Raw genomic sequence first — 72,089 nt, 5'->3', positions numbered from 1 at the left:
CAAAACACTAGTTAGCTGGATGAGGGGCTGTCAGGGTACTTTAGCGTATTAAACAAGTTTTCTCCACCCTCAACACTCCTTAAATATGTCTTGACCGAAATACAACTACCTTAAGCTCTTTGTCCACCTGTGTTTGAAGGTTTACCACTCCTCCTACTATATTACACCCACAATGTACAGTCCTATTTCTATTTTCCTTGTGGTGAGCTCCCAGAGTTCCCTCAGTGAGGCTATGACGCTCCTTCCTGTTGCAATTCCTGTCAGGCCGTGAGGGAACGATCGTGCCTCTGAGGAAACTTTGATTGGTACAATGAGAGGAGCCAGTCTGGGAGAAGCGGCAGTCTTTCACGCCGACCGTGCAGTCCTGGAGGCAGCACACAGCTTAAGCCCTCGACGACGTTTCACAAGCGGCTTCCCTTCTGCTCTGCGCTCTCGCCGACGCTCCGATGGAATGCGCTGCTCCTCCTTTGCTCGCTGGCACGGGCCTGGACTTCCCCCTCGATGCTGTATGCTAACTCCCTTGGAAGCAGCCGGAGGGATTCCCGAACCGCACCACAAGCCAGGTCTGAGGGTGGGATTTCCCCCGTCAGTACACTGGGGAAGGCGATTGACAAACACCGCCTCCTAACAACTGACCTCCTCGCAGAACTCTGTCGGCAGATTAAAGACTCCGGTGGTATTAGACGCAGTCACCGTGGCATGCTGCGCGAGGACACCTCACCCCCAGAGGACAGATGGGCACCATACGCTGACTCGATAGGGCTTCACTAGATTCCTGTGGGCTCCCGTGAACTCTCCGCCCTCATCAGCTGTCAGAATTGGCATCAACCCGTTTCTATTTTCACGGTGGAAATACTTCGATTCTCCAATCAGCCACCAGCCCCTCCAGCCTTAATCCTCTCACCTTCGGAGATGGTAAAGCCGACGCTTGACTGAGATGTCAGTCAATCAAATATCTCTCGGCAGGAGGATCACGTTGTTACGCCAGCAAGCAGAAATCTTCGCATGGAAGGGTGCCACGCTGTCCCTGCCACAGCCGCAGTTATCCTTGTCGCCAAAATGAAGTGAATTCGTCACTCAGGTAAGGATTAATTTACTTTATTAAGTTCCAAATGTACTAGCACCCTCAGCTTGCTGGCAATGAGACTCTAAGGTGAAGGCAGCCTGTCAACATTCCAAAGCTGCCTTCACTACAACATTCTAAGCCATACCAGTGCGGGGGGTAGGGGAGGGGTGTACGGAACATACCAAGTGGCAAGTTATAACAACGCCACAGGGCGTGTTTGCACACGTCACCTCAGGCCCCGTCCCCTCCCTTCACCACTGTGTAAACATGCCCTGTGGCCGTTTTTAGTTGGGAGATTAAGTTCATTTGAATCCTGAGGGTCCCTAGGGTCCAACTAGCCCACTAGGTACCTCCAGTAAGTGCCACAGAGCTGCGTTGCAGAGAGGTGTAAAAAGTGGCACGGCCTGGACCACCTCTCTGCAACGCAGCGCAGTTGTGCTTACTGGAAGCACCTGGTGGGTTAGTTAGCCCCCAGGGACACTCAGGATTGAAGGGGAATTATTTCCCCAACGTATGGCCCCGGGGACCCCATCCCCCGGGGCCGGCCTTTGTTATTTATTATTATTTTTTTATATATATTTATAGAAACACCTAGGACATGCTGAACAAACTGTACGTACCTATCACCATGACGATTTGCGTGATATTCATTAAAAGGCGACTATGCATACAATGAATCCACGTGGAATGTATTTACACTGCTAGTGAAGCTCTGACATGTCTGACGCCCTACCGTGCCTAATCCCGGCGCCTCCATCGGTGGGTACTCTCCAAGTAGACACTCTTGTCGTTTATTTATACAAACATGGGTAGCTATTGACGGGCACATTTAATACACACGCACACCAAGCCATTCAAAGGGGATTCGACAAAAATTTGACCAAAACTATGCAAGAAACCCCCCCTCACGGTTAATAAAACACACATCCACCGCCGGATGTGTAATATTTTTTATTTTACTCTCTAGATAGGAGACGAACCTCACTTGAGTGTCACAGCGCGCTCCTGGCTGAGCCCAATGCTTTGTTACACCCACCAGTGCCCGCCGAGTGCCACACACCTCTGTATTGTATTCCACCAGCTAGTGCGTATGCTATGACACTCTCTAACCCATGTGCACTGTAACACCACCCCGTGAGTATGTCATGCCAAACTTGCCTTCGCACGGGTTATATAGCCCCATCTAACGTGCCTTCCTCGATGCCTTTGTTATAATGCACAGCGATATGCCATACATATTACAATCTGCGATCCATATCTTTGTCACAGTGCATATTTAACATTACACTCACCAGCACATATTTTATATTACAATTTTAGAGACTAGTTAGGTTACACAACACTGCCCTGTGCATATTACACTCCAAGGTGCATATCGCGTAGCACGCGCTAGTGCCTGTGCTATCTCGCGCTCTCCAATGAATCTGTCATTGCGCAGAATGTATTGCATATTATATTTCACGCACCAGTTCATCTTATATCACACTTTTTGGTGCATAGTTTATACCATACACTATATCTAGTTTTCATTTTCAATCGTGCTCTCAGGACTATATTTTATATAAAACTGCGTTCACCTACCCTTTTCATGGGCATTACATTTTGCGATCGGGGGTGGAGGGTCAGGGGTGTTTCTGCCAAGTGAGCCCGGAGTCACAGTCACAAACGTTCTCTTCTTTCTGAATAAAAGTGAGATTATGCTGCATACTTGTTCATATTTTAAGTAGTTAGCACAGACACACATTTTAAAAACAATAAAGTTCCTAATACCCGACTTCTCTGAACAGTTAGCTTGCTGCCCCATCCACCTCCTCTGGTGTCTGAATCCATAGACTAACCTCCTCCCTCCTGCAATGTGTTGCCACTGCCCTCCATTAAGCATGATGTACCAGTCCACTCCTCCTGCCCTCCATTGCCCAATTCTATGCCCCATCATTGACATCCTGCTTAGCCTCTGTGCTTAGCTTGCTGCCCCTATTCTCCTTCCCCCTGCCCTCCGATGTCTTTGTGCATGCCCCTGCTCCATCCTTTTTGCCCACCATGTTCCATGGACCTGCCACTCCTATCTACTCTGAGTATTCTGTTGAGCTGCCACTCCCCTCCCACCTGCCTAGCATTGTCAGATGACTGTAACCTGTCCCTGCCACCTCCACCCTGCCTGTCCACATTCTATGCCCCTATCCCCTTCCTCCTGTCCTCCATAGTCCATTTTACTGCCACACCCTTCTGCCCTCCCTGGTCTGTTGTGCTGCAACTGCTCCTCCTGCCTGCCCCGCGTGGTCTGTTGTGAGGCCCCTTCCCCTGAACTCTCTTGTCTCTGCCCAGGTCCTGACCCTGCCTTCTATCCTACTTGGTCCTTTGTGCATGCCCATGCACCCTCCTTCTTGCCCATCATAGCCATTGTGCTGCCACTAACCCTCCTGCTTGCCATGCATGGTCTTCTGTGCTGCCACGGCCCCTCCCACCTTCCCTGTGTGGTCAGCTAGCTGCCCCTGACCCCCTCCCACCTTCCCTCCATGGTCTGTGTATGCCATCATAGTCTCACTGTTGCTCTCCATGATGTGTCTTGCTTCTAGTGCCCATCCTGCCTGACCTCCATGGTCATCTTGCTGCTCCTGCCCCCTTGCACCCAGCCCTCTGTTTCCATGTGCAGACCCCTATTCCCACCCTCCTGGCTTGTCTGTTCCATTGTAATGCCCCTGATCCGTCCCTCCTGCCCTTTATGGTCTGTTATGCTGCAGCTTTCTCTCCTGTCTGTCCATTATGGTCAGCTAGCTACCATTGCTTCTTTCCCCTCTGTTCTCTGTTGTCCATGTGCATGGTCCTGTCCCCTCCCTATTGCTTTCTATGGATTGTTGTGCTGCACTCCGTCCCGCATGCCCTGTGGGGTGTATTGTGCTGCTGCAAACTCTGATGCCAGCCCTGTAGGGTCAGTTTGGTGCACCTCTCCATGTCCCTCCTGTCCTCTGTTATCCGAGTCCATGTCCCTACCCCAATTCCTCCTGCCTTCCATGATCCAATGTACCATACTTGCGAACATTTTGAACTTGGTAAGAGGGAGATTTTGAAAAAAAACTGGGGTATTGATTTTCCATTTTGAGTTACATTGAAAAAGAGGAGATTGTAGACAGGAGACAGATCAAATAAAGCCCATTTGGGCTTAAAAACATTGGACGTTTCCTGGCTGAATCGGGTCTGTTGGCATGTATGGTTGTACTACCACTGCCTCTTCCTTCTGCCCACAATGGTCTATTATATTGCCACAGCCTCTCTTGCCAGTCCTGTATTGTTGGTTTGTCGCCCCTGCCCCCCTTTCCACTGCCCTCCATAGTCTGTTGTGCTGCCACTGCCCTTCCTGCCTGCCCAGTGTGGTCAAATTGTTGCCTCTGCACCTTCCTACCTGTCTTCAATTTTCAGAGTCCGTGCCCCTGGCCTCTGCCTCTCAACAGTATCCTAATGAACAACTAGATTGCTAACATTCTATATTTATTACAAAAGTGTGGCATGCCTGACGTCATCTTGATGTGATTAAAACTGTAATACCTAGAGCATTTCCTTTAGAAATTACATATATGAGAGGGTCTTATTTGCATTAAAATTATGGTTAGTGCTCTAAAAAACTAAAATTAGGACATATTATCTGAGTTTTCAAATAGCGACAAAGCACTTTTAAATTATTTGTTATCTTTATGTTTTTTTATCCAGTTGACCACTTGATTAAATGTTGCACTTAGGGGAGAGGATGTGGTGTTACTTCCAGAGCTGCACACTTTGCAACTGGGGAACCCCGTTGGAGTTTCTGCTTCAGCTCGACATTCTGTGATTCTGGTCAAATCACTTAATAACCCCATGTCTACAACCAAAATTAATTTGTTCTTGTGTGATGTAACTAATGCTCATGTAAAGCACTCCAATACCTGACAAGTCTGCACTATATAAAACTGCAAAAACACAAAAAATAAAACGTGTTTTGCACACTTCTGCCATTGGGCTACATGTGAGCTACATCTAGGTGATATTTGTGCTGCATTTTGGGCTCTTTTGTCTCTGGTGGCCATCTTGGGAGATTTATTTGTTATGAAGTTTCCTAATTTCCTCATTTACTGCAGTCTCCTCAGTAGGAAATGCTTTCAGTTTTTTACTTTGATTCTATCAAGAAGGTATACAGATATGTCACACATTTGCCATAAAGTCTGAATGTGAGCACTCTAGTTGCTCATTAGATCACTGTAGTAAAGATGCTGCTCACCAGGGAAGTCTGCTGCTGGTATTGAAAGTGCATGTTTCAGTCTGAATGTCAGAATTCTTTAATGAAATAGAAGAGGATTTGAGAAGTCACTCAAAATGTGCCCTAATCTTTCTTTCTGCAGCACTAATCACCCTTTCTATGGCAAAATGAAGCCCCTCATTTTGTTCCTTTTTAAATTAAATGTTTTAAGAGTCACCACTTTATTCCAATCAAGATGGCTTCAGGTGTGCAATACGTTTGTCATAAGTAGGACTGTTAGCGCTCTAGTTGTTCTTTAGAACACTCTGGGAAGCTGCAGTAGAACACAAAGGAATCCACTGACAGTCTCTGCCCTTGTTGGATGAACATGTTTTACTGAGAATGTCAGACTTCATTCTCAAAATATGCTCTCAGTTTAGCTTAAAGATCACCTTCCAAACCTCTGTGGGAAAAGCATGAGAAAATAGTTTACTCTCAAACATGATTCATGATATCCCAGCAGAAGGCTTTTTCACATGGGAAAATCACCTTAGAACACACCACAATTCCTAAAATGAGTATGGTACCATCAACAAATGATTTATAATGTAACTAAAGTCTTAAAACCTTCTATTATCTGCAATGCTTTTTAATGAGGTGCTATCATGTATATTGGTCCAAAGATGGCTGCCAAGACTTCTTGGATGAAGAGCTGTGTGGTTAGGCGCTGCCCAGACATATATGTGATTTTACTTTTGATTATCTCAGGAACAGATTTACACCATTTAACCAAAAGGCATGACTCTGAACCAAGGGCTACCTTTTTGCCAAATTTGGTGTAATTCCGTTCAGCAGTTCGGGCTGTAGCTGTGATTAAAGGTTCCTATGGAAAATTGCATGGGGAACACACGTTTTGGGACCCCCCTTTTTTCTCGGCCCCCGCTTGACGAATCAGGATAGGAGCGGACCGGAGCCCCCCACCAGTTTTGAAAATTTCGCAAAGTTCGCGAAGATTCGGCAACCGGCACCAAAGTTATTCCAAATAGAATGTTGCGGATTTCCTATGGATAATAGGTCCTAACTATAACTACCTGCTGGCGACGGCCAGTAGGTAATATATATATATATATATATATCTATATATATATATATATATTACCTACTGGCGGTCGCCAGTAGGTAGTTATAGTTAGGACCCTCTTTCCATAGGAAAACCGTAACATTCTATTTGGAATAACTTTGGCGCCGGTCGACGAATCCTCGCGAAATTTTCAAAACTAATGGGGCGCTACGCTCCGCTCCTACCCTGAAAGTCTCGGGGGGATTCGTCAAGCGGGGGCTGAGATAAAAGGGGGGTCCCAAAACGCGTTTTTCCCATGCATTTTTCCATAGGACCTTTAGTCCGAGCTACAGCCCGAACGGCTGAACTGAATTACTTGAAATTTGGCAGAGAGGTAGTCCTCAGGTCAAGGAAGTGCCTTTTGTAGGTTTGGTGTAAATCTGTTCAGTAGATTCTGAGAAAATAGCCTTTAAATCAATATATATATCTGAGCCAGCGTACGTGCGCTTACGGTGCGCTTACCGTACGCGTACGGTGGCGTGCGCGAGCGCGATTCTGATTGGCCCTTAGATCTTAGTAAACATTCGAATCGGTCGAAACCAGGAAGCGGCTGCCGCCATTTTCTCTCTCGCACTCTGACAGGGGGTTGAAAAACAAAGTGCAAATCATGTAAAGGGGCTGTTTACACAGCTCCCAAGCACCTAGCCATGTCGAGGGAGTCTCCAACGATCCCCCAAGTGAAAAAAGGCAATTTTAATTTGTTCGAAAATTTCGCCGATTACGCTTACCGTACGCATGGCTCATCAGAGATAAACAAAACATATATTTTACCTGTCACAACGATGCTCATCATATGACCTCCATGTGCGCACGGTGCGCGAAGCGCATCGTGCGTCCATGGGCCATCTAGCGTAACGTGGGCACGCGGTGCGCGAAGCGCACCGCGTGCTCACTGTGCACGCACGGTGCGCGAAGCGCACCATGCGCGCACGGAACGAACTGCGTTAAGTGGGCGCGCACGCCACAAATGGCGTAAAGTAACTTAGCATTTAAAAAACCGTACAAATTCACTGAAAAAACCATAGGTTTCACACACGTTATAGTTAGGAATTAGCATTTAAAAAACCTTGCAAATTCACTGAAAAAACCATAGGTTTCACACATGTTATAGTTAGCTGTACATTTCACTCGTAAAAAACCAATGAAATTCCCCCGTTATAGTTAGTGCAGGCAACTATAACTCACGCGACCGCAATCCTCTGCTGATACTAATACTGTATTTAGACACTTATTTGCCCATGTCTTCTTCCATTAAATTTTAGCTATACATATATTACAAACATTTTTTTTTCATAAAGACACATATGTCATCAGCAGAAGATTGCGGTCGCGTGAGTTATAGTTGCCTGCACTAACTATAACGGGGGAATTTCATTGGTTTTTTACGAGTGAAATGTACAGCTAACTATAACATGTGTGAAACCTATGGTTTTTTCAGTGAATATATATATATATATATTATCTACTGGCGGTCGCCAGTAGATAGTTATAGTTAGGACCGTGTTCCCATAGGAAATATGAAAATTCTATTTTGAATAACTTTGGCGCCGATTGACGAATCCACGCGAATTTTTCAAAATAGGTGGGGCGCTCCGCTCCGCTCCTACCCTGAAAGTCTCGGGGGGATTCTTAAAGCGGGGGCTGAGAAAAAGGGGGGTCCCAAAACGCGTTTTTCCCATGCAATTTTCCATAGGACCTTTAGTCCAAGGTACAGCACGAACGGCTGAACAGAATTACTTGAAATTTGGCAGAGAGGTAGTCCTCAGTTCAGGGATGTGCCTTTTGCAGGTCTGGTGTAAATCTGTTCATTAGTTCCTGAGAAAAGTGCAGTTAAAAGCATATATATATCTATAAGCGCGCACCGTGCGCGTACGGTAAGCATACCGTACGCGCACGGCGACGTGCGCGAGCGCAATTCTGATTGGTTGTTAAATGTCAGTAAACATTCGAATCGGTCGAAATCAGGAAGTGTCGGCCGCCATTTTGTCTCTCGCAGTCTGAGGCAATGAAAAACAAAGGGGGAAAATGTGAGAAGGGGGCAGGATGGACAGGTCCTGACCCCCTAGCCTTTGTCAGGGGGTCACTGAAGGACCCCCAAGGGTAAAAAAAAACATATTTTTTTTTGCGAAAAATCGCGGGGTGCGCGCACCGTACGCGCATGGCACGAACAACGCATCGTGGGCGGTTGGTGTGCGAAGCGCACCAAGCGCCCACAGCGCGCTCACGATGCGCGAAGCGCACCGTGCGCGTACGGTGCGCGCATGGTGAAATACCTGAAAAAATAAAAATATTAATAAATACATAACTTAGCATTTAAAAAAACGTACAAATGCACTTAAAAAACCATAGGTTTCACACACGTTATAGTTAGGAATTAGCATTTAAAAAACCTTGCAAATTCACTTAAAAAACCATAGGTTTCACACATGTTATAGTTAGCTGGACATTTCCCTCGTAAAAAACCATTGAAATTCCCCCGTTATAGTTAGCGCAGCCAACTATAACTCACGCGACCGCAATCCTCTGCTGATGACGTCAGATATTACATCACTGTATTTAGACACCTATTTACCCATTTCTTCTTCCATTAATCTTTAGCTATACATTTATTACAAATATTTATTTTTCAGAAAGACACATATGTAATCAGTGATGTAATATCTGACGTCATCAGCAGAGGATTGCGGTCGCGTGAGTTATAGTTGCTTCTGCCATTTCTGTAGCTGCAAGAAAACCTTTACACCTGTGAGGTTGGAAAGTGGAAGCATAACAAAAGAATTGTTTATTGATAATGATTTTCTCAGGCAGAAAGCTTTTCGGTGAGGAATTGGAGGAAGTGCTTAAAAGATCATTCAAAAGTTAGAAACATGTTCAACCTTTATGTCATAGACAGAAATCCTGGGAGTATGGCAGAGGAAAGTCTGACCAATTTAGAAGGAGGAAGACCAGTTTCCAGCAGAACTGTTTTCCTTTTCGGACAGAGGCTGAGGGAGGAGGTTCGCAGACAGGCTTTGGAGAACAGCATTTCTTTGCTGATTCAGTAGCAAGCCATAGTTGAAGTACCATCTCATGCGAGAGGTTGAGGCTGTTGTTCTCGAATGTTCCTGTTAAGGAAGATCATGGGGATTTTTTAATGATAATAGGCCTTCATTTTTTAACGTTAGTCCATTTCAAGATGTATACTTTACTGCAGGTGATGCCCCTTGTGTCTTCATAGGATTTTTTAACAACAATCGACCTCCAGGATGCTTATCTCCATGTCCTGGTGGGTCCAGCCTCAGAGAAGCTGCTTAGATTTTCTCTCAGAGCACAACACTGTCAGTTTTTGTGTGCTCCCATTTGGACTCTACCCTGGTCTTTACAAATGTTCTTGCATCAGTAATAGGTCTCTCGCAATCACAATCAGTCATTGTTCATTGTTATCTGGACAATTTGTTCATCCATGCTCCCTTTTTCCAAAAAGCCCAAGAGGCCATATCTCGAACTCTGGAAGCACTAGGGAAGTTTGGTTTTCTGATCAACCAAGCAAAGTCCGTTCTTGTCCCAGCTCATAGATTGCAATACATAGGGTCTCTCTTGGAAACTCTCCAGGAAATGGTCTTCCTCCCTGAGAACAGATGCACCAGATTGCAAATGCTCATTCACTGTCTTCTACAAAAGCAGGAACCTTTGGCAAGGGATTGGTTACGACTCAAAGGGCATACGGTAAGAAGAGAACTTACCCTCCCTTTTTTGGTGCTTTCTTTTTTTCAACCATCTGGCTTATTCCATATTTTTCTCTTTTCTCTTTCCTTTAGTCAGCAAGTGTGGACATCGTTCCATGGTCTCGTTTCCATCTGGGACATGTGGTTTGCCATATTCTTACCCATTGACATCCTGTTCAAGAGAATTACTAGGAGTTGATTCTAGTTTCTACATTAATCAAACAGGAACTTCTCTGGTGGTTAACTCCACCTGATCTGGAAAGAGGCATTCCTCTCCTTCAACCACAACCTGTGTTGTTGACTACAGATGCCAGCAGTTTGTGGTGGGGCACTGTGTTAGAGGATCAGACAGCCTAGGGTCAATAAAGGCTAGCAGACAGTGGACACTCCTCAAACTGTAAAAAGTTGAGGGTGATTTTGGATGCTCTTCTGCACTTTTCAACTCCCCAAGGGGCGGGGAGGTGTTGGTTTACGTCGACAACATTGTGGCAATTTCTTACGTGAATCGCCAATTCGGCACAAGGTCCTCTTCTCTCAACAGGTTGGCTCTCCATATCTGCAATTGGGCTGAGAACAATCTTCTGAGTGTTCAGCCCATTCAGATTCAGGGGACTTTCAACACTCAAGCAGACCATTTCAGTCAAGCATTGAAGTACTGGGTTTTTAAAACCCAGCGGTGCAGGGGAACACACCCTAACACTTTGGGTTCTTCCTGTTCCAGACCCACAGAAACACAGTCTTCTAGGCGAAGTCAAAGAACGATTTTATTGGCTGCAGACCAATTATAGGTGTCCGAGAAGTACAACACAATGTATGTTCTCAGGAGACTGCCTCTCTTACAAAAACGGCCTTCTCCTTATATACAAAATATCATGCTTCAGGCACACATTCCACATTTTACGATATGGTCATTCATATGTATTCATTACAAACGAAAAGGCAGAGTCATGATGACCATCCCACATTCCAGTTCAGCCAGCCCACAAGTATTTACCCAGCGAGGCTCAGATCCCTCGTCAGATATCAATAGACCCCAATAAACACGGTCACCTCCTGTTGGTAAAACAAGCCATAAAGTAGGAAGAGTCAGGTGTGAAAGAGATTAGCCGGAGGCTTGTATGGGATGAAAAGGCTTTATGGTGTGTCAAACCCTGATGCTAATCACAGGTGGCCGCAGGACGAGGAGCTCGTGAGACCGGACTGACCTGGGGCGGGGGAGCCAAATCGCATAGGTCACAGAGAAGTCAGTAGAAGGCACATGTAATCTGAAGGTCTGTGCTTGTCCTCGATGTGTAGCCTATGTGAGGGCAACCATAAGATGGCCATTGTTCCAAGATGGAACCCACGAAGTCAATGTGTAACATCGTATACAAAGTGCATTTATCGGTGAAACGTTATGCGAAACACTTGTACATACTGCATTGGCCATTCGCGGTTCGCTGATACCGGAATAGGCAGGGTAGGGCCCTGCCTCCTACGCGGTCCCAAATTTTAAAGTACCACAGACCCTCCTTTTGCCCTCACATAGGCAATAACTATACTCGTATTAATCCGAGTCCAGGTCTATGTTCATAAGGTCATGGAGATGTTGCTGTAGCATCATCCTATTGCTTAGCTCGTCCCTCGATACAGGTTTCCTTACACATAATGTAGCACGGAGGCCACATATCGCGGGAGCACACTGTACACACAGACAGAACAGGAAAAGAATGGCTAAGATCATTCCAATGACCATCAGAATCTTCCAACCCCAGGCAGATATCAGTTCCCAGAACCACTCCACCAGTGCCCATCTCCTTTATCCACGTGAATAGATTCAGATATTTTATGCAGTTTGGAGATGGCTTGATAAACCGTTGGAGCGTTATCTGGTATGAAAATGCAACAGCTAGATTGGATGACCTTACATACCCCACCACGGTCTGCAAGTATGACGTGTAGAACCATACGGTTCTGCAAAGTCATGAGGCGATCCGCTTGGAGCTCAGCTGTCAAATTACCAAGGGCACCGGCCGTTACATTAACAGTAGATTCAACCACACGAGTCAGTTGTCTCAGGTTCCTACTATTGACCATCGGTCCCCAAAACGGCAGGAAACCCAAAAAGAAGTCTCCTGCTTCCTGACCGGCAGTATCCTCCTGACCAATCACGCCTCTCACAACTCTGGTCTTGTGATAATCAGAGGCAGCAGTAAATGTTGGCGGTAGCAAGTTTGCAATATAACATGTGCCCGAGAAATCAGGGGGCAACCATGTATAAGCTCGTTCATTGCAAACAAAATATGTACCCTTGGCAGCCAAAAACGCAGGGGAAAACTGTGATGAAAAAGTGTACGTTTCAGTACAGTCACTTTTCCCCAGTTGAGCTCTTGGATTCTGACCATTACCTTGTAAACAGAACCGACCTATGTGGGGTACGATCCAAATTGGGGATGAGATTTTTCGCTGCCTTTCACCCAGACTAATGCTATACCCCGTCGTGTTCCAACCTACATAAGGTCGCAATTCCTCCTTGGGAATAGATGAGTATGCGTCGATATCTCTGCTCATATCAGCGACTCCTTTCATTAAGGCCTTATTGTTTGTACTAGGTCTGATGGAACGCGGTTGTCGCGGGGAGTAGGCATCCAATGCAAAAAGAAACATAGTCTGGAATGCCCATGACGATCCATTATAGCTAAACGGCAGCACCTGATATGGGATACCCTTATTAATGGTATGTGGCATTAAACCACACACCCAGCAATTGGTTGTATTCATAACTAGTTGGTGCTGGTGCAGGAGTTGAATAAACGAGTTGTTTACGAACTCAGATCGTCTAGCTTGTTCGTGTTCAGGCAGAGGGTGGAAAGAGTGCAAGGAGACAGTAGGAGGAGGTATAGGCTGTACAGTGGGTGCAAATGGCTCTTGAGAGTAGAAGAATACATAGCCTACAGTAAACACCATCATACTAAATAATATAAACAGACACAATAATGCAAAACGTTTGCTCTTCATTATTCTACATATTTTCGTCTTAAAGTTCATTTCCTCAGCGGGTCTCTACATCTTGAAAAACTCCATCCTCTAATCGTGCCGCTCGCGGCGGGTGAGTATCTTCTGCTAAGGAGTACGTTTGTCAGTCCAGGGAACGCCCCAGACCAACCAGAACCGTTGACCTAACGTCTTCGGCCTGTACCCCAAAGTCTTGGCGCCGTGACCCTGCGGCTGAACCCGGATGGTAGTTCGAAAAACAAAAAATCAAAACAAGTCCTTCAGATGGGAGAGCTATAATATAAAAAAAAAATAGTAAAGGAAGGGAATTTTTATTTGTCCATAGGCCTTGGCCTCAAGTTATACCGGTTCTTGCCAGGTACTGTCTGGTCTTGAAACAAGAGTTCAGGCTCTGTGGTGTCTATTCGGGTTGACGGTGGCACAGCTTCCTGCAAAATACCATCGCTTTCTCGTTCTGAAGTCGTTCCCTTTACACGTGCATCACTAAATGGCACAAAACGGGGGACAGTGTCAGTTTCAGAATCAGCGATACCCTCCTGGACCCACCGGTCATATGGTAGAGGCAAAGGGATCCGTTTGCAGTGGGCGCCGTGTATCCAATTCTTCTTCCCTTTCACTCGAACCGCTGATCTTGTTGATAGAAGTACGAGGTGAGGGCCAATCCAACGGGGCTCATCGTTGCTCTTTCTCTGAAAGTTTTTCACAAGCACCCATGAGCCAGGGTCGATAGGGTGTCCTGGAGCTTCAGAGGCCTGGGGCAGAGTATCGTGCACCTGTTGGTGTAAAACACGCAATTTAGCCGTCAATTCATACAGATAGTCAAGCAGTACTGGATGTTCGATTTCACTGAATTTTGTCGGTCTTGGCACACCCCATACATTGGCTGGGCAGCCAAATATGATTTCATATGGGCTAAGTCCCACTCGTGAATGCACAGTCATTCTTGTTGATAGGAGTGCTAAAGGCAGAGCGTCAGGCCATTTAAGACCGGAGCTCGCCTGGATTTTTGCCAGTTTGAGTTTCAGAGTGCCATTGTAGCACTCTACTAATCCAGCTGATTGGGGGTGATTTGCAGCGTGGAACTTCTGCTTTATGCCCAGTCCCTCACACACATTTTTCATCACTCGACCCACAAATTCACTTCCATTATCACTCCACACCATCCTTGGCATTCCAAACCTAGGGAAAAATTCTTTCACAAGGGCTTTGGCTGTGGATAAAGTAGTGTTGTCTTTTAGGGGATATGCTTCTATCCATTTTGAAAAAGCGCAAACAACAACCAGTACATATTTCAAGTTGTTGCACCTTTCCATGTGGATAAAATCTAGCTGCAAGACCTCAAAGGGATATGATGGGGGCGCAAAATGACCAGCTGGAGTTGGGGTTCCCCTACCAGGGTTGTATTTCAAACATACCATACAATTCTTGACCACATTCTCTGCACACTTGGGAATTCCAGTGTTCTGCCAAACTGGGGCCAACAACTTACAGATTCCTTTCACACTGATATGTGCCATTCCATGTGCCATAGTAACCACTGGAAGCACATATGCATCAGGTAACAACCATCGCCGATGTTCCGACAAATCAACCCAACAACCATTCTCATCCAATTTACCCGTACTTTCTCTCCACTTGCTCAACTCTTTCTCTGTGGCTTCAGCTTGAAGGGACTTCACACTCTCTATCGTGTCGTCACACATTCCAACATCACCAACCCATCTTGCAGGTCCTGCAACATACATTCGAGTCTTCACATCTTTTGCTGTTTCTTTCGCGATTTCGTCAGCAAATGCATTACCACGACCAACATCATCAGTGACCTTCTTGTGCGCACTGCATTTCACAATCGCAACTTGTAACGGTAAGGTCAGTGACTCAAGGAGATCATTCACCAACTGACCATTCTGAATTTTAGCTCCATGCGAAGTCAGGAACCCACGTTCTTTCCACAATCGCCCAAAACTGTGAGCCGTGCCAAAGGCGTACTGGCTGTCAGTATATATGTTCACTTTCATTCCTTCAGACAACACGCATGCTCTTGTAAGGGCAATTAATTCTGCTGCTTGAGCCGAATTATGTGGTATGCGTGCAGTCTTGACAATCGTGTGCAAAGTCGTGATAGCATATGCAGCAGTCGTATCACCATTCGGAAGCTTGAAGCATGAACCATCCACCCATAAGGTACCATCACACTCAGTTAGGGGAGTATCTTTAAGATCCACTCTCCCTTTCGTCTCTTCATCTGTTCTGAACAGACAATCATGCTGCTCAATCTCATCTATGTCTGCTGGGATCGGCAATAATGTGGCTGGATTCAACGTGTTGCATCTCTTTATGTGTATATGGTTTGCCAACAGTGTCAATTCATACCCTGACAATCGAGCACTAGTTAAGTGCTGTGTCTTGGTCCGGTTTAACAATGTGTCCACAGCATGTGGAACCATTACAATCAATGTGTTATCCATCACTAGTCCAGCGGACTGTCGAATTGACACAGCTGCTGCGGCTGTAGCTCTCAAACAACTTGGCAATGCCCTTGCTACCGGGTCCAAAGTTGACGAAAAATATGCGCATGGACGCGGTCTGTCGCCAAAAGGCTGTGTTAACACTGATAATGCGCAACCGTCCTTTTCATGAACATATAATGTAAAAGGTTTGCTGTAGTCAGGGGTACCCAACACAGGAGCTGAACATAATGCATTACGCAATTCTAAGAAACTTTTCTGACATTCTTCAGACCATGGGACAGGATTCGGTGTATTTTTACAGGTTAATGCTAACAAAGGTTTTGCCAACAAAGAAAAACTCGGGATCCAGTGCCTACAGTATGAAGTAATGCCCAAGAAAGCACGCACTTCTCTCTGTGTTCTTGGCACGCTTAATCGTGCAATGGCTTGAATTCTTTCTGGGGTCAGTTTCCTTCCCTCCTTCGATAAGAGATGACCTAAGTAGGTCACTTCTTGTCGACAATATTGCCGTTTTGAGAGAGACACTTTATGATGAGAGGCAGACAAATGACGCAGCAATGACCATGTAGCTTCTTTGCAAATCTTTTCAGTATCCGCGGCGATTAGTAAATCGTCAACGTACTGAATGAGGGTAGCGCCACTAGGCAAAACAAGTGCGTCAAGCTGCGCTTTTAAAGCCTGACTGTATATTGATGGACTTTCGCAGTAGCCCTGTGGATCGCGTTTAAAACGGAAGCTTCGACCTCCTAAACTGAAGCCAAAAATGTCCCTGCTCTCTTCTGCAATTGGGATGCTAAAGAAAGCATTCTTTAAATCGATCACTGAGAACCATGCAGCGGAGGCTGGAATCATAGTTAACAAGGCAGTGATATCAGGAACAACTGGAAACTGTGGCAAAACAATCTTATTTACCTCTCTAAGGTCAATCACAAATCTGTAAACAGGTGGCTGTGAAGCGTCCGTACTTTTTAAAACAGGTAAAACAGGACTATTGCAAACGTTGTCTTTTGTCTTTTCGATTACACCCTTTTTAATCAAATCACTGATAATTGCTAACAACGCTTTCTGACCTTCAGTGGAGATCTTGTACTGGGGAATGCGTGGCAATCTGACATTGGCTTTCAAAGTGACCACATATGGCGGTATTTCCAAAAGACCCACATCATTGGGACCAGTAGCCCAAAGGACATCCGGAAGGGATGACAATTCAGGTGGCAATGTATTCTTAGACAAGTACATCGGGGAAATCACTTCCTTACCCAATGTAAGATGTACTCCTGAGGGAGAATAATATAGTGTCGCATGCAATCTTTTTAACAAATCTAACCCTAACATATTTTCACCACAACCTGTAGTTAGGATGAGGGGTGCTTTTAGCTCACAAGGTCAAACAGAAAGGGGCATAGGACTAGAATTCGTGTTCCTAACTGGGGCGCCAGAAAAACCTACTGAAACATTCATTTCGCCAGACAAAGGCGCGCCAGGGAGTTTTGAATGCATAATTGAACTCTTTGCAGCACCAGTATCCAGCAGAAAGGGCTCTGTTACACCCGCTGTAGTCACCTTACCATACGGTCCACCCTGATCCACTGGCACTGAAACAACTCCCTCTCTCTGTCTATGGCTGTCCTAGTAGTCATTGCCTTCCACATTGTCGTCTTCTGCATAATAATCATTATTATAGTACTGAGCTGTATTACCAGTAGCATTGGCTTGCTGATCAAAGCTATTTAGCGTATTTTGAGGCGGGAGAGGACGCGTGTTCTGGGGAACATTTCCACGCCCTCTGCCTCTAGGAGCTTGCTGACCACCTCAACCTCTTGCGCCATACGCATTATTAGTACGCTGCATTAATTTAGGACAACTATACTTAAAATGACCTTCCTCTTTACAATACGAACATTGATTAGGGCCTATAGGAACGCGTGGTTGTGAATACTCGTACCTTTGCACGTTTCTCTGAAACTGTGGCGGTTGCTGATAATTACTCTGGCCACCACGCGGTGGGTAGGCCTGTTGTAACAGAATCTTCGTCTTCAATTCTTTCGTTTTCTTGTCTGCTCTATCCTTCTCATCTTTATCCCTATTTTCGTAATACTGTGCAGTAGCCAGTATTTGCGCTGAAGAGGAAACAGCCCAAGAACTCTCTGAGTCTTTTAACTTCTTACACAACTCAGGAAGCAAATTATGCACAAATTTATCGACAAATAACCGTTAGCCACCTTCAGTACTCATGTCTTGACCACTGTGGTCGATAAAGGTTTCTTCAAACCTAGTGAAGAAATCAGACACCGTTTCATCTTTCTTCTGTTTGCATGCCGATAGTTTATCCCAATTCACACGCATCGCGGGCATTAAAGTTTTCATGTAGATAATAATTCTACCAGGGAGTTCTGCTACCAGGGGCTCAGGTTTTGCACCACCAACTTGTCTAGTGTCTGAGGCAATGATATTAACCCATGTGCCCCCTAGTTCTGCAGCGTGATCTGTATTACGAATGGATCCCCATAAAGGCTGTGGAACAACATTCCCGAACAACATATCTATGTCAGCTAAATTCATGACACACGATTCTGCAGTCTGTGATAACTCCTTATAATATCCTGCAGGGTTCTTACGGGGGTCAGGCAATGTCTGCTTAAGCGCTAACACCTCAGAACGCTTCCATGGGACATGTACCCAAACACGCTGAAAATGAGCTGGAACAGGCGGATTAGCATTTGCATCAGCAGGTCTCCAAACTGGAGGAACCTCACGCATCGGGTATTGGCGCGCTTTCACCTTTTTCCCCACAGGGAATTCCTGTTCGATCAAAGATTGTTGACAATCATCATTCCTGAAGGACGGTAAAGTCGCAACTGCTTTATCTACGTCGGGACCCACAACTGTACCTGTTCCAAAATCAAATCGCACTCGACACAACCCCTGCGGGTTTGAGTTTGAACCATGCTCTTCCAACTCTTCACAGAGTATTTCACACATTTTCTCAAACACATACCTTTGTTTCGGGGCATCCCATTGGTGAAAAACATTAACAACTGATTCCACATCATAGAGTGAAGAAAAAACGATCCACCTACATGCCATATGGTCTAATACCTCCTTCTCCACAGAATCAGGCAGCTGACTACGCAACTGCTTACGTTGTAAACCAGGGGTCATACTAGATGACCCAAAGAGAGGCGACATTAAACTAGTAACCACATTAGCTAATCGTTGTCGTGCAGAAGGAGGAGTTGAGGCGAAAACGGGGGGAAAGACAGAGGGAAGAAAAGCGGGTGCAGATCCAGGTACAGTGGCAGTGTTAGGAGGAGCGCCAAGGGAGGCAGCTGATGTACTAGGCAAAGTCGCAGGAAGCGCAGGGGAGACAGGTAACGAGATTGGCGGCCCTTGAGATGGTTGCACTGTAGGGATAGGAGCCAGCTGAGGAGGAGCTGGCGGCTGTGGGAAGGCTTGCGGCATATTAACCGGAAGCTGCATATTTACGAGCTGTGGAGGTGCTGTGGCATTTTGCGCATACGGGGGTGGCGAACTTAGCAAATGGGACATTAGGGAATCTTTCTCTTTCTCTTTCATCTCATCTTGTGGAAGGGGTGACAAAACTGGGTAACATTTATCGATCCCTAGTTTGCGCTGTCTATGTAACTGCTCATTCATTTGTTCCTCCTTATTATCTTTAAATTGCACAGCTGCTTGCATCATTGACATCCCTTTTTCTCTCTTATTCCTTTTTGCTAGCTTAATTTCCTTCTGTTTGGCTTCCTTTCGCCATAGGCGGAAAGAATCAAACATCGCCGGCCGGGCTTTCTTTTTAAATAATTTAACTTCCAAATTATCTAAGATATCTGTATCGAAACTACCATTTTGGGGCCATTTTAAAACACCGTCCTTTCTGGTGTATCGAATCCATACTTCATTATATTCAATGGGGCCCACGCCATGTTTTACATAAAGCTCATAAGTTGGAGTTCCAATTGGAGGAACCGGGCACGAATCCTCTAATTGGGAATCCCTTCTACAACCCAAACAAAACAAACTTCCAAATACACTAGAACCAGGCATCTTCGCTCACTAGTCTAGTTTCAAACTTCAAAGGATTATCGAATATGATAGTCTCGTGAATACACGAGTCCTCTGGCTTTGGCACATGCAAGTTCCAAATCAAAGCGATCCCGAAGGATACCAAACAAACTGGGAGACGCTCCACTTATACTTAACTGAGGTATCGATGATCGATGGCTTCACCAGAAGACTCTCTCAATTGTTTAGCTCTACCAAATCGTCAAGGGTCCAAAACAGGGCGATTAATCAGGGCAGCAGTCCTTCGTAGCCGTCGGGATGCGGAGAACCTCGCAGAAAAGACTTTCGGACCACGTCGACATGCAGGGGTCGATGAAGTGGCGGCCTTCCTCCGGAATTTCCACACAAAGCTCCTCACGAACCTCTGGCTTGGACCGGTACCGCTGAAATCGCCCTACGTTGGGCGCCAACTGAAGTACTGGGTTTTTAAAACCCAGCGGTGCAGGGGAACACACCCTAAGACTTCGGGTTCTTCCTGTTCCAGACCCACAGAAACCCAGAGTCTTCTAGGCGAAGTCAAAGATCGATTTTATTGGCTGCAGACCAATTACAGGTGTCCGAGAAGTACATCACAATGTATGTTCTCAGGAGACTGCCTCTCTTACAAAAACGGCCTTCTCCTTATATACAAAATATCATGCTTCATGCACACATTCCACGTTTTACAATATGGTCATTCATATGTATTCATTACAAACGAAAAGGCAGAGTCATGATGACCATCCCACATTCCAGTTCAGCCAGCCCACAATTATTTACCCAACGAGGCTCAGATCCCTCGTCAGATATCAATAGACCCCAATAAACACGGTCACCTCCTGTTGGTAAAACAAGCCATAAAGTAGGAAGAGTCAGGTGTGAAAGAGATTAGCCGGAGGCTTGTATGGGATGAAAAGGCTTTATGGTGTGTCAAACCCTGATGCTAATCACAGGTGGCCGCAGGACGGGGAGCTCGTGAGACCGGACTGACCTGGGGCGGGGGAGCCAAATCGCATAGGTCACAGCGAAGTCAGTAGAAGGCACATGTAATCTGAAGGTCTGTGCTTGTCCTCGATGTGTAGCCTATGTGAGGGCAACCATAAGATGGCCATTGTTCCAAGATGGAACCCACGAAATCAATGTGTAACATCGTATACAAAGTGCATTTATCGGTGAAACGTTATGCGAAACACTTGTACATACTGCATTGGCCATTCGCGGTTCGCTGATACCGGAATAGGCAGGGTAGGGCCCTGCCTCCTACGCGGTCCCAAATTTTAAAGTACCACAGCATGTCCCTCCTCTCAGAAGTTTGTTTTAAAACCCCAGGTATTAATGCATATCTGCCATAGGTGGGGCATTTCGGTTGTAGACATCTTTGCTTCACATCGTAATGTGCAACTTCCATATTTCTTTTCAAGGTTCCAGAATCAGAGTGCATTAGGAGTCAATGCTTTAGCAAGCCTCTGGCTACCAGGACTTATGTACACTTTTTCTGCCATTTGCCTGATCCTCAAGTTCTTTGCTCGTCTTCTTAGGGAACCTGTCGAGTTCATTATAATTCTTCCTCTTTGGGTCAGGCGACCTTTGATACCATCTTCTCAGACTTATGACTTAAATAAGGGCCTCTCTGTCAGTTTTATGCTCCCTTCAGTCTTCCATGAGAGTTTACACTAAAAATGCTTCTGAGCATCATTGGGGTTCTTTTGATCATTGGTGCAGCGAGGGGTCTTTATCTCTAGCCTCTGCTCCCACTCCTGCCATTTTTCAATTTCTCCAGGAAGGGTTTGAAGGGTCTGTCTGTTTCCACCCTCAAAATGTAATGGCTTTCCATCAAGTCTTTTCGATCTCCTTGCGACAATCTATCTTCCATTGAGCAAACGGCATCCAGATTGTTTAGTGGTTTTCCGATTTGACGACCTTCTTTTTCTGCTTGGGATCTTCCTTTGGTCTTCTCACACCTTCAGAAGGATCATTATGAACCTTTTGAGGAGGTTTCACTCACATTTCTCTAATTTAAAGTGTTCTATTTGGTGACCATCACCTCTGCAAGGCTTCTGGGAGAACTGAAAAATCGATTTTTGCTGTCCTCCTTATTTGAAAGTGTTAGATGACAAATAGTTCTGCCTCTCGATCCTCAGTTTCTTCCCAAAGGTACATACTGCATTTCATTATGATCAGGAAATCATTCTACTTGTTCTGTAACAGGATGCTTCTGATACTGACTCTTTGGTTTATCTACTGAATGTAGTGCGAGCGTTGAGAATTTACTTTGCTGGGCAGCTGTATTTCGTCAATCTGATGATGTCTTTGTGATTTTTGGGTGTGTTACGAAAGGGAAAAAGCTGTCTTTCTCAACATTAGCCAGATGGGTGAAAACTGTTATCTTTTCAGCTTACTTGGCAGTGGTTAAAGAGGTGCCTTTGGGGTCAAGGCTCACTCTACTAGAGGGATGGCAGCTTCTTGGGACTGATGGACCGAAATCTCCATAAAAGATATTTGCAGAGCTGCAACGTAGTCTTCCCCTTTCACCTTCATTTGTCATTATAGGTTGAATATTGCTCAGGGGTCTAAACTGGAGTTCGGCTTTAGTGTCTTGAAGGCTTACATGAATCCTTAGAACTTTTTATTTTTGGTTCTCCATAATGTGTTTGATGGTTGAGAGGAACCGTCAAGTTTGTCTTTTGCATTTGAGGGTTGTGTATGACAATAAAATATATCCCTTCTATGGTGTGCTAGTGTCTTTTCTGTGGCTGAGAAAATATTTTCTGCTTTGAAATACCCCCAAAAGTAAGGAATAGGACTAGGATAGGAAGATGAGTAGGTAATGCTCAGATTTCTTATCGGTAATCTTCATTTCTCCTAACCTTCCTTACTAATCCCATTCCTTGCATCCCCTCCTAGCACTCCCTATCCTTTCAGCAGCCTTTTATTGGGGCTTAAATAACAACAGGAAGACATAGAGGAGGGGGAGAGGTTTATAGAACTTTCTTTTGACCCTTTCATAGAAAGGGGAAGCAGCTTTTACAGGTGTGAGGTGAGGAGTGAATGGGCACACTCACTATTTAGATACGAAATGGGACAACTATGGAAGAATCAGAGTAATGAAGAATACTGGTAAGTAACCACAGCATTAACTTATAACTTTTACCATTATACATATACATTTCAGTTTCTTATTTATTAATATCGCTTGTCCTCCTGCTGGTCTACCTTTGTCAACATGCTTAGCCCAGCTAACAAATGAATAAAAACCTCTTAAAGTTATGCTATTGCATTGCCAAGTCTACTTTAGCATAAGTATATCACAAGTCTTACTTACCTTTTTATAATTAATAGCCAATCCCTTTTGTGGCAATACGATTATATTGCTTTTGTTGAACAAACTTAAAAGCCATTTTTGTGTCACAAGAAATGCTCCCGTATCTAAATTACAGGCTAATCTTGAATTCAACATATAAAAGATGACAACTGTGAACTCATTTACTATTCGTGCTTTGCCAAACCCTGCTCTTTTAATATCCCTGTAATGTAAGTTCTTTATTTTAGAAATGTCTTGTCTGAGCTTCAAACTATTACAACAGTTTTGCAGTTCTTTAGATCCTGAGGTGCATATTAACAAGCAGCAGCGATAATTATCACTGGCCGCTCTTAGCGAGAAAAATGTTATCGCTGGCTATCGCAGGAAATTATCGCCATGCTAGCGTTGTATTAACAACACATAGCGCAATGACGATAATTTCCCAGCGAGAGCGATGTTTTCCATGGAACATCGCTGGTTTTCCAGCGATGTTCCATGGAAAACGGCAATAACCTTGCTGATACGACCCTGTGGTCGTATCAGCATAATCCACCCCCAATGGTAAGTATAGCTAAGTCTGCATTTTAGCAGACGTTAGTTTTTGGAGAAAACAGCTGCTTTCTCCAAAAACTAACGTCTCCTAAAATGCGTGGCCAGCCTTGTAAATATCGCGATGTGACCATCAGCGATATTTACAAGGTTGTACTTCCCAGTGACGCCCACTTTGCATCTCATTAGAGATGCAAAGGGAGGCGTTGGGTAAAAGGGTGCTAGCATGCGCTAATGCATGTTATCACCCTCTTGTAAATAGGGCGATATTTTTATCTCCGCTTTTTTGGCTTTAAAAGCCATACAAATTCCAGAGATAGTGTGGATATCGCCGTTTTCCATGGTGGAAAACGGCGATATCCTAGATGATAGGGCCTGTGGTCTTAGCCACAGAATCCACCCCCCATGTTAAGTATGCCTTAGTCAGGAATTTAACAGACGTTAAATTCCTGCGTTAAGGCATACTTAACGCGATTTTAAAAATCACTACCCTTCCTTGTTAATATCGCGAAGCTGCCTTCGCGATTTTTTCCCTGGTTGGTTTCACAGCCACGCCTACTTTGCATCTCATTAGCGATGCAAAGTTAGGCGTGCTGGAAACGGGCGCTAAGTCAGCAAGACGCGCGATAGCGTGTCTTTGCTGATAAGGCGATGAAATTATCGCCGCTTTTCACCCAAAAACGGACGCAAACGTGGCGATAATTTCATATCGCCGCCTTGATAATATGCCCCTAAGGTGCATATTAACAAGGGCTTTATCTCCGCTTTTTTGGCTTTAAAAGCCAAAGAAGCTGAGATAAAAATATCGCCCTATCAACAACAGGGTGCTAACATGCAAAATCACATGTTAGCACCCTTTTTCACTACGCTTCCCTTTGCATCTCTAATGAGATGCAAAGTGGGCGTTCCAGAGCAAAATAATAGGAGAAATGTCGCTAAGCGACATTTCTATTATCAAGCTTCACGCTAACCCTGTTAGAGACACCACGGTTAACGCTGCTTTTTTACGTCTGCTAATTTTCAGATTTAGCCATGTAATCCAATGGGAGGTGGATTACATGGCTAAGTCCACCATGGGCTATCAACAAGGATATCCCTATCCTTGTAGTTTTATCTCTGCATTACCAGCGATAACCTCCCAAAATGCCGCTATCGCTGGATTTTTTATCACCTAGGCGGTTAACGTTGTTAATAACGCGATAACCAGGCGATATTATCCAGCGATAGCGGGCGTTAAAAAACTTAACGCTAAGCACTCTTAGCGTTCATTTTCCCTGTTCCTTGTTAATATGCCCCTTAATTAGAAGGGGTGCCATCTTTAAATAGTCCAGCTTGTATTTGATTACCCATTCTATTTTTAGTTGCAGTTTGATTATTTCGATGTGTTTCAAAATAGTGTGAAGAGATAGTTTATTTTTCGTCTAAGTTCCTATCAGTTTTATCCAACCTTAACAGTCTATGATGCTTTTGTCCCCTTTGGCGTGAATTTAATGGTAGGGCAGAGGGTTTCGATCACAGTGAGAGCCCTTTTCTTCAGGTTTTTGGGGCATATTAGCAACAACCGGCGATAATTATCGCTAAGCGCACTTAGCGCTAGGATAATTATCGCCGGCTAGCGTGGATTTTTATCGCTGAGATAGCATGCTATTAGCAATGCTTATCTCAAAAGCGATAAAAATCCTAGCTTTAACTGCCAAACGTGAGATTATCGGTGGAAACCCAGCGATAATCCAACGAAGTTTGGCGATAGCTTGCTGATAGAGTCTCACATACTTAGCCATGATATAAACCTTCCATAGGATATCATGGCTAAATCAGTTTCAAAGCAGGCGTAAGGAAAGTAGCAATAACAGAGGTTATCGCTACTTTTCTTGTCGCTATCCTGCTTTGTGTGAGGCTTGATAATAGGAGAAATGTCACTTAGCGACATTTCTCCCATTATCCTGGGGAGGAACGCCCACTTTGCATCTCATTAGAGATGCAAAGATGGGCGTTAGGAATTCAGGCGCTAAGGCAAGGTTTCACGCCATAGCGTGACCTTGCTAATATAGCGAAAAAATTATTGCAGCTTTTCGGCCGAAAACGGCCGTAAAAGCGGCGATAATTTTATTTCGCCGCCTTGCAGATATGCCCCTTTGTTTGGAGTTAAGCCTATTAGCAGTATATTGTGCACCTCAGCTGTCCTTATCGTTTAACACCTTTGTGAATTAAAACCTTCAAGTCTGTTGTTTACTTATGTACATCATCTATCTTATTCAGCTTTTAATTCGGTGTATCTACTACATTCCTGCTGAATCTATTTTGGTTCTTTTGTCATTTTACAATCGTATAAAGTATCAGGAAAACATTTTCATTAGCTAAGGTCCTACCGTAGTATTCAGAGTTAACTCTACAGCCAGCTAACTTGGGGGCATATTATCAAGACAGGTGATAAAATTATCGCCGCTTTAGTGGCAGAAAACTGCCGCCAAAACGGCGATAATGGGCTTGAATATATGCTCTATGGAATTCCAATTGAAGCTAGGTTAGATGTCCTTCACATCTAACATGGGCTTCAATTGGAATTCCATAGAGCATATTATCAAGCCCATTATCGCAGTTTTAGCAGCAGTTTTCTGCCGCTAAAGCGGCGATAATTTTATCGCCTGTCTTGATAATATGCCCCTCAGTTTGGGAGACTCGCTCCTTTGCTGTACTAACTACTGTCTCGAAGATAGTCGACAAAGTAGTCTGCATTAATAGTAGGGTCTCGACAACTGAGTGTGCTTTTGCTGCATAAGAATCTCCAATTACTAACCCTCACACTCGCTAGTATCAGCATCTTGTGCATCCACACTGAAGGCCCGATTCACAGAATTAACTTAAGACAAAATTCTAAACTTACTACTTTTGGTATTCACAGAATGCACTTACTACTTTTGGTATTCACAGAATGGATTTACGACTACTAACTTCACGTCCGCACTCGCGCCGGAAATTCTGGCCCGGAGGCGGAGCTTCCGGCCCGGAGGCGGGGCTTCTGGCCCACAGGTGGACATTTTGGCCATGGCTAAATCTCCGCCACTGGCCGGAATCCCCACCTCCGGCCCGGAAGCCCCGCCTCCGAGCCGGAATTTCCAGCCCGAGTGCGGACGTAAAGTTAGTAGTCGTAAATCCATTCTGTGAATACCAAAAGTAGTAAGTGCATTCTGTGAATACCAAAAGTAGTAAGCTTAGGATTTTGTCTTAAGTTAATTCTGTGAATTGGGCCCTGTGTTTCAGTACATCTGTGTTTTCATTCCATCTATTCCATCTATTCAGGAAAAATATTTTATTCAAAGAAATGTTAAAATCCTCATTGGATTGCGCCATCTAAAACATTTCAGCATCTGTGTTTCATTGTGTTTTTCTGTTCCAGCTGGAAACAATATTGGGTTGGAGGAATGTTCTTCTTCAGTAACATCCACATTGGAACAAGATAAGCATCAGCAATCTTTTCGCTGTAGTTTTTATTTATAAAGGTTTCAATTGAATTGCTGAATGAATGTGTAGGTTTTCAGGCATAACAGCCAGGGCCAGCTCCTCCATGTGAACGGAGGAGCGTCGCCCCATTGCTTTCTCGCAGTGCAAAAAGCAGAAACATAAAATGGTATTATAAATACCATTTAACGTTTCTGCTTCTCGCACTGCAAGAAAGAAGAAGGGTTTGGTTGGGGGCGGGCGGGTTCTGCTCTAGGGCAGGAGAGGAGTGGCTTGCCCACTGCTGAGGACGCTGATTGTTTGATCGGCCCTCTGGGGCCGACCAAATCAGTCATGCACACTCCTCTGCCTTTTCTCCATGCAGGCTGCATGCAGGAGCACCGAAGCAGAGACGACGCGGGACCGGGCTGCCAACGGTAAGTTAACCTTTTAGTTTTTGTAAATTAAACCTCCCCCCGTGCGAACCCTCCCCACACAACCCCCTGGCCCCCATCCGCGAGTCCTGCCGGCCGCGACTGGTAACAGTTAAGATTTTGCACTGGGCAAGGCAGCAGACTGTAACGCGAGAGGGCTCTACGAGGCCATAACTTTATCCACAGTAACCTGCTAAATGACATTTGCAGATGTAGAAAAGCACAGCATGGTAGAAACCTGAATCATTGGCCCAGCAGCAGTTACCTTTGTCGGATTGCTTTGGCAGGTTGCTCCTGGTACTCTGGAGGTCTTTGAAGCCAAAAAGTTTCAAGGTCTGATGGTTCCAGGAAAAGTTAGGATGAGTTCATTTTCACACCAGTCAAGTGTCCAGAAGCTTATTGAAAGCACTTGAGTCTCAGGACTCACTCCAGCACAGGCCTGCTGCAGGGTCCAGGGCGAGTCCAGTTGGAGCTGTCAGATGGGCAGTTCTAGGAATGACCCTGAAATGGGCAGTTCCAGGTATGAACCTTAGAGTCCACTTCTTTGTTCTGGGTGCAAGATCGAGAGCTTGTCTAGGCTTTGGGGCTCTTCTCAGATCACAGGCAGTAGGTTCAGTCATCTTCTGGTCTTTCACAGGTTCAGAAGTGTTCTGAACTTTGGGCCACATTAGGATGGCAGGCGGATCGCCCCCGCCGGGCCAGCGGTGGTCACCGCCGGGCCGGCGGGGACGATCCGCCCACCATCCACACATCAAAGACCCCCCGCCATATTATGATGACTGGGGGATCTGCGGCAGACGGAAAGACCGACCGCCGGTTGACTCGTCGACTGGGCGGAAAAAGAGCATAACATGGTGGCGGTGTCTGTTAAACACCGCCATCCATATTATGAAAAGTGCGGATATGAGCCTTTCCATGGCGGTGTTTGCCTCCATGGAATGGCTCGTGGTCTTTGCTGTTGGGGACCCGTACTGGGCCCCCAGGGTGTTGGGAGGGGGGGTTCACATGGGGGGATACTTATGGTAGCACCCAGCATTGGCATGCACACAGTGGGAGGCACCGTGCCTATCATGTTGTGCATTCAAATGCACAACATGCATTTGTACCATTGCTGCGGGTGCTGCTGAAAGCACTGCCCGCTGCAATGTTAAAAATATGTGATGCGCCCGCCAGTGTGGCGGGCGCATCCTAATCTCTCCCACGGGACCGCCGCACATGTGGCGGGCAGTCCCGTTTTCCGTCAGGATGGCGGGCACTCTTAGTGTTTTCTAAGATCGCAACAAATTAAGAAATATGGTACACTACACTTATGATTACAAATATTCAATTAATCATTGATAACCTTGGTATTTACAGAGAGGGTACCTCCAGTGAACTAAATAAAAGAGGTTATGTCAAGACCACAATCAGAGGCACTCTTGTATACAGACCCCCAGGACCCTGTCCGGCTTGCTGCAACACCAATTCCAACTTCATTGCCTCCCTAGCCATCAACTGCTATGATTACGTCCTACTCAACAACCTAAATTTCCACGTCGATGCCCCCAATGACGCCAACTCCACCACTTGACCGGAGAACAGGAACAACAGCGGCCTCACCCAACTGATCACTGAACGCATGCATAAAGCCAGCTTCACACTTGACTCCCTTTTTACCTCCAGCAATAGTATCAAATTCAGCCCTATCACAGAACTCACATGTACCGACCATGCCATCGTTGACTTCACCATCTCTGATGCTAAGCCCACCATTACCAAGCACCATAGCCCCACCCATCATAACTGGAGAATGGTAACTGAAACACAGTGTACACAGCCCTTAGCACCACCCAAACTAAGACTTCTTCAGACCTCAGCCAGACAGCCCTCATCTTCTCCAGCTCACCATATTTGTAGACAGAGTCACCCTGATGAACCCACAAGACGCTTGGTACACCCAGAGCACAGAACCAGCAAGCACACCTGCTACTGACTTGAGAAATGATGGCGTGCCTAAAACAAAACGTCCGACAGAGGCCCACAGAACTGCCCTCAGAAACTACTACCTACGCATCAAGGAAGCCAAGAGAGTGGCCTTTACCGGCCACATCAATGCAAAGAGCAACCACACAAAAGAACTCTGCAAAATAGTCAACAAATTCTCCAACCCAGCAGCCACTGAGAGCACCATCCACCCATCCCAAGAACTCTGTGACACTGTCTCAGGCTACTTCCACAACAAGACATACAACAAGAGGGAGGATGTAGCCTTAGGGCTAGAGTGGTTGACCTCGAAGCTGGGCAACTGGGTTTGAGTCTAGGCAACAACGCTCAACATCCTGTAATTCTGGGCAAATCACTTAATCTCCTCGTGCCTACCAAAAATGAATATGTCCATCTGTAACGAAACTGGTGCTCATGTAAAGTGCACTGATACCCAATGTCGCGGGTCTAGTTCGCGCTATATAAAACTCTAAAAAAAGAACTCTCAACCCAATGCCCTTAACCTTAACAGCCTCAACCAACCAATGCACACTGGACAAACGATCACCAGCTGGTCTCCGCTCACCACATGGATCACCACAGCCATCATATCTTCTGTCCACTATGGGGCACCCACCGACCCCTGCCCTCACCAACTCTTCAACCTCGGAACCAACCTCATTAGCACAGAACTCACCAGCATCATCAATACCTCCATCTCCACCGCGATCTTCCTGCACAGCTGCTAACATACAGAGTTCAGACCCCTCCTGAAGAAACCCTCCGCCGCCCCAAACAAACTCACAAATGATTGACTGATCTCCTTGCTTCCCTACCAAGCCAAAGTACTTGGGAAGGCCTCCTGCGATTACCTCGCACAAACCCACTTACTTGACGCCTGCCAATCATAATGCCCGTCAACCACAACACTGAGAAAGCACTGATCACCACCACAGATGACATCAGAACCTTCCTCAAGTTTGGACAGATTGTGGCCCTGTCCTCCTCGACCTCTCTACTGTGTTTGACATTGTTTCCCACCTCACCCTCATCAACAGACTACATGACATCTGTATACAAAAAAACATCCTCAAGTTAATTGCCTCCTTCCTCACAGGATGCATGCAGAGCATCCATCTGCCTCCTCTTACCCTAGAATCCAAACACATAATTTGTGGCATACCCCGAGGATCATCTCTCAGCCCTACCTTTTTCAACACCTACATGACCCCCACACAGACATCGCCAGATTCCGCAGTATAAACATGATTTCTTACACAGATCACATTCAACTCATCCTTTCGCTCAGCAAAGAGCCCCTCACTGCCAGAAATAACTTCTGTGATGCCTTGGCCAATGTAGTCAACTGGATGAGAGACAACTGCCTTAAACTCCGCTCCAACAAGACAGAAGTCCTCATCTTTGGGAAGCACACATCCACATAGGACCATATCTGGTAGCCAGCAGAACTCAGACCAACACCCACACCCACAGACCATGCATGCAACCTAGACATCATCCTCAACAGAGAACAGACCATGAAATGACAAGTCAACCCAGTGACCTCTTCGGCGCTTCCATACCATTTGCATGCTCCACAAAATCTTCAGGTGGATACGAGTCAACACCAGGAAAACCATCACGCAGGCCCTCATCATCAGCCACCTTGACTTCGGCAACGCCCTTTATGCCGGCATCTCCTCCCAACTCCTCCAAAGACTCCAGACCATACAGAATGCCAAAGCCAGACTCATCCTGGAGCTCCACATATGGACATCAAGACCTGAAATGACCTGCCCCTCCATCTTTGGACAGTATCCTCCCTGCTGGACTTCAGAAAGTGAATCAAGACCTGGCTCTGTGACTGAAATGTCATACCCAGAGGGCCTAGATATGCCTCAGGGTGAAAGTGCTGCACTTTACAAATGCTGATTGATTGATTATGCATTCAGTAAATCTGAACTTTACAAATGCTGATTGATTGATTATGCATTCAGTAAATCTCAACTTTAATAAAGTAACATTTCTTTATTTAGCACAATGTTGGACTCAGCCAGGATTAGAATTTTGAACTGATGATCCTACCGTTTCCACTGCTCTGCATATCGGTGATGCTCTCTTATGCTGGCTCTCACCCCTTATATTGTTTCTTCATTTGTCTTCTATACTCAGAAGGCATAGTGTGTGCAGGCTCAGGTTACAACATAAGAGTCTGATTTAGAGATTGGTGAATTGGGTGCTCCTTAAAAAATGTGGTAGATGTCCCATTCACTACAGTTATGATTCCCCCACTCTATTTAGAGTTGGAGGAACCACAACATTTCTGATGGCGGAGCCTACTTTGGCTCTTCTGCCAGAAACCTTTGGACATTGAGCAGTTGATCAAACTACTTCAGACCATCTACACTATGGGGTCGATTCCGATCCGGGTCGGACAGCTCTCCGAGAGCTGTTCATAGCCTTACCTTGCGACCGACACGTTCCGGGAGCCCGTGCGTCCGGGCAATGAAGTACGATGCGCATAACTGACACAATTCCGACCGGCACGTAGGCTGCGATTCCAGCAGCATTTCCCTTACGAGCCGTACCTCCGATCGCCCATCCGAGTTGGTCGGAAGCAGTTCCCACAGCAGTTTCCGGCCGGACAATTACGATGCGCAAATCATACGCGCCGGATTGGTCACCACATACAGCACGTCACAGCATCCGGGAAAGCTGCATATCAGGTACGATTCACACCAGAACACAATCCGCGGCTACGAGACGGACCAGCTAGCAACGGGTACGAGACGGAGCAACAAGCAGCGTGTACAAGATGAACACATCATGAAGCCCATCGCGCAGGTCATACCAGTACTGTACATCTATGACCGGATCAGGAACAGACGCGGACGGCGCAGACGGTAAGTCAGACACCCACCACACAAACAAACGACACGTACCCGCCAAATGTCACACACACCCAGGGGATCCATATCCTGTCCACTAGCAACAGGCCACCATAGGGGTTGCATGGCCATCACCACTATCAGCCCCACTCATAGGGGACTTGTTGCCCATCACTAGTGCCATCCCCTCTCAGGGGGTATGTTGCCCATCACCGCTGCCACCTCCACCCATAGGGGGTATGTTGCCCATCACTACTGCCACCCCCACTCATAGGGGACCTGTTGCCTATCACTACCACCACCCCCATTCATAGGGGGTATGTTGCCCATCACTACTGCCACCTCCACTCATAGGGGGTATGTTGCCCATCACTACTGCCACCACCACTCATAGGGGACCTGTTGCCCATCACTACTGCAACCCCCACTTATAGTGGGTATGTTGCCCATCACTACTGCCACCCCCACTCATAGGGGACATGTTGACCATCACTACTGCCAACCCCCACTCATAGGAGACCTGTTGCCCATCACTACTGCCACCCCCACTCATAGGGGACCTGTTGCCCATCACTACTGCCACCCCCACTCATAGGGGACCTGTTGCCTATCACTACTGCCACCCCCACTCATAGGGGGTATGTTGCCCATCACTACTGCCACCCCCACTCAAAGGGGGTATGTTGCCCATCCCCACTGCCACCCCCACTCATAGGGGGTACGTTGCCCATCACTACTGCCACCCCCACTCATAGGAGACCTGTTGCCCATCACTACTGCCACCCCCACTCATAGGGGACCTGTTGCCTATCACTACTGCCACCCCCACTCATAGGGGACCTGTTGCCTATCACTACTGTCACCCCCACTCATAGGATGCTGTGTGACTATCAATATCAACACCCACACCCATAGGATGGGTGATGCGCCACACATCCATATTACACCAACATTAGGTATGTCAGCAAAATACATCCCCACTAACATCATGACAACAGTGTGTAGTCTGTGACAAATGCCCACAACAGTGAATATGATTTCGAACATACAATGTAACTCCCATCACATGTGTGACCAAAAACTGAGCGTGGCCTACACAAGGCAAGCATCACAATATCACTGTGTCAATGTGCACTAACCCACCCTCACTGTGTAGAACAAAAGTGAAGTGTGGGGTTCCAAACTGCAGCAAATGTTGAGCATTGTGGTAATGGGGTCTAAACCCACCATCATCACAGTGACCAAAAGGTAAGTGTCATCATGGTAAAAGCTGCAAATGCCAAACAGCATGTATGATCCTGGTCCCAACACATGAAACACTTTTGAAGCAAAGTAGTGGTTGTGTCCCATACCCACAGAAATGTGGTGTGGCAAACAGTGCTGTGAAAATCTAACATACTCTCGGCCATGTGCAGGCAAGCACCACCCATGGGGGCTGACATTGCATACAGTGTACAATGACACAAAAGCAGAAGTGACCATCATAATGCATACACACATCTCGAAAATAGACACACAAATCAATACATCGTGTGTAGACTGTAGGTGTTAGGTCACAAACTCCCATTCCATGGCAGCAATGGGACCTAACAAACAGGATGAATATGCAGAATGATGAGATATGACTCACAGGGACAGCAGGGAAAATCACCCAAACAACATCCAGCCAATGGCCCACAACAGCAATACCAATGCACTGGTGCAGATGCACAAACACAAACAGGCAACCTCACACTGCACATCTGACACAACATGTGTGTGTGTGTCTCAGTATCCCCAGGCAACTACACAACACATGAGGGGGGCTGAACCACAGTGACACAGATGTGGACACAGTGCAATACAAAAGTAACCCATCAATTGGGCTCCCCTTAGGGGGCAATCAGGCATTGTGAGATGAGAGGGATCCCAACAGACACATGTGACACAAGCTGGAATGAACAGCAACTAAAACAGCAAGAGACTGACACACAACAGCACTACCCCCAGGGACCACACATTGGGGTGACACAAACAAAGCGCCAGGACACTCTTTTTGAGTAGCCGTGCGCTATATAAAAGAATAAATAACATAACATAACATAACATGCATGATACATCTAATGTGATGCCAAAGATGGATGTCGTACAAACTGTGAAACTCAGACATGTGTCCTGTGCCACAAACGTACATCACACCTACACAAACACAAATCACTCAGCATGGCCCGTCATCCAGGGACAAACGTGAGGTAGGGGCCGAGCCTTGCAAACATTCACATCTGTCCACCCTCAACACCACACACCCTGAACTGCACCAATGTGCATCAGTGAAGCCCACATGTGACATTGCACATGCACCCATGACAAACACAGTAATGTTGGGCTGAACTAAGGTGCACAGACTCATCACACAAGGACAGTCTACAACCCTGCTGAATGACAGACATACTGCACAGTATGCGGTACATGGCCATGACGTCAAAGCTCCCGTAACCTTCGGAATAACTGCCACAGTGCCAGGACAATGCAGAAGCCAAAGAGAACCACAAGGCACACATGCTGACACCTTCCAACATTGCACCTCTGAACCTGAAGAGTGGGAGAAGTCACACACACATATACATGTCTCAATCACCGAAAGGTACCACATAGGGACAACTACATCATATTGCGATATTGTGCCTTGGGGACCCCTGACTGTGTCCCATCTGCGTCTGACCACATCATCACCACTCAGAACTGACAAATCCCAATGATGAAACACCAATGAACAGTAGGGTGTCATACACCCACATATCTGGTAGCCCAGGACAAAGATGTGGGGTGAACACAGGACAACTCAGCAAGCATTAACAACAGGAACATATCAAGGAAACACAGCCTGTGTAGAAAAAAGGATGTGAACACACACACACATGCTCACACAACACACACCATGGGCCCAGGCAATGTCACGGAACAGCGCACTTACTTGAGGGGACTCAACTCCCATGGAAGCTCAGCTGTGCCAAACATAGTCCCAACAGGTCTCAGTCATGTCAGCAGAACACTTGGTCAGTCGTCCATCAGTTACCACCCAATGAAGGCTCTGGTCACATCAGCCTGGGTACAGGAGTGCCCCTTAAGTTATCTGCACATTCACAATACATATGTCTAGCAATTTGCACAGAGGACCCAGTTGCTCCTACACCAATGATGCCCACAGCTGCAGGTCCAGTGGAGATGTGCTCACAGTCAGACAAATTGAACAATGGGAAGCACATCATATATGCATGGGTGCAAACCACAGATGTGACCATGCAAATGAAATGTTTACAGAGATGTTCACAAATTGTTAATCATGACACACCCAGTTTGCTTTAAAGGATGACATGGATACCGACCAGAATAGGGTACATATCTCATGGACCACATGGAGTACATCACATCAACACCTCAGTATTCCTCATTGTAAATTCAGCATTATAACTGCAAGGTCATGGTAAACATCATCAACATAATGTACAGCTAAATCAAATTCACAAGGATAACTACAAATGCTTTATTCAGCAAATTTGAATTGCAAATGCAAAGTCCTTTCAAAACAAAGGCCAATGGCCAGTCCATATCCTAAGTCAAAAATGGGATGTGAGTGACAACTGTCAAACGTTGCTTGCCTGCAGTGCTAAGGACAGGGGACATCCACTCGGAGGGGCATACATGGGGGCAGGCCAGGCAACGCAGGGACAGGATCAGGGCTCAGCAGAAGGAGGCAGTGAAGGGGTAGTGGATTCAGGAGAGTCACTGGCAACTGCAGTGGAGGTGTCTGACATAGTGTGTGCAGTCACAACTGTGGGGCACAAGTCAGATGGGGTGGGTGCCGGCACAACTGCAGTGGGCAGGTCAGATGGAGTGAACTGTGTCCCCACTGCAGTGTCCAAGTCAGACGGGGTGGTCGTGGACTCCACTGCAGTGCCCAACTCCATGGGAGCGGAATGGGGTTCAGCTGAGGTCGGCAGGACAGAGGGGGGGCCTCGGTCCCCACACCAGTGGCACAAACAGTCTGACCGGGGGGTGGGGGTAGAAGAGCAAGTGGTGGGGGGAGGGCCTGAGCATTTTGGGGATAGTGTATCTGTGGGTGGGGGAACCTGGGGCAGGGTGTGGCGGGGGAACCTGTGGAGTGGCGGCCTGGGGATGGAGGACGGAGACTGTGTCGTGGAGCTGCGGGCGGGGGTGGGGTCTTGCTCTTCCGGTTCCGGGGCGGCTTGCGGGTGGGGGCCTCAGTCTGACTGCGCCTGGGGGAAGGTGTCCGGGTGTGAGGGGCACTCCCCTCTGTGTGTCGGGACTTCCTCTTCCCCTTGTACGCTGGATCTGCTGGATCAATGGGGAAGAGGCCAAGGTCACAGAGAAAGAGCTTCTGGGGAGATGGGGTTGCAGGTGTGGCAAGGGAATGGGTCTTGGAGGGAGGGGTATCAGAGGACTGCGGAGTGGTTGTGGATGACTGTGTGTGTGTTTGCAAACCATCCCCTGTGAGTGTGGTATCAGTCCCCTGAGGTTGCCTACGTGCACGTCTAGACCTTGGTTTGGGTGCTTGTGTTCTGCCCGTGCCTGTGGGCTTGGGTTAATGTGCTGGTGCGTGTGTGCTTGGGACAGGTAGGGTGCTAGGAATCGTGGATGGGGCAGGGGTAGGAGGGGTGAGGGACTGTTGGAGGAGGGGCACTGCTGCCATCAGGGAGGAGGCCATGGACTGATTGGTTCTCTGTAGGGCAGACATGCCCGATGACATGCCCTCCATGAACGACACCAGTTGTGTCAACAGACTAGTGTGGGCATGGAGGACACTCAGCATTGATGTCTGCCCTACATGGATCTGTTGAAGCAAGTCCACAGACTCCACACTCAGGGCAGCAGGGGACACAGGGGTAGGGGGTGCGGTGCCTGGCACAAAGGAGACATGCTCCTGAACACGTGAGCCTCCACGGACCTCTGGGATGGGAGCCGATGGGAGGGTGGTGATGGTGGTGGTGGTTGCGGTGGTGGGGACAGCCTCACTAGCTGGTGTTTGTTGGCCGCTGACACCCGCCTCCACAAGGGTGTCATCCTCCGAGCTGCTGTGGTCCTCAGCTGGGGTGGATGGTGCTGAGGACTCCTTGGGGTGGCTCCACTCGCCCTCCATGCCACTGGGCCCCTCCAACTCCTCTCTTTCTGTCCCAGTATGGCTCTGTGGCTCCTCCTGGTCCGTGGCACTGTCTCCTCCTGTGGCCGTGGATGGATCTTGATAGAATTAGGAAAAACAGAACAAAATCAGTCACCTGCACTGACCGCACACACCACAGTGAGTACAGCACATCACAGGGCAAGCCCTGGCATCATCATCTGAACACTGCTCAAAGTGCTCGCACTGTTTTGAATAAGCCAATTGTCAGTCTCACCTTCAACCATGGCACTCATATCCCTCCTGGACTAGCACCCATATGTCTGTTGCATGTTGGATGCTAATACCCCAATGTGCAGACATGCACCACCTACACAGTTGTTGGACATGCAAGTGAACATGTAGAAGTTTGTCACTATACACACATCACATCTCTTACCACTAACTCACTACAGGTGTCAGGAAGAAGGGATGGCCAGAGTCTCATTTCACATGATTGTGATGCATACCAGCAACACACACTATGATGTTCTCATGTCCTGATAGTCAATGCCACAATGGGGTGCATGGAGCACATTTGACTCTAATGCAGTATCACTCATAGCAAGTTAAATGCCATGGTACAGGCATGCCTGGAAAGTCAGTCATCACTGTCTCCTGTCACAGGGGCAGGGCATCCAGACAGCAACAGTATGCACTGTGTCACAATCATAGGATATGGGTAAAGGAAACTCTGCAGCTGACAAGTGCACTTGTCCATCCCCTGGAATCAACATATCCCGGACCCAGATTACTCCACATCATACAAATTAGCCATATGAGTGTATGCGAACACAACTCCCTGAACATGAGCACCTCACAGTCTGCTGTGCATTAAACACAGCTGCCTGAACTTCACAGTTGCATAAACCATTGCGCACTGTCAAGTGATCACACACCTATATGTCACACAGGTCTTGTCTCCTATAGTCACATCTCAGATGTCCTGCTGACCCTCAAACTCATGAACACCCCAGTTGTCCTAAAAAGGAAGCCACACCACAATGACACAGAGGCAGACACCTAAAGGCACATGTCACTAAGCACAATCTGTAAGTTGATACACAGTAGTGGGAGTACAGAGTGTTTCTAAATGCCCTGGAGTAGGCATGACTGCCCAGGTGAAACAGTGTATAGCCCTGGACAGTAGTCAGGTGGCTAAGCAAGTGTGACACACTTGATATGCATACTCCTGAGGCCCATAATTTGGAGTCCCTGCTGCATGGGTGTGTTTGAAATACCCCAGGCATATGTGGCAAGACAGACCAGCAATTGGAACACATATCAAGGGCACACACAGATCACATGTCAGATCTCAGGCATTGTGTAAACAATTGACCCACCCATGAAACACACAACAGAGTCACGGTAACAGATGCTGTCCGGAACCTGAAGTATAGCTGACTGCAGGGACACAGTGCCCTAGTGACACAAGCCACAGACTGTAGGGGCCACACCTGTGGATCAGATGAGGAGGGTGCATCACACAATTGAGGGACATGAGTCCTGGACTACAAGACCTACGTAATGTGGAAGTGTGACCAGGCCAAAAGACTGCAAATAGCATGTGAGACATAGTACACAGATTAGGCATGGACTTACCCCCTCCTTGCTGCTGTCTGGCCTTCAGCTGCCCATCCAGGTCCGGGAAGACCACCGCCAGAATCCTGAGCATGTGGGGGGTCAGGGTCTGGTGTCCGCCCCTCCTGTGAGGAGGCGACAGCTTCAGCTGGACCCTTGCGATCCTTCGGATCTAGCCCCGAAGGTCCTACCACCTCTTCTGGCAGTTGCGGATCCGGCACTTGTAGACCCCCACTGATCTAACTGCCCGGGCGATGGTCAGCCAAATCTCGTGCTTCTGGTGGGCATCAACCTGTGAGGATGACAAAGTGAAAAGTCCTTTACCACACATGCCACATATTTGTGCTGCACACAGTTGGATATACATGTAGTCTTCACAAAGGTAAATGAGGTACACAGGTAGTGCACCCATGGAAATGGACAATTGCCCTGCATGTCTGACATGTTAACATTGCCTGGGAATTAAAAGCTTGCACAAATGCACTTTTGCTACAGAACACCTGTTCATCACATGTACATACACACTTTGGGGGTTGAAAGTGTCAGTGAGTACGCTTGCCACTGGTGTACACACTGCTAGTACTGCTAGTCAGACAACATGCACAATTAGCAAGACAGTGGACTGCACACTCACCTGCTCCTCTGGTTTCCCATACAGCTTGCAGTACTGTGGAAGAAGCCCGTCCAGCAGGCCCTGGTTCTCCTCCTCAGTGAAGGATGGGGCCCTCTCCAGAGTATGTGCCATAGCAGTAGCCAGAGGATGCAGAGACAGCAGCAGTGGTAGCAGAGATGTGGTCCAGTAGCATGTAGTGCAGGCAAGTGAGCTCCCTGGGGGCCGGCCAGCCTTATATCTGTGCTGCAGAGGCAGAATATGTGCCATGTGTCCTAAGAGATAGGTCCAACATGGTTGCATTCTATGAATCTGGCCAATCCATGGAATTGTACGACTTGTACACGTCTTCCGCATTGTTAAAACTTTCACCTTCATGACACCCTAGAATTTGCAACATTGTTGTAGGCATCCAACTGAATTTTGAATCCGCGTCCGTCTCCATGACAGTCCAAAGCCAATGAGTGCGCACGGTTCGGTCACACTGACTGTACAACACGCAGTTTGAAAATCCACACGCACCCGTCTCCATACGATTCAATGGGCTATGAATGCGCACGGCTCGGTCCATGCTTGCCCGACACGTATGCATAACAGTCACCCGCCTCGGTTCACATTGCAGTCAATGGCCGAGGCGTGCGCACGGCTCGGTCCATGCCTGCACGTCGCGTGTGCATTATAGTCACCCGCATCAGTTCACATTGCAGTCAATGGGCTATGCATGCGCATGGCTCGGTCCATGCCTGCACGACGCGTATGCATAATAGTCACCCACATCGGTTCACATTGCAGTCAATGGCCGAGGCGTGCGCACGGCTCGGTCCAGAACTGTGCAATGCGTCTCTGTAGAAGTCACCCGTGTCGGTTGACATTGGTGTGACGTTTTGATGGATTCCACACACAATTACTTGCCAGGGACTCAGGTGCACACCCACCATACTACAGCATGTGCCACACTGTATCCCATGGCATGTAAGGCTGCATTACCTGTGTGTAGGGGGCAACATTTGGTTTGTTGTGTGGCACTTTGGTGCAGCCACTCCCAGAATTCATGCATGTGTTCATGGGGACAGAATTCTTTGTGTGTGGTGCACATTACCACTGTGATGTGCAACTGTACAGTTATGGGCATGAGTCATGGACACAGTTGCAGGTTGGATATGTTTAGGACATGTCATATACACCCTGAGTCCTGGGTGGGATGGTATGTACGTCACAGTGAGACCCATGGCCACAATTCTGATGTACACCCACAGTCTGTGTGCATGTTGTGTCTCAGATATGTCTGATCCCATGTGCCCAATAGGAGACAGTCTCCACATCCATGTGGTTTGTGCATCAACATTGATGTTGTGTGTGTGTCTCAGAGACGTCCATGTAGGGCCTGTAGAGATAACAGTGGCCACTACCTGTGGGACTCATGGTTGTTTTGTGGCATGTACATGATACTCCATGTCACGCCAGTGTCCATGTGGCAATACAGGGACCCTGGGTATCTGCCTGGTAAAGAGCTGTGATGCCTGGGAGACATCAGGCCTCACTTGTCATTGTGGTGTGTGTTTGGAACGTGACAGCAGTACACAGGTGCTGTGACACAGCCTAATGATTGGCCATTGCGCTGCATGTAACTTATGTAGACACGTGGACTTGAGATGTGAGATGATGGGAATGTAGGTGACATATGTGTTCATACCCAACAGCACACACCTCAGTACATTGTGTATTGTCATGATGTATCATGTGATATTTTGCTTGGTCATAGCCACATGGGTGGATGAATCGACAATCTTCCTTTGTTCATCTCTGTACTGCAGGGCACCAGCTGTCCATAGACCATTCCCAGACCTTGAAACCATGCATGAACACAACTGCATCCGATGGTACCACTTCACCAGGCCACTGATTGAGGAGTTGGCGGAGCAGTTGGCGCCACATCTGCTACCTGGCCGGACATACCCTACAGCACTAACCCCAGAGGTGAAGGTGATGGCAGCCCTGCACTTCTTTGCTACCGGTACCTTCCAGTACACTGTGGCTACTGCTGGTGGTCTGTCGCAAACTATGTTCAGTCGTGTGCTACGCGATGTCTTGGAGGGGATGTTGCATTTCCTTGACCTGTACATCAAGTTTTCTAGCCCAGGTCAACTCACTGAGATAAAGGATGCTTTTTATACACTGGGGAGGATGCCGAACGTCATTGGATCTATTGATGGTACACGTGTGGCCCTGGTACCACCACGGGCACATGAGCAGACATACCAGAACAGGAAACATTTCTACTCCATCAATGCTCTGGTGGTATGTCTAGAGGACATGTGTATCACACATGTGTGTGCACGTTTTCCCGGTTCTGCGCACAATGCCTACACCATGAGGAGTAGTTGCATTGCAACGCTGATGTCCCAGATGCCAAACCAGCGTGCCTGGCTTGTCGGTGTGTACTGACTGTTTACCATTGTGTGTGTTTGGCAATGTTGTATTCCACCCTCTTTCAAAACTCAGCTAATTGTTCAATTATTTGTATGTAGGTGACTCGGAATACCCCAACATGCCGTGGTTGCTGACACCCCTCAGGAACCCTGTGACACTAGCCGAGGTGCGCAACAATAAGGTACATGGTCGGAGCAGGAGGGTGATTGAGCAGACATTTGGTCTCCTGAAAAGCCGCTTCCGCTGCCTGGACAAGACTGGAGGGGCCCTCACATATGACCCTGCAAAGGTGTGCAAAATTATTCTTGTATGTTGCATGCTACACAACATGGCAGTGCGGAAGAAGCTGCCTCTCATCCAGGATGACGATGACCTACCTCCGCCACCTGTGGAGGATCCAGGCCTGGCCCACGATGCCAGTGATGATGATGATGAGGGTGACGTCCGCACACAGCTCATCAACAACTTCTTCACCTGAATGTGAGTTTACAGGGTTGTTATGTAAATGTATTGAGTTAGCCTGACATGTGTTGGGGCTGCTCTGTTGCTGTTTGAGTGTGTCTGTGTGCGACTTGACTGGATGTATGCAGTGATGTGTCCTTTCAGGTGGTCTGTACTCCACAATAGTGTCGAACTGTTAACTTGTTTCTGTGTAGGTTTATTTTGACATGTTTTGTGCATGTGTATTGCATTTCTCTCTTGTTTTGCTGTGCTTTTGACTGTGTCTTGTGTCTGTCCTTCCCAGGGTACTTTGCCTGTTGTTTGGTCAACACTGACCCCCAACACCCAGAATCCAACACCAGTGTGGAAGTTGTCAATTCCCATCAAGTGATGTGCCACACACCCCGGGACTTCAATTCTCCGACACTTTGGGACCGTGTGTCCACTGTAACGTACAATTACCTTGCAACTATTGTGGAATAAACATGTTGATGATGTGTAATGAACCTGTGCTATGCTTTGTTAGGTGCGTTATCTGTCTTCGCACATCTGACTGACATTTGCTTACCTCACCTGTGGGATTGTTACCACTGACTGTGGATAGGTGTGGTGTCTGTGCATACCAATGTATTTCAGGTCAACATCATTGTGTGGGATGAGTTACATGGACATGGTGAGTATGTGTTGTGGTGCCATAGTGGTGTGTCTCCCTCACATGTGTCACATCACCATGACTCACATAACGGTGCTCACATTGTTGTAGTATTTGGCATGCACTGTGTTGTTTAGCAGTTCAACATCTCCATGACACATGACAAGTTGGAATCACAACAGAGGCAAGTATAGTGTACTGGTGAGTTTATTTACAAACATGTGTGAGGACAGTGCACAGGATGGTGGGTGCTGTACATTGGGATTTGAATCCAAAGTTCACAGTAGAGTTGGAAGTGTTGCTAGCTGAAATGTCCAGAGTAAAGTTCACAGTCATCTGCTACATTGGACCAACATGAACCCTACATGTCATGTAGGCGAGTTGTGTTAGATACGACAAGGTGAACGGGTTGCGCACAAAGAACATTGTCCAGACAGGTTCAGAGGCCCTGGGGGATGTGCAGGGACATCTGCGTCTCACTTGTCCTTCTTCGGACGACCCCTCCTCTTCTTCCGGGGAATCCTCAGGTGCAGGCATATGCGGTGCAGAGGACTCTCTGCCAGAGTCATCCTCCCTCCCTGTGGCACTGGCAGATGGTGCGGCAACAGATGTTTTGGCCACACAGGGAGGTGTGGACATGTTGGTGCTTATCTGGCGGAGGGATTGGAGTATGTCCCGATGCACCGCAATAAGTGCATCCCACTTGCCTCCATGCGGGCATGATGGGCAGCCTGCTCCTGGTGAATGTCCTTGAGGATCCCTACCTGGCCGAATCCTCCGGTGCTATCCTGGTATGCATCTATGATGCGTGCCAGTTGGGGGTCATCATGCAGTCCAGAACACTCTGCAAGGCACGCCCTCTGCCTACCACCCCTCCCAGCACCTCTATTCACACGGGCAGGACCTGCGTCAGCACGCACATGTGACACTGGCCCCCCTTGGGTGTTGTTGCTGGTGGTGTTGTCCGTAGCTTCCTGGGGCTCCTGTGTCCCTGTGCCGTCGGTGTTCTGTGGCCTTGGTCTGTCCGTGTTGGCAGGGGTGCCCTGTCTATTGCCAGATGCTGGAGGCATCGGTACAGGGGATGCAGATGTTGGTACTGCTGGTGCTGCATGATGACTCGCATCGGAGGTGCCAGGTTGTTCGTCGTCATCCAAAGAGGACAGAGAAGGATCCACACCAGAGAACTGAGGGTCCACCAGAGTCTGGGACAGGGACTCCTCTTCATTTGCTGCTGTGTCCCCAGCACCACCTGTGTTTGGAAGAGACACACAATGTAAGTTATGTTTCTACAGGCATCAATGGTTCACATACATGACATTTTCTACTGTATGTCAGGATGCGTGCCTGTACACTGCTTTGTCCAAGGTTGTCACGGAGAGAGATTGATATTGTAGTGGCACATTGCCCAGCCAAAATGAAACATTTCAATGTGCATGTCGAAGTGTGCGCATTTCCAGCTCATGTTTAGATTTGGCTGTACATGGCCATTACTACTCAAGGGCCATCACGTTGCTGACACAGGTGTGTCATCCCTGTACACATTTGAGCTTTAACAAGGACATACGTGCAATTCCACTAAGTAGATGTTGTAAGATTGGGGCATGTGTGGTATCAGATTTTGCTAGTCTTTGTGTGTCACATTTGTGTATTGGTACGACATGATCACAGTCCAGTATGCCTGTGATCTCTTTGGAGAAAGTGTTTTTTTCCTGTGTTCCTAGTTCCCATCTCATTTTATACAAGTGATGATGTCACCATCGTTAATGAGTCTGGTGCTGAGTTTTGTACGTGCATATGTGATTTGACTTGTCAATGTTCTCCATTGTGACATGGATTGGGCAAGGTAGCACTCTGGCTTTTCAATGCTCATGACAGTGAGAGCCGGTGGTGTGTGTGTTGCAGTTTGGCTGCTGTGAGTAGCATGTCTCCTCCAATGCAGTCCAGGTTAGACCTGGTGTCTACAGTGTCTATGTCAGTGAGTGGTGTGTTGTGTGAAGGATGCATATGTTGCAGCACGATGTAGGTGTAGAATGCAGCTCACAACAGAACCGAGTGTGAATGAGACCATGCTATGGTGTCGGATATATATTGGTGTGTCCATTCCATTCACTGTCAGATGTCCCCTGTCAATGATGTATATGTGAGTTCCTGTGTGTTTTGTGCAATGTATTATATATGGCTCTCCACACTTGTCATCTGCAAGACACACCTCCACAGCCAGGCCAGGGGGCACCCCTGGACAATGCAACCCCAGACAGTGAGTTTGAACATATGGTTGCAATGGCTGTGTGTGCGACCGTGTTTGGTTTGGCCAGTGCATATGTGTGATTTTCAGCCACATCATTTATCAGGCCCACGTGTCAGACATCTTGCCCGGGCATCATCTTTGTGAGTGACTGGTACCACATGTGCAATGTGTTTTAGCAGAGAAGGTGTGTGTATGGCCAGCATTGGTGTTATTCGTTTTCAAGTCAGGACCTCCTTCTCCCCAGGCCAGTTATCCCATCATGAAGCGTGCCACCATTGCAGTGGGTGCAGGTTAACTTTCAGGATGTCAGTCAGTGCAGTCCTGGTGTTTGTTGGTGCCCAGTTCCCAGCATGGCCTTGTGCTCCCCACAACAGAGCCCAGTGTCAGACATCTTGTCAGTCCATTCCCACTCCCTGTGAGGTGAGCATGGTTCAGTGTGAGCTTGCTGGGCCATGTGGGTGGTTGGGGAATGTCTGTGACTGCAACTCCCATCATCCTCTTGGCTACACCCCCTTCCCAGCATGCCCATACTTCCTTCCTTTTGACTCTGCTTCCCTGTGAGAGAGTGTTATAGCAATGGCAAGATGGCTGACTGTGAATTCCTGGTGTTTGTTTGGCTACAAGTCCAAAGAGTGCCCCTGTGCTTTACCCAGCAGCACCCAGTGCGTTGTATCTTTGGGTGATATTTCACAACAGTGTAAGACAATGCATTCTACCCGGTGAGTTGTGTGGAGTTTGTGTTGAGGGGTGTGTGTGTCTCCACATGCTGGTAAGTATGGTCAGAGCTGTCAGTCCTCCTTCCCACCCGGCCAGACATCCCACCATGAAACGTGCTTCCATTGGAGCACGTGCAAGTTGTCTTTCAGGATGTCAGTCAGTGGTGTCCTGCTTCTGATTTGCGCACAACCCCTACCAGGGCCTTGTGCTCCCCACAGCAGGACCCAGTGTCAGCCATCTTGTCAGTCATTTTCCACTCCCTGTGATGTGGGCATGGTTCAGAGAGGTCTTGATGGGCCAATTGGGAGGGGGAGCATTATCTGTGACTACAAACCCCATCATGCTTTTGGATACACTCACTTCACCTGCATACCTACTATTCCTTTGTGCCACTGCCTTGCTCTATTTGTTGGTAGGTTTGTACATGTCATAACACAGTTACAAGTGACTATGAGATAGCAGGTATTGTGTTTATCTGACTAGCATACATATCTTGAGATGATTATCTATTGGTTACTGTGGCTTTGCTATCGGTGCATGGTTTCACTGTCCCCTTGCCACACAATATTGAGTATGTTGGTTGTGTACTCACCAGGCTCTGGTATGTCTGCTAGACCATGGACGCTCTCTGGTGGTAGGATGTCCCGCACCTTCTCCTCCCAGGTCCTGAAGTAGACTGGTTTGACAGGAGGACCACCACCAGTGCGCTGACTCAAGGCGTGATCTTTCTCGATGAGTTTCTTGACCCTCCTGCACATGTCATACCACCTGTTCTGGATATCGTCCTTTGTACGCAACGTTGGTGCTTGTGCGTTCACCTTGTCCACAATCCTCACCCACATCTTTGTTTTCTGTGACATGGGGTCCTTTGGACCAATGTACCAAACAAATGTGGCTCTTCTCTGATGATCTCGTCTACCAGCACTTCTTACTCCTTATCTGTGAACTTTGGATTCTTCTTTGGGGGCATGGTGATGGGTGGTGGTGGTGAGTGATGTGTGTGTGAGGGTGCAAGTGAGGGTGGGTGAGTGTCAGTTTTGCTAGCTGTATGTGTGGGTGCTTTTGGTGAGGTGCTAATGGTGTGAAAGTTGTGTGATGGGTGAGTTGTGAGTGTGTCTGTGGTTGCTGTGTGATGGTGTTTTCTGCTGGCTGTTGTATTCAATTTGCAAAGGATCATGGTAGTGATTGGTGTCCTTTATATAGGTGCAGTTGTGGGTGTGTCTTTGTTCCAAGTTTTTTTTAAATATTTATTGACTTTGTCATTGCTTGTTTGGTCCTTTTTTTGTATTTTTTCCTTTGGGTTTTCTAGGCATGAAGGAGACGTTCTTCTGACCAAGACGGACGCTGATGTTGGCTCGTGCAGGCTTCTCCAGCTCTTTCACGCTGACTTTCTTCTGTGTTTCATACGCGTCAGTCGCGGAGATCTCTATTCTTCAGGTCCCTGTTTTCTGTGCGTGACGGTCATGCGACTTGGGCTCCGTGCGAGTCGGTCTGGTTTTACACGCATTGCATCGTACTGCGCGGTTCGGACATCGCGGGTACGTGTCGGTCAGGTTCATTCCTGGTGCGTGTCGGTCGGTGCAAATCACGTCCGTTTTCCAGGCGAGTCACTGTTTTCCCTACGGCTTGGTCGTACGGCTCATATTCCGTACGTGTCGGTTGTAATTCACACGCATCGTATCGTACTGCATGGGTCGTACGGCGTACGTGTCGGTCGGTCTCCGTTCCGGGTCCGTGTCAGTTGGTACATTTTATGGGCGGAATCAGCCCCAAAGTAGTCAAATAGTGGACTTAGTTGTTGTTCATGTTGTTTAGAAAAAGGGCTTTCTAGTAGTATGTTGTAATGTTCAGCAATATCTGTTACTGGTACATAGGCCAATGCGATCAATTTTTTTATTTGGGATGCAAAAGATGTATTGGTTGAGTACTTTACACTCAGTGATGATTTTTGTAGGTGACTCCATAAGCATTGATTAAAATGGTAATAACACCCTTGAATTGAGGTATGGGGGTATGTTTTTAGTACGTTGATCATTGATTGCTCAAAATCTATAATGATTTTTTGAGGGAAATAATCATTAGTTTCCTGTTTTACTTTATTTAGCATTTCTACGTAGGTTGAATTGTGTTTGTTAGGTAGTAATGTGTAAATAAAGGGAATATTACAATTTTTATGTAGTGCATGGAAAGTGTAAAGTTGGAAGAATGGTTTGGGACATGTTGACAAAGTTCCATCCATCATCCATATATCAGCTTGTTGAAGTTTAACCAAATTAGTTGCTGTACCAAACATTATTATTCTTTTTTCACTGCATTTATTATCATAGATAATAAATGGCTCTTTCTTGAAAGTAATAGCTTGTTCAGGGCTAATTATTACCTCGTCAAAGGTTTTAGGAGTTGGTGTGGAAGTTGTTGTAGACCTTTTGGTGCGCGCTATTGTTCTTTTCAATGAAGCTATGGGTGGCATTTGTGCAGTAGCTTCTTTGGGAATTTTAGGCAGCTGTTCTTTTAGAATTGCACTTGTTGGTCTTTGTGAGCTTGTGCTAGCTTCTTTGATTGTTTCAAGTGCACCTCTAACTTCTATATCTGTAATGTTTGGGGGATGATTATGTTCCCTGGTGTACATTACAGGGGTTTCTCTTGTTGTAGCAAGGCCGTAACATTTATTGGAATAATATTTAGAACATTTCCAATTTACTTTTAAGCCAGTTTGTTTCTCCTGCGTGTAAACATATCCCATATAACATAATAACATTTTTCCTTTCTGGGATGTTATAAACTGTGCTCCTTCAGTCATTTGGATGTTGAAAAATCTATAATAAATGTATATCAGAATTATTAATTATGTTGTTATATATATTAATGTTTAAAAATATAATTTTTTTAAAAGTATACTTACAAAGTTTGGGGCCGATTAGGATGGCGGGCAGACATTAGTTGTTTACATTTGTATGTTATTGTTAAAAGAGTATTAGTTTTAGTTTTATTTTGTGTATTTTAGTTTACTTACTTTTGGTAGATTATTAGTAGTTTTTGTATGTTGCTCTTCTTAGTTTTCGGTAGAATTTCTGCAGAGTTTCTCCTTCTTCAGCTATTTTCATTTGAGGTGTGAAATAAGAGTTAGATTTGTCAGTTTTTATAGTGTTTATTATATATTTAGTTTAATTTCATTGGTCATTTTTAAACTTGTGTGTTTCTAATGGTTAATTTATATTTTTTTAAATTGTTTTGGAAGTTGTTTTCCTTATATGGAAAACGGTAATTAAGAGTTAGTTTTTTTTTAATGTATTTATGTTCATAGATATTTGTTTATATGTTAGATTATATATCTAAAATGAAAGTAATGCATTTTATAGTATGAAAGTTCATATGTGGAAATGTTTTTAATAGTGTATCATTTATTTTAATGTTTTGTTATGTTATTTTTGTTAGAAAAAATGTGTTTAAATTAATTTAATTTCTAATATATGTTTAGGTATTTATTTGTATTCATGCATTTTAATTTTATTATTTTTCTGGTTTTTTATAGTCGATATATTTAAAATAATGATATTTGTGTGGTCGATATGTTTGTGGTCGATATTTTGTAAGTAGTGTATATTTTTAATAAATGTGTGATATTTAAAAAATCGATAGAAATGACTACGATATTTTTGATATCGATGTTTCTGTTGTACGATATTATTGTTTTGATATTTTAGTCTTTTCCTAATTAAGTATATTGGGGTCCATTAAGATGTTGGGTGGTGGCACCACTGCGGTGCTGGCGGTGTGGAAAAATGCTTTTTTCTGCCCGCGAGCAGCGGTCCTCACGTCCACCATATTAGTATGGCCAAACCTAGCCCATTTCCTGGCCGCCGCGGTGCGACGCACACCACCATCAAAGTGCGCCCGCCACCGCGGCGGTGGGAGCCAATGGAGACTCACTGCCATGCGGAATGACGTCCGCCCGCTCCACAAATTAGGATGCCCCAAACAAGCAGACGCACCACAGCAGAGATACTGCCCAACCAGAGACGGCGGAATCTCAACAGCGGAGCGTGAAACCAGAGTCCCTGTCCACACCACCTGGTCATGACCGCCATGGACCCAGCTCTATACGTCTTTCCGGTGCTGTACCTGCTACATCACCAGGAACTCATGGACCGCTGTGGACGCCGCCGCAGGTACACAATACACAAACACAACACACAACACATGGGCTGACACAGGGACCAAATCCACATGAGACACCCTGGTGGGGACAGGGACTCATCCACAAGTGCACCCACACATCACCCACCTGCCACCAGGTCACCCCTCTGCATCCTGGACACACATCTTCCTCGACTATGCAGCAATGTGAACACAAGGGAATACATGCGCACAATGCAGAACGCAGGGCCAGGCATGGGCAGGGCACAAAGACCACAGGGCCACACCCCCTCCCACCACACAACAGCACACCCCATGAAGGCTCATGCCATGTGCCCCTCCTGTGCACACCATGCACAACAAGCCAGGTCAATACACACCCTGCACCACACAACAAACAACCAGGGAGACAGACACTGCAGGAGTGGCTGCACAGGAACACAAGGCACAGAAGCACAGGGCCAGGGAAACACACACACCACCACAACACCACACTCAGGGAAACTAAAATGAGGACAAGCACCAAATGAACACATACAAGGAATTAACATCCAAATGGACACACAGCCTGCATAGTCACACATACACACCGCAGACTGACACACAGACACATACACACTCCACATGCCAACATCAATGGAGCACAACAAATAGGAAAACCAAAGTGGGCTGCACACAAATGGAAGGCCATGGAGGCACACAACAAGAATGTGTACATCACATGCAAGACAAGGAACAGAGAACAACACCCTCAGACCATCAAAGCACACATGGCTGGTACAGTCAGTGAGGACAAACCACAGACATCACAGTGCAACAACACAGGGAGACAGCAAGGCAAACATTGTAGAGGCACAAGGATGAAAGGAAGGCCCTGAAGTCAAACTGTGAACAGCCACACATACGTATACAACTACTTCACAGGAGTATGCCAGCAGCACTACACACAGGGCCCATTGACACACCCCATGACTGACAAACACCAGTAGGAATCTACACACATACCCCTCTCGCAACCGCAGCACACAACACCAGTGTCAAACACACTGAAGGCTGACAATACTTGCCAGACAACACACACACACAAACAATCACACACTCTGGGGGTGGCCACAAACATCACACACACACAGGGATGCCACAACAAATGTCTGCACAAAAACAACACACAAACACATAACCCAACATAAACACACACAGAACCACAACAAGACCACACATGCCCTGTGCAGCTAAACTGTGGAAAGGCAATGGGAGCACAGACACAACAGGAGGGCACAACATCATCACTCAGGAACAATGCACAGTCAACATACCACAACACACACAAGAAGTGCACCATCACAGAATAACACAGCCACATCAAACAAACAACAGATGCACAGGCGAAAAAATCACATAGCAAACACAGCAGGACATCAGGGGATGCACACCAGGCAATGACAAGGCAACAGACACACACAGCACTGCATGCACGACAAGCAGTGTGTGCACCCCAAGCATACCAACCACACACAGACAACAGTGACAGAACAGCAACCCACACAACACCATACATCACAGCACAAAAACAACAGCACACCCAGGAAGTGAAGCAGTAACACAGACAACACACATACATCCAAGACAACACCAACAGATGCACAAGTCTGGGACGCAAAGGTGGAAATAACTTGACCAGAGGACTGGGCAGCACACACAGTTGGACTGCATAGGAGCAACCATGACTGCCAAACAGCACCAGCACATCACATACAACCCATTGGGGAAATGCCCTGAGTGACACATTGACCCTGGACAAAGAACTGCACCATAAAGCACGGTGTCACAAATGAAGTGATGGGGAGACACACACACATGGAAACCATGGGGACAGCTGACACCAAAGTGAAGTGTACTGCATGTCAGTAGGGGACATGGCAGGAGTGTACCATACACAAAGAGAGGGAGTGCAGACCCACAATGGGTAGGCATCTGAAGCATAGATAGGGGATGGTATGACAACACACACAACATGCCATACTGGAGACAAGAAGGCACCATGTGACAGCAATGCATGAGAAAACACAACAACAATGGCAGTTTGGAACAGCAGGTCTGCACAGTCCCCACAAACAGCCACAAGACACATGGATTTGCAACAAAACACAACACTGACTTGCCAGTCACACTCTCTGCATACTCACAAGTGCCAAAAACAACAAGTAGGAGTCAGACAGAACTGTAAGGACACACCAACACACTGCACAGTGCACTACATATAACTCACACATGTGCATACAACCTCATCCACAGGGCTGAACAATCAAAACAACAGGCATACAACTCTTGGGTGACACATGTGTGTAATTGACAATGCAGGGGCATGCACACATCAACACTCTCCCAAAACTTACCCCCTTCACACTGCACACTACCTTACCATCCAACAACACACATGGAAAGTAAGCCATGGGACTAGGATGACTGGCCATCACAAGACGACCACACACATACAACACTGGGAACACATAATGGAAGTACACACATACATGATGACCCTGGATAGCCTGCCTGCAAAACTGTGTGCAGAAACCCACTCTGTGCCGGCAGTGCCCCCCAACCTGACATGTGTACAATATAGCCAACATGAACTAATTACCTAAATCACAACTGCTTCACATTATAAAATTGCACCATTGCCCCCACAAGTATCTGGGTCAGGAAGAACTGAAGACCCAGTCACCCCAGAAAACTGATTCCTAAGTGAGCCCAAATGTTGACCATGTTGAAGAGGCACGCAGAGCATGTGGCACAGTAAACCATATACACACAGCAAGAGAACTTTATTCAGTAAGGACACTGACAAAATAGACAACAGGAGCAACTGTCTTTATTCACATATTGCACAGATAGGCACCATGAGAAGAGAAGAGCAAGGCACAAATTGCAGAGCATGTCCATGAGAAGCTGCACAGGCAAGGCCAAAACAGCAGTGAACAACAAGGCCAGTGGCCAGGACAGAGTGCACAGTATGTCCATGAAAAGCTGCACAGGCAAGGGCAAAACAGCAATCCAGTGGCCAGGGCAAAGTGCAGAGTGTGTCCATGAGAAGCTGCACAGGTAAGGGCAAAACAGCAAGTCCAGTGGCCCGGGCAAAGTGCAGAGTATGTCCATGAGAAGCTGCACAGGTAAGGGCAAAACAGCAGTGAACAACAAGGCCAGTGGCCAGGGCAGAGTGCAGAGTAGGTCCATGAGAAGCTGCACAGGCAAGGGCAAAACAGCAAGTCCAGTGGCCAGGGCAAAGTGGAGAGTATATTCCATGAGAAGCTGCACAGGTAAGGGCAAAACAGCAAGTCCAGTGGCCCGGACAAAGTGCAGAATATATCCATGAGAAGCTGCACAAGTAAGAGAAAAACAGCAAGTCCAGTGGCCCTGGCAAAGTGCAGAGTATGTCCATGAGAAGCTGCACAGGTAAGGGCAAAACAGCAGTGAGCAACAAGGTCAGTGCCCAGGGAAGAGTGCAGAGTAGGTCCATGAGAAGCTGCACAGGCAAGGGCAAAACAGCAAGTCCAGTGGCCAGGGCAAAGTGCAGAGTATGTCCATGAGAAGCTGCACAGGTAAAGGCAAAACAGCAGTGAACAACAAGGCCAGTGGCCAGGGCAGAGTGCAGAGTAGGTCCATGAGAAGCTGCACAGGCAAGGGCACAACAGCAAGTCCAGTGGCCAGGGCAAAGTGCAGAGTGTGTCCATGAGAAGCTGCACAGGTAAGGAAAAAACAGCAAGTCCACTGGCCCGGGCAAAGTGCAGAGTCTGTCCATGAGAAGCTGCACAGGCAAGGGCAAAACAGCAAGTCCAGTGGCCAGGGCAAAGTGCAGAGTAGGTCCATGAGTGGCTGCACAGGCAAGGGCAAAACAGCAAGTCCAGTGGCCAGGGCAAAGTGCAGAATATGTCCATGAGAAGCTGCACAGGTGAGAGCAAAACAGCAAGTCCAGTGGCCCTGGCAATATGCAGAGTATGTCCATGAGAAGCTGCACAGGTAAGGGCAAAACAGCAGCGATCAACAAGTCCAGTGGCCAGGGCAGAGTGCAGAGTAGGTCCATGAGAAGCTGCACAGGCAAGGGCAAAACAGCAAGTCCAGTGGCCAGGGCAAAGTGCAGAGTATGTCCATGAGAAGCTGCACAGGTAAGGGCAAAACAGCAGTGAACAACAAGGCCAGTGGCCAGGGCAGAGTGCAGAGTAGGTCCATGAGAAGCTGCACAGGCAAGGGCAAAACAGCAAGTCCAGTGGCCAGGGCAAAGTGCAGAGTATGTCCATGAGAAGCTGCACAGGTAAGGAAAAAACAGCAAGTTCAGTGGCCCGGGCAAAGTGCAGAGTCTGTCCACGAGAAGCTGCACAGGTATGGACAAAACAGCAGCGAACAACAAGCCCAGTGGCCAGGGCAGAGTGCAGAGTAGGTCCATGAGAAGCTGCACAGGCAAGGGCAAAACAGCAAGTCAGGTGGCCAGGACAAAGTGCAGAGTATGTCCATGAAAAGCTGCACGGGTAAAGGTAAAACAGCATTTAACAACAAGGCTAGTGGTCAGGGCAAAGTGCAGAGTAGGTCCATGAGAAGCTGCAGAGGCAAGGGAAAACAGCAAGTTCAGTGGCCAGGGCAAAGTGTAGAGTATGTTCATGGGAAGCTGCACATATAAGGGCAAAACAGCAAGTCCAGTGGCCCGGGCAAAGTGCAGAAGATGTCCATGAGAAGCTGCACAAGTAAGGGCAAAACAGCAGTGAACAACAAGGCCAGTGGCCAGGGCAGAGTGCAGAGTAGGTCCATGAGAAGCTGCACAGGCAAGGGCAAAATAGCAAGTCAGGTGGCCAGGACAAAGTGCAGAGTATGTCCATGAAAAGCTGCATGGGTAAGGGAAAACATCAAGTCCAGTGGCCCGGGCAAAGTGCAGAGTATGTCCATGAGAAGCTGCACAGGTAAGGGCAAAACAGCAGTGAACAACAAGGCCAATGGCCAGGGCAGAGTGCAGAGTATGTCCATGAGAAGCTGCACAGGCAAGGGCAAAACAGCAAGTCCAGTGGGCAGGGCAAAGTGCAGAGTATGTCCATGGGAAGCTGCACAGGTAAGGGCAAAGCAGCAAGTCCAGTGGCCCAGGAAAAGTGCAGAGTGTGTCCATGAGAAGCTGCACAGGTGAGGGCAAAACAGCAGTGAACAACAAGGCCAGTGGCCAGGGCAGAGTTCAGAGTAGGTCCATGAGAAGCTGCACATGTAAGGGCAAAACAGCAGTGAACAACAAGGCCAGTGGCCAGGTCAGAGTGCAGAGTAGGTCCATGAGAAGCTGCACAGGCAAGGGCAAAACAGCAAGTCCAGTGGCCAGGGCAAAGTGCAGAGTATGTCCATGAGAAGCTGCCAAGGTAAGGGCAAAACAGCAGTGAACAACAAGGTCAGTGGCCAGGGCAGAGTGCAGAGTAGGTCCATGAGAAGCTGCACAGGCAAGGGCAAAACAGCAAGTCCAGTGGCCAGGGCAAAGCACAGAGTAAGTCCATGAGAAGCTGCACAGGTAAGGGCAACACAGCAGTGAACAACAATGCCAATGGCCAGGGCAGAGTGCAGAGTAGGTCCATGAGAAGCTGCACAGGCAAGGACAAAACAGCAAGTCTAGTGGCCAGGGCAAAGTGCAGAGTATGTCCATGAGAAGCTGCACAGGTAAGGGCAAAACAGCAGTGAACAACAAGGTCAGTGGCCAGGGCAGAGTGCAGAGTAGGTCCATGAGAAGCTGCACAGGTAAGGGCAAAACAGCATTGAACAACAAGACCAGTGGCCAGGGCAGAGTTCAGAATAGGTCCATGAGAAGCTGCACAGGTAAGGGCAACACAGCAGTGAACAACAAGGCCAGTGGCCAGGGCAGAGTGCAGAGTAGGTCCATGAGAAGCTGCACAGGCAAGGGCAAAACAGCAAGTCCAGTGGCCAGGGCAAAGCGCAGAGTATATCCATGAGAAGCTGCACAGGTAAGGGCAACACAGCAGTGAACAACAATGCCAATGGCCAGGGCAGAGTGCAGAGTAGGTCCATGAGAAGCTGCACAGGCAAGGACAAAACAGCAAGTCTAGTGGCCAGGGCAAAGTGCAGAGTATGTCCATGAGAAGCTGCACAGGTAAGGGCAAAACAGCAGTGAACAACAAGGCCAGTGGCCAGGGCAGAGTGCAGAATAGGTCCATAAGAAGCTGCACAGGCAAGGGCAAAACAGCAAGTCCAGTGGCCAGGGCAAAGTGCAGAGTATGTCCATGAGAAGCTTCACAGGTAAGGGCAAAACAGCAAGTCCAGTGGCCCGGGCAAAATACAGAGTATGTCCATGAGAAGCTGCACAGGTAAGGGCAAAACAGCAGTGAACAACAAGGCCAGTGGCCAGGGCAGAGTGCAGAGTAGGTCCATGAGAAGCTGCACAGGTAAGGGCAAAACAGCATTGAACAACAAGGCCAGTGGCCAGGGCAGAGTGCAGAGTAGGTCCATAAGAAGCTGCACAGGCAAGGGCAAAACAGCAACTCCAGTGTCCAGGGCAAAGTACAGAGTATGTACATGAGAAGCTGCACAGGTAAGAGCAAAACAGCAAGTCAAGTGGCCCGGGCAAAGTGCAGAGTATGTCAATGGGAAGCTGCACAGGTAAGGGCAAAACAGCAGTGAGCAACAAGGCCAGTGGCCAGGGCAGAGTGCAGAGTAGGTCCATGAGAAGCTGCACAGGTAAGGGCAAAACAGCATTGAACAACAAGGCCAGTGGCCAGGGCAGAGTGCAGAGTAGGTCCATGAAAAGCTGCACAGGCAAGGGCAAAACAGCAAGTCCAGTGGCCAGGGCAAAGTGCAGAGTATGTCCATGAGAAGGTGCACAGGTAAGAGCAAAACAGCAAGTCAAGTGGCCTGGGCAAAATGCAGAGTATGTCCATTAGAAGCTGCACAGGTAAGGGCAAAACAGCAGTGAACAACAAGGCCATTGGCCAGGGCAGAGTGCAGAGTAGATCCATGAGAAGCTGCACAGGTAAGGACAAAACAGCAGTGAACAACAAGGCTAGTGTCCAGGGCAGAGTGCAGAGTATGTCCATGAGAAGCTGCACAGGAAATGTGTGCGACTTTACGTTTCCATGGTCAGCAACACAGTCAGGGGGTAAAAATGTGCAGTACAGTCCCACCTGTGTGAGAGACAGGTGTGTGAGGGTGACTAAAACTCAGACTTGGCTGTCAGGCGGACTGGGAGCTGGCTGTGTCTCAGGGACTGACGGGCCTCTTGAACGGGGAGAGAGCGGAACAGCCGAGGTAGAGCTATCAGTGGTTTGGCAAGCCGGAGGGCTCCTTGGACCAGGTGGTGTAGTGGCACGTGGAGGTGGAGTCATGCAGACGGGAGACACGGTGTGGCTGAGAGATTGTGGAGGGGTGCCCTTCCACTTCTTGGGGATCCTAAATGGCCTGCCTGCCTTTGGATCAATGGGAAGTGGTATGGGCACAACAAGAACACTCACCACCAAAGCTGCATCAGGTGCAGACGGCACCCCCTCTGGTGATGTGCTGGATCCAGCGGTACGCTTTGCCTGGCTTCGCCTCTGCCCCCCATTCTCCTGTTTACTAGGTGCCACCCCTACAGTGCCCTCCTTCCTCTGCTTCACTGGGCTTGGAATGGGAGTCGAGGTGGTGGGTGAATCTGCCTTGGAGTCCTTCCTAGGTGTACCCTTGGCATGCACCACCTCCTTGGTGGTCACAGAAACTGCATGCTTCTCTTTGCGAGATGCTTTAGGGACAGGAGAGTCCTTGGATGGGGATGCCTCTGAGGCATGTGTGCCTGAGGTCTGCTGCTTTTATATTTGTCCCCTGGTGTGGCCTGACGGGCTTTTCTCTCTGTGCTCTGGGGTCTCTTTCGTCTTCTGTGGGGATGGTGTCTGCACCCGGGACCGCTTGGGTTGCTGCTGCTGTGTGCTTCGTGTGCCGTATCGTGACTTTGATGTACGTGGACCGTGGTCACTATCGTCAGACGTGGCCACTGCCAGGGGGGTGGACAAAGGGACCAGAGCTGGACTGTGAGTATGTGCCTGTTGACAAATTTATAATAAAAATAACATACCATAATAAACCCTTGAGGTCGTATAAAATATCATAAAATAATATTTCATTCACAGGAAGCTAAGGACATTTCATTTCATTATCAATCACCATTTCTCAAGATATATTAAGAAAACCTTCCATATAATCAATCTTAGCTGCCTCACTCAGCCCAATAAACGAGGTGACTTTGTGCAGTCCCTTGGCAATCATGCCTCTCAAGATATCTTTGTGCCTTTGATCATATATTGTCAACAATATTAGTCTTGGTAGATTTTTTTCTAGCTACCAAATCCACATAGATTGATCAAAATTGTTGCTAACATACCCACTTTCTGATACTATAACCCTGAGTAGTAGTTAGACTTTTGTGTCAATTTTGGTCTCAGTTAAATTTAAGACTAAAACTTAAGTTTAACTGAGACAAAAGTCTAACTTTACAACGTGTAAATGCCCTTTGTTAATTCTGAAAGTCGTAAAGTTAGACTTTCGTTTCAGTTTAGCTTTGTGAATCGGGACCGTTGTGTTCATTTTAAAATGCTTTATTGATGTAATATTGTTGACGGATGATTACTGATCAAGGTTGATATGTTTGATTGACATTAATAATAGCATTTATAAATGGTTATTATTTAGTATTGCATTTACACACAAAATGATGGTAATTTTAACATGTGGTTTGTACTCTTGTAATTTGCTGAACCCTTCATAAAGTCAATAGGCCTCTTTTATCTAAAGTGATACCACTCTATATTGTGATGTGCTGTCTGGCATAGGTAGGGGTATTGTGATTTCAAGGGGCATGACCCTTTAAGGGCCAAATGTCAACTTAGGTATTTTCAATCAGCTGTATGTATATATTTCTAAATGAATGCATAGCATTTGGTGGTGTGTGTGTAATACACATACTTGTCATTTTTCTAAAGAAAAAGCACTGACTGGACAATCATTTATTGACTGTTATTATTGCTTGCCAGTAAATGGGGATAACTATACCACACCAGCTCCCCTGAGTAGGCCTTGGACTGCTCTGCATTGCTACACTGAGAGAGTCAAGCACTACACTGTGGTGCTTGGTTCTCAGTAAGGTAAAATTGTGGACCTACTACTTCTGCAGGCCTCACTTTCTGCATCACTAATAGCCCAAATTCCTTCAGTAAGAAAACTTGTATAACCAGTTTGCTGGGTGTTGCAAATGATGGCAGTTGTGGATACATTGCCCCCCACTGATTGGCAGTGGACTTAACACTTGAAGTCACTCGATTGAATGATGCCGCTCCATGTACCTCCTATAAAGAAAATGTTAGTACAGTGATGAGTACCACATTTGGTCACTTTATCAGCCACTCTGGCATGCCTCCACATTACCATAATGATGATTGGGCTACAGGCATAACCCACAGAAACATATACTCACTACCTCATTAACAGTGTATCTCCAATAATCAGGTTAGTTGAGATAAAATAATACATAATCCATCTTTACTCCACATAAACAACTCTAGTTTCAGCTACATACACCTGTTTCACAGAACCTGCATGAATATACATATGCAGGGTTTGGGGTATCAGAACTGTATCTTTGAATGTAATGCAGGTTACTATAACTAGAACATACAGGATTAAAGAATAAAAGCACACTGAAGTGAAAATTAAATTACAGTTATTGGTGTCTGGAAAATGGCTAGCAGACTCAGCAACAGGTTTGGAGCCTAAGAGAAAGGATTCCCAAAAAAGTGTTTTTCTTTTTACTGAACCTTATCTGGTTTTAAAAGCAGCCAAGATCCCCTGGTTGTTTGTTCCAGAGTTTTACACCTTGGAAGCTTCCTTCATAAACTCAGATCTGTATTCCTTATGTTTCAGGGTAACAGTTTCATGGCAATGTCTTAAGCTGAGTGATCTAAAGCATGTGGCCCTCTTGAGTATTACTCTCTAAAAATAATTTGCATTGCTCCAAAGTGGCTGATAAACCAAGAAAATAATCTTAATTTCAATCTTTTGACTCAACGACAACCCGTAAATCTTTCCTTTTACCCCAGCAGAACCACAAAATGGCTCTAACTATCTTATTCTACTCTGCAGCCTTTAGATGGTTTTAGCAAGTAAACCAACGTTAATTTACATAATCCAGACTTGATAATATGATTGTTTTTAGTGACGCTTAACTAGAAATTGCAGCTTTTTAAACAGAGGCATCTTTCAACATATTGAAACCTGAGGGACCTCAAGTCCCAAAGGTAGCTAAATATTGTAATGATTTTCCTTAAATAGGAAAACACCATTATCAGATGGCTATTATGCCTGTCAACACATGGTGGCATTTTTGGAATTATTATTTTAGTTTAACAAAAATTATTCCAAGATGGACACCATACATGTGCACACACAAGTGGCTATCTTGAAATGGTTTAAAAAATGCAGTGACCGGTGACTCTCAGAGCATGAGGGAGTGGGCTCGATCATGCGCCTCGGAACCTCATTTTTTGATCAACGGTGTCGTGGTGGGAAAGTAAACAAATAAAATAGTTACTCCGACACTGCGACTAAAGGTTTGATATCAGACAGGAATACATTGATCTAATCAAAATACTGTGAGGACAAAATGCTTCTTGGGTAGGACAAACACAAGAATAAGAAAGAAAGCCATAGAATTAGGAGCAGGGGAGAGAGACAAACAAGAAATATGTTGTAATGAATGTCTAGTGTCCGGAGTGTGGTTTTAGAAGTTGATTTATTTGACTTAGTTGCAGATAATTACATCCTTAGTAGGTCCAGGATAGCTATGAGGATTTCTTGTAGAGCAGCCCCACCAGGAGCAGCCTCCCTGCTGCTCAGCCCATACTCCAACTGACAGTCCTCACCTCCCAGGCACCCGAACGTTCCATTGCATCACCACCACTCCTAAGTTCCACACAGCATATTCACATTGGCTGAACAGCAAGGGCCAAGGCAACAGGGAAGATGCCTAGATAAATACACAAGATAAAACATATCCTCCCCTTTATAAAATGCATGGAACATGCATAGTGAAACTAGGGAACATGCATAGTGAAAATACACACAATGTAACACACCTTTCCCCTTTATAGAACACATTAAAACATAGCCGATGGAAACTGGTCACAAAGGATTTTCTTTAAAATCACAAGCCACTGGACAACAGAGTGAGGAAGAACGCTACAAGTCCTACATCACCCTACAAATTAAAAAGAGATAATACTGCTCCTATTACCACCACAAACCACACCAACTGGCCAGACAAGCATGACAGGTGGCATAACACAGCATGGCACACCAACTAACCATAGCAAATACTCCACACAAAAAAACTCCAAGTCAAATACTAAATCAAAGTACACTTGTCCTCACACAGAAGTAATGGGTACGTTTCACCTCATACAATCATCCCCCAGCAAGGGCAAATAGCGTAAAGTATAGAAAAGAGTAACTTCAACCCCAAACCGACTTCCCTCATGTAAGGACATCTAGCGTAAAGTGTAGAAATTGGTGACTTCCACCCCAAACTGTAATCCCTCATGTAAGGGCATCTACTGTAAAGTGTAGATATGGGTGACTTCCACCTCATCCAGTCATCCCTCAAGCATGGGCATTTTTCATACAATGTAGAAATTGGTGACTTCTACACATACAGCCATCCCTCATGTAAGGGCATGTAGTGTAAAATGTAGAACTTGGTGACTTCCACCCATACAGTAATCCCTCGTGTAAGGGCATGTAGTGTAAAATTGAAAAATGTGGCAATCCAACATGACAGTAAAATAAGTGGAAACTCTCAGGATCTTGCACACCAGAAAGAAATTCCCCAAACCAGAAATAAAAATGTCACCACGGCACTTCAGAAGCAAAACCAATGCAAAGAAATGTTGCGCACTCTTGGAAATGACACATACACTGTAAATGAGACATCTTGGCTGAACACAGTGAAGATTCCAACACACAAGAATATCTTTTACAACCTAATCGTCCCACACACATAGGGAATTATAGAAAACTGCAGAAAAGAAAATTCTTTGAAGGCATATGCTTCACACGCTACTAAACAATGCGCCAGAACAAAATCACACGCACACAGGCAAACAAACTCAAGAAAACATGGAGCGATAAGAACACTGTTAAGGAAAACAATAAAATAAGAATCAGGCAGCTATTAAGAATCGCATGCAACTTCCTGGAATACATTGCATGTAGTGAGCAAACCGTTGGGCAGCAAAACAGGCTTTAGAATGTGAACATGAAAAAAGACAACACAAAAAAACCCAGCATAAATAAAATACAACAGACCATACTGAAAACCAAATATACCGCAATACAGGATCTTATTAATAAGCATATCAATAAAGGGAAACAATATTAAGAGACGTAAGGCATAAATTAGAATAGAGCAACTGGAAATATAGACATAAAATTGAAAAGAAAGCCTACAATAGAAATGATGATCAACATCAACAGCAGCAAACTAGGAATGCAGAATAAAGTCACTGATGAGGGACATCTCACCCAAACTGCATGTAACATCACACAACAAACAGGTTGCCTCACTTAGCGTCAACCGTAACATATGGAGTTGTCAGGTAATCAAAACAAAATATCGGTGTGAGGCTGCTGCTCCTCCATAGACTCTGAAGATAATAAAATATAGTTACTTGCCAAACCAAGAACCAAGCACGGCACACTGTGAGCCTGTTCTATGGCCCACATGTTGCAGCATCTTTAACAAGCATTTGCGCTGCAATTGCCCTCGCCTTATGGGCCTTATGTGTATTTAGCTATGCAGCACATTAGCCTGGGTGCTGAAACATCTACTGTTTTTTAACATGGAGGGAAAGTAACACGCCAGGCATGGGAACACATAGAGAGAAACATTGCCTTTCAGCAGGAAATGGTATAGTCCAAAGCTCTGTTTTTAATATAAATGCAGGGCCTTTGGTGGTCATATCACTGAAAAGACAAGATTTGAAAAAAATATTATGATCTACGGGTGCTTGTGGAAGACAATTTCTTTGGAATGGAATCTAGAGAATGCTAAAGTGATTCTGGTATTTTGCTGACCTCTGCTGGTCTCTTTCTATCAAGAAAGTTAAATAAAGGCAGTTGCCAGAAAATTTTTAAAATGAAAGACCCGCACCAGAAAGCAATTCTGGTATTTTACTGACCTCAACTGGTCGTTTTCTACCAAGACAGTTAAATAGAGGCAGTTGAACAGAAAAAAAAGTCCCTAAGCGGAAGCAGACAAGTCCTAGGGCTGCTCTCCAGAGCACACAAAGTACATGCACATATATGTATATACTAAAGTATATACTAGAGGTCTCGAACGCTCGACCTAAAAATGTTTCCTTGCCAGTTGCCACAACGAAACTTAGCAGAGAATTGGCAGCGCCATAAATATCATTGTACAGCGCAGTACACCGTGAGAATGTGAAACACCGGCAAACAAAGATGGCAGCACATAAGTACGAACAGCGGCACGTAAGTATGGCTCCAGGTGCGTGCATGAACAAAACACTGTTGCATAGCATGCGTTGTTGGTTAGCAACAGGGAGTCTCCGCTGCTCATCACACAGCACCTTCACACACCCTTATGGCAACAGTGAAAGGTTGCATGCTCCCACAGGGCCTGGGCTCACAAAGGAAAAGTGCAGCCTCAGGCTTCAGATTCAAACGAAGTCACGCCGCTCACTAAGGTAACAGTTTTCCAGATTTCGCATAAGGCCAGGCAATAACAATTTTACCAATGTGTCAATTATGGACATATGGCCACACATGCTCGCCGGCTCCCCAACCATAGCAAAGCACACCCATTGATGACTGTACAGCCTGCCAAAGAGCTGAGTTGCTGGGAAACTATGTTCCTTGTCAACGCTGTCCATTTCTGTCCAGAAAAAAACTCTGCCGGTATTTTCCACTTCAATGCTGAGAGGACCTTAATGACATCCGGTTGCTGGAAATGCTCAGTGCCTTGTAGGTTGCCTTAACAGTTTGAAACCAAAATCATGTAAATCAATGAAGCATGCCCTGACTGGGGCCATCTGCTGTAGAGGAGGGGGGGGGGGGGCTGCCAGATGTTCTGCTTCTGTCTGACGTCATATTTCTTGACGCTCTTAGTTTCAATTGAAGTTCAGTCTTCGGTTTCCTTTAGATATCTTCATTAGTTACACCAGTGTGCACTCATGACTGTGTCTCCAGATCATTGGCAAAATGTTGTAATGCACGTCTGGCAGCCGAGGTGTAGTTTTAGAAGATGATTTATGTGTCTTAGTTGCAGATAAATACATCCATAGCTAAGTCCAGGATAGCCATGAGGATGGCCCCTAGAACAGTCCCACCAGGAGCAGCCTCACTGCTGCGTAGCCCATAGTCCAACTGACACTCACCTCATGAACACCCAAACATTCCATTCCATCACCACCACTCCAACATTCCACACAGCACATTCACATTGGCTCAACAGCAAGGGCCAAGGCAACAGGGAAGATGCATAGATAAATAAACAAGATAAAACAAAATCCATCAACTCACAAGAAAATGGTGGGCACAAAGTCCTCTTTAAGGGCGTGATTATGACTTTTGGCTCAGCGGGAGTGGGTGGTATGCCAACGCCATGCTCCTGCTGCGCCAAGGCGGTGGTCATGCCGCCCGCAATATTAGGAGTTTCTTTCTGTCTAGCTTGCTTTTTTTTGGCATTGCCATGGTGGTGTCTCTGAAAATCGGCACCGCTAATAACGCAAAAAACTGTTCCTGCACAGCATGTACTGTTAAGTCCATGCCATGCAGGAACTGGTGTGCATGCACACAGGGGGGTGCATGTTTTGACCCCCTGGGTGGACCCACATGATATGAGGCACCAAGAGTCTCTGTAGGGCCCCTTTGTTTCCTCTTTGCCACGGTTTTCATGGCAGTGGAACCTCCATGAAAACCGTGGCAGAGAGGAAACTCATAATATGCTTGGCGGGACCATGGCATATATTGCAACCTCATGCCCACGCACCACCAGCAGGGAACGGTGGTTCCCTGGCAGCAGCGGCAGTCTCATGGTGGTTTGACCACCCAAGTCATAATGGGGTGGTCGGACCGCAGGTGCAGCAGTAGCTGGACCACCACAACCGCGCCACAACGAGTATGGCGGCCTTTGGACCGCCAGACTCGTACTTATAAATATTGGATAGTAAAAGTCTGTAGGCGAGATCTAAAACCAGCAGAAAATTGTACAGAAAACATTTTTATAGTAGCAGGAGCTACGCAAACACATTGCTGTACACAGTACATTATTGTGTGTCAGAGTGTAGATGGAATTGGAAAAAGCAGAACTTGATGAGGAGCGAACAGGTTAATGAGGTGTTATCTTGCACAGCTAATTATTAAACTGTATCACACAAATACACAGTTTGAAGCAAAGGCAGGGAAAGGGATTTTTCAAAAATCGCACGACTAGTATTAGGCCCCGGGTCTCTGCATTACAGGATTAGCATCTGAACAAATACAATTACACCTCTTTCTTTAACTTTGCACACCTTTTATTCCAGCACCACAAGCTACAGCGTTTCATGCTTCAATAAACCAGCGGTGCTGAACACAATGAAACCTACTGTAATTGTATAAATATCACTGTATCTGTTGCTGAAGCACTCTGTTTCTGGTCAGTCATAGATGTCAACTTTCATTTACGTGATCTCTCCTTTTACAGGAATGGAACATTCTGGGTGCAGTGCACGCTGTGCAACACGCAGAAGCATAAACCTGCAAGGCTGTGAAAAAATGACCATTTTAAAATCATTTTTCAGACTCTGAATGCAATTTTTCCACAGAGTTTTTTTATATTATATATTTGTTTAATATCAGAGGTCGCGTTTCCAACATGTTTGCCGCTAAAGAATGATACTCAGTGATTGCCATGTAAAAATGTTGTAATTGGCAACTTATTGAAAGAAATGGTACAAATAGATCGGCATTCAAGACACGTACATATATCTCAAGGCCTGTATTTCTGAACCTAGTGCAATATTGATGAGTTCCCCAATACAAGGCCTATCCAACTAAAAACACATAAATGATTTATCTATGCCAGACAGCTCTGTGTTTGCTGGAGAATATAGAACACTTGTGGCCTAATTCTCAAAAATGTTTGTCAGACTTAGAAGTATATGCAGTCTTATTTACAGCTTCTGTTTCAGAAAACCTGACCTCGCAAATGGATATATGTTGTAAAGAGCTTTTCGCTTGTGCGTGGTGTGCTCAGCTGCGGCCCCTCCATTAGGGGAGCGGAGCGCCTTCCCCCCACCACCACCTTAAAAATAAATTAGAATAAAATGGGGTTTAAACCCGTTTTATTATTGTTTTCTTTTAATCCCCCTGGACCCATCCCCGGGACTCTGACGAGTCTTGGGTGCACGTCCAGGGGTTGTCACTGTCGTGGGGGAGGGGTAGTGCACTCCCTTGTCCCTTCTCTGCGCATGTATTTTCGGGGCTGTAGAAAGCAGGCGCAGACTCCCAGTGGGAGTGCAAAGTACCAGCGCTCAGGCCAATCCTGATACTGCTTTCATGCAGCGTCAGGATTGGCCGCAGTGCATTATGGGAGTCTGTGAGCAGGCGGCAGCGATCAGGTAAGTTATTATTTTAGAAATATTATTATTTTGTCCCCCCAGCTCCCTTCTCCAACCCTCCCAGCCACTTTAGCAGGGGATAGGCCTTACAGAAGTGAGACTCCACTGCATTGTTTAAGTGTGGATGTTCTATGAGGGATCGGTGACCACTGGCCAGCAAGGGATGTGCCTGCTCCTAGTTGGTGTTCTCCAATAAAGTCACTTATCTGTTTGAATCGACGTTGTCTCTGGAGTCTCCGTCACAACAATATACAAATATGCTTGTAAAAAAAAATTCTACAAGCAAGGGTGGAAAGTGGGTGGGGAGTGGTTGTTAAATGGCAGGACAGCATTGTAGGTTTGTGAGCATCCAGATATTTTGTTTGTGGATGTTCCCAAACTCTTCTCTGACTACTTCCCATCCAGGAAAACGCTTAAAATGTACTCCGGACAAGGGCAGGAGTAAATATACTACCCAGAATGGGAAAGGCATGGGAACATCCTCAAAATTGGTGGGAGTCCAAAGTAGAGGGGGCTCTCCTGGGGGAAAAAAATTCTGAGCAGAGAAAATAAAACAATTGTACTTGTGCTGCAAATTTTCTAGTATGATAAAATATATGCATATATATTTCTGCATGAGAAAATTTAAACCACAGATGTGTTCCATGAGCAATATCTAGCAAATGATTTCCACCCATTTAGACCACCAGTGTTTTTTGCTTTTGATCACCCGTTTTTTGGACCTTTCCTTTGGGAAATATCCTGAGCCTCACTCACTGTAATTTAATAGAAATTTGAGTGTCTTTCTTTTAAGATAAGTCTCCTGCAGCGCAGCTAGGCTAAGGGGCACTGTGCTGGTTACAGGTGAGCACATGTGTATGCAAGCACGTGTGCAGGCTGCAAGTGAGAGAATACCATTGGTGTACAGCTTGATAGATGCGCACAGGTAACCTTCCTGGGACAGTTTTAAATTGCAAATCCGACCTATCAAAATTATTTCATTTGACTGGCATAAACCTTCCTTTTAAATATTATTACATCAACCTTAAATAGGCCTGGACAAGCCGGTGACCAAGATGGCTGCAAGGTATTGAAGCTCCAGGGAATTGAGCCCTTCCATTGCGATTCTGCTGTCATCTGCCATCTATACGCAGCATCGCCACTACAGCTACTTGTGAAAAGCGGACCCCATTCAGAGATGTGTTTTTAAATGTGTGCGACCCCCCGATTCCTATGCTGTATCAGTGGCCCGCCATGGTCTTACACAACCCTAGGTGGCCCCATTACAGGGGCCGAGGGTGAGCCTCAGGGTGTGGGCTTGCTGGGCGTGGTGCTCTGGTGACCTGCGCTTACTCTCTGATGATGTCAGTGAGTCCCTGTTGGACTGAATACAGTGGCCTGGCTCCTGCTGGTCTAGTGGCACCATTGGGCTATACCATGCACCTTGATCCACTGCGTGAGCCCCAACTAATGAGCGCCTGCTTTGAATGGCCTGATTACTACCTCCAACCTCACCCAGAGGGCTCTCCCTTCCGTTGACTGCTGTTCTTTTGGCCAGTTGGCACCCTCACAGCTTTGTGGCCTAGCAAGCCTTGTATTCATCCAGACGTGGCCTCCCTCTAGTTCCTTCCCCCTCTGCTGCAACCTAGACTAGTGCGCGAGCTGCCATTATGCTTGAGTGCGGATCGTGGTGAGGCCGTGCCTAAACAACAGGAGAAGGTTTGCTGGGGTGCTCCCCTCTCGTAAGCCTTTGGGTTGCAGGCGCCAGCTCTCTCTTGCCTGATGCCTCAGATCTGGTGGCCAGGCACTCTAATCCACACCCTGCATCTCCTGTGTTGGGGCCTGGTATACGCTGAGGCCTGCAGCGCCATAGGGCCATGCCGTGCACCTGTGATACACTGTGCGAGCTCTGGCTGGTAAGTGCCTGCTTCTAGTGGCCTGTTAGCTACCTCCAACCTCACTCAGAAACCTCTCCCTTCAGTTTGCTGGAGCTTCCTTGGGCAATTGGCATCCAATACAGCTTTGAGGCCTGGTGGACATAGTCATCATCCTGATGTAGCCTCTCTCTGGATCCCTCCCCAACTGCTACAACCTGGCCCGAGTGTAGACTGCCACCACGCCTGAACACAGATTTGGGGGGGACCACGGGCCGTGCCTATATAACATTAGGAGATTGATGGGGTGCTCTCCTCCCTAATGCCTCTGACTCACGGGGGCCTGCTGCCTCTTGCCCATTGCCTTGGCTCTGTTGCTTAAGCGCTCCACTCAGCATGTTCCACCACCCACGCTGAGGCAGCCTCACTTACTATCCTGTGCCCTGGTTTGAGCCCTAACAACAGCGGATGCCGCTGACTCTTCCTTTACTGTGCGACTGCCGAGATCGGCTGCACTACTAATCTCTCGGAGCCACACCATGCTAATGGCCTCATCTGCATCTCACCAGAAAAAACTACAACCATTGCTTGCTACTCTACTTGACGTGATGCACTGTTTCAGTGCATACCTACTACCTTGAGCTCTGGTATACTTTTTATCCTGCCTGTGATGTAACTGCCTCACTGTTTGAATCGTGCACACCACTTAGCACCCACGTTACAACTCACCACCGCTTCATAACAGAACATAACATAACGTGTATTTGTAAAGCGCTCGTTCACGCCCAAAGGGGCGACTTGGCGCTGGATAACAGATGTTTATCGTTACCCAACTCAATGGTACTCATTTTATCGACCTCGGAAATGATGAAAGGCTGAGTGGACCCACCGGGAATTAAACCTGTGACCATGAGGGCGAACACAAGCCCCTGTAGTGGATGCATTAGTCCACTAAGCCACCAGACCCAGCTTAAAATACTACGACATGAGGTGCAGCGACCCCAAACAAAAGAAACTGACATTTGACCTGGTGAGAGGCACTTGCCATTAATATTCTCTATCTGACACCAAAGATCCTTCCCATATGTATCCTGCTGTCATATTCTCCGAGGGCACATCTCCCATAATGGCGGAACTGCGCATAGGGTTTCAGGCCATTGGCACTCACTTTGATTCCTCAGCAACTGTGTGGATTGGATGGGAGAGCTCCTAGACTGTCACACCATTTGGTTAGATGGGGCCCAGCCCATAACATTTGGAGATAGAGGATGGTGGCCCCAGTATCACAAAATGCCTGGAAAATATGGGGTGCTTGCTCAAAACCATGATGATGAAGGAAGATCACAAAGCAAGATACAGGCTGAACAATGTAAGTTTTTTTAGGGTAGCCAAGACCACCAACATGGGCCACCTGGACATTTACTGACACCTTTGTGGTTGAGCATGCCGACAGGTCTTTGGGTCCGGGCCCTCCCTGAGCCCCACCATGCCCGATAATAGCATGGCTCCCCAAAGTACGGGACAGGGACACGACGTTCCGCTTGGCCCATGAACGCCATCCGCTTCAATATCAGGGCTCCACTTTATCCCTGTATCCTGATTTTACTCTTGCTGTGCAGTAGGCCAGGCCCAAATTGACAGACATTAAAAACACCCTTCATAAGCAAGACCTGAAGTATAACATGCTATATCCAGCGTGCCCTTGAGCTGGGGTCAATGGCTGACATTACATCTTTAACAGTCCTGCTGAGGTAGTTCAATTCTGTAAACAACATGCTAGGCAAAATCGTCGCTACACCAGACCAGTCCTTCGCTGTTGGTACCTCAACCGCAATGCATGAACTGCCGGATGGAGGTACTCACTATCCCTGGCCTGAGTCACCACTGCTCAGGAACACACCCAACACATGCCCTTCACACTTCTGTGACTCTACAATTTTCCACGTCTATTCACTGTTAATTGCTTTTTGTGATGTTCAGTTATCCCTATGAGCTGCCTTCATTAATGTGGCATTGCAGCTTTGTCACTGCCCTTGAGGTCCATCCCAAATTTCGCTTTTTTGATTCGTCCTTGTTTGATGGAGATGTGCCAGTCTTGGTATTACTGGTGTGGGTGGGTGGTTGGTTATTGTTGTACCGCTCCCAATTATTTTTAATGCTGCAAACACATTACTTCTTCACACTACGCAGCTCATGCACTCCCATAGCTTTCCCCTGTAACATCCCACATGCTCCATCCCCCCTGGGACACCCCTGTGCTTGGTTTGACATGCCTGTCCTGGACTATCCGAGGTCTAAACAACGCTAGAAAAGGAAAGCAGGTGCTCACCTACCTCAACAGACTTAATATAAAATTGGCATTCCTTCAGGAGACTCCCCTTTCACCCTGATAAGTTGTAGATTCGCGTCCACTTGGGACACACATCGATTCTATTCCCACAACAGTTCTTATTCCCGAAGAGTATGCATCCTGATTCATAAGTCTACCATTCAGATACCAGGATCATATCGTTGATACTGATATGTACTGGTCCCCTGCTCCCTAGCCAATAAAGCGATATTCCTCCTAAATATTTATGCACCTAACACTGATTCTCCTGAGTTCTATCACATGCTGTCTGACCTACCAGACCTGCCGACTCCAGTGGTCCTTCTTTGGCTACTAAACCTCGCTCTCACCATGCGCTACTGGATATTATTGATACATACAAACAATACAGTTCAAAAAGGGGGGGTCTAAGGGAAAATTTAATGACCACCACAAGATTTATTCCCCATAATATATATATAAAAAAACAGTATGAAATCTTGGGGTCAATAGACAAACTATTAAACAATGTGTGCAGGTACTATTCAAAATGTAACAACCTTACAGATATAAACCAATGACTACACCTCACAGCCTAGGACTGTGGGCACATCCCTTTAAAGGACGAATTCCCTAACTCACCATAGGTGACATGTTTCATCATTTGGGAATCTCCTCCCAGAGGAAAAGCCTAGTTCCTCCGGGGCTACAACCTCCTCTCTGAGAGGAGGGAGCTCAGGGATGTTTTCTTCTTTATGTATAGGTGGAGTAGACTAAATCCACAAATGATGAGCCTAGTGCAAGTGAGGATAGACGCAGCGCAAACAATAACAAAATGTGCAGGAAGTGTAATTTAAAACTAGTTAGAGAATGTAAAACGGAAACTTTATTCTAATACATCCCTACTAGGATTAAGAAAAACAGTGCACCAACAGTATAATTTTAAACTGTTTTGGTGGAATAGAAAATAATGGTCGACATGTTTCAGCCTAACACCCTATGAGGGCAAAGCTTTCATCAGGACCTAAAGATGGTGCTGCTGCGTGAATGTGTACGTGACTACAACTGAAAAGGATATACGAACAGGAGCT

This window comes from Triturus cristatus, chromosome 5_1, assembly GCF_964204655.1.
Source record: "Triturus cristatus chromosome 5_1, aTriCri1.1, whole genome shotgun sequence".
In the NCBI taxonomy this organism is placed as follows: Eukaryota; Metazoa; Chordata; class Amphibia; order Caudata; family Salamandridae; genus Triturus; species Triturus cristatus.
Note: the sequence above shows the minus strand (reverse complement) of the source record.